Source organism: Poecile atricapillus, chromosome 28 (assembly GCF_030490865.1).
Source record: "Poecile atricapillus isolate bPoeAtr1 chromosome 28, bPoeAtr1.hap1, whole genome shotgun sequence".
Lineage (NCBI taxonomy): Eukaryota > Metazoa > Chordata > Aves > Passeriformes > Paridae > Poecile > Poecile atricapillus.
The window spans coordinates 194,470-266,291 of NC_081276.1; the positions used below are offsets into that span (position 1 = coordinate 194,470).

The following is a 71,822-nucleotide window of genomic DNA, read 5'->3' on the forward strand; positions in this document are numbered from 1 at the left end:
CCTACTTTGCTAACTGATCTTCTCCCCAGCTAGAAGCTTTTTACAGCAGGAGACATGAGGTTGCTAAACCCATTAATTTCTCACATGCACCCACGTTTCTAATGTCTGGGGAGATCCAGCATTAAAAGTCCTCTGCGAGCCACTGGAATGAAGAGCACTTCATGAAGACACTGTAATTATTATGGGATTTAGAGGTGTGTGGAAATGATTCATGGAGACGTTTCCCAGCCAGCAGGCTCGTGAAGCCAGGTGAGCTCTTCCCTGGAATGTGAAGCATGCAGCATGGCAACTGTGAGAAACAGGTTTGGCAGGACGCTTTAAGCTGTTTGCAGCAGACAGCCTCTTCAGAGCCACATCCCTGCTTTGCTGATCTCCCTGCTGGATGCTCCGCTCTGCCACACTGGCCCTGCTGAGCTGGAGAGGATGGACACACTGCGCAGGAGCCTTTCTCGATGGAAGAGGTACCACATTAAGGTGCACCTGGCGGATGAGGACCTGATGATGCCCCTGACGGTCAGGCCCAGGGACACGGTGATGGACCTACGGGCTCTCTTGGTACGGGAGGGCATCACTTCGTGGAAGAAGACATTTTATTACAACTCCAGGCAGCTCGAGGAGCACGAGACTCTCAAAGAAGCCAATATTCAGAATGGTTCTGTCCTTCTCCTTGTCAGCAATAAAAGGTAGGCAAGGAGCACGTCTGCCGTGGGGGCGGTGCAAAGGAAGGGGAATGCTCGGTGAGTCTCAGGCCCTTGCAACACTTTCTTGTCAGGGTTTGCAGAATGCGGACCAGGAATTCAAATCCTGCCGTTTCCAGCAGGATTGAGACTGCAGGCTCTTCATATCCAGACATGCTGTGCTGTGAAATAAACAGTTCAGAGGAGGAAATCTGGTTGCTGCTGCCTGTCCTGTCTCTGGTCAGGTCTTGTTTTCATGGATATGTGGCAAGCACAGAGGGAGAGACAGGACAAGGAAAAGGGCAGGAGAGATTGTGTGACATGGGAGAGTGTTCTGGGAGTCTCTCACTTGTCCTTACCTGTTGTGCCTGTGTCTCTCTACTTTCTGCAGGTATTTGGGGGTGGCACAGTCCTGCTGTGACAGGAGAAGAGCTGTGAGCCACCAGCTTACAGCAAAACATGAGCAGTGCTGGAAAGGGATGGCAAGAGGCTGCAGGTGCCCAAAATGTGTCTGAATCACAGTAGAAAGTACAGTGAGACTAGAGACTCCCAGGAGAGCCGTTGCATGGGAGATCAATCACAGTAAGCACTATGTTCTAGTGGGGATGAAAGCTGAGATAATGGACCTTGGACTCACTGGCCCACAGGACAGTTTTGATTCAGTGTGGTGAATTTATGCCCACCTGCACTGTCTTTCCTAATGCCTGGTTGTTGCTGCCAGCATGATTAAATCTGTAAAGCATTTTAGGGATACTGGGTAGAAGAGGTATGTTGTGGACATGTTGTGTCTAATTCATCTTTCTAAATCCTGAGCCCTCTGAGTTATGTGTCTATGCTGATCAGTTTCATCTGCAGAAAAACCTACACTAAGAACTTCAGTTCCTGATTATATCCCACCTACTGGAATGGTCCTATTTTCCAGTCCAGAGGCAGCTTGAAATCTCACACAAAGAAGATTTAATAAAGCATTTCCTTTCAGAGCTCAGCAGACACAAGAGATTTCACATCACTCAGCTAACTGCAAACCCCAAGTCACCCACAGCCCATTCTCTGACATCTCATTTCAGTTCTCTGATTAACTTGGTTCAGCTCCTCCTTTTCACCTGTTTTTTAATGGCAGAAACACTTTTATTTGTTGTTATTTCCAGTATTTATTTTCCTAATTTTTACAGTGTGAATTTTTGAGAGTAAAAAAGGATTTGGAGGATCTGAGCTGATGGAGTTGATGCTTGTTTGGTAGATACTTGGTTTCCATAGCGTGCTGTGCACCTTTCCACATGCTGCAGAAGTGGGGTGTAACTGCAGCAATGAACACTCACTAGGAGATCCTGCCCCAGCGTGCTCAGTTCTGAGGGCCCAGCTGAAGTCACTAGCCATTTTTGAAAATCTAGAGCCTGTTGCTCAAAGTCCCAGCTCAGTTTTTGTGAGTACATTAAAAAGGGAGTGGGAATTCTAATATTTTTTTCCCTTGGATATTCTGAAAACCTTCCTGGTTCCTAAACAAGCACCTTTGGCCAATTTCATACTGCTTTTTCCAGGTCTGGGTGCAATGTGGGGAGTGTCCAGTCTCTACCTAAAGTCATGTCTCCTTGATTTTTTTGACTTAAAGGGTTATTGGGTTGTGCCAACCTCACCCACTCCCAAAGGGGTTTTCTGTAGCATGTAAATGCCCAGATACTGGGGACACATTTCTCTAAAGGTTCATGGGTTGACTGAACTATGGTAGGAAAGTTCCCTTAGATATTTCTGAGATGTGCTTGTGTGTGGCTAGGCAGTCACCCCCCTGCGTGGGACAGTCTTGGGCTGAGGGCAGGTTGTGACTCAGCACCTTGCCAGGTCTTCAGCACAGAGAGGTTTTAGAGGGTTTTAGATGCCTGTCTCTCGCTGCCACTGGGATTTAGGAAATACAGAGGGAGAAGGCTGTATTGTAGCTGAGATTACAGTACCTATTTGAGTCTTAAGATTACTCAGACAGTTCTTTAGGTATTATAAATCCATGTTGCACCGATCGTGTCTTTGGAAATACACTGGCCTGTATCAGCTGGGCAACAGTGAATAACCATAGGGGCTATAACAAGAGTAGCCCATGCAGTGTTGGGACTGTTGAGGAGCCACAGGAGCAGAGAGGATAGTGAAAACATAGTGCTGCATTTGGCCAGCAGTCTTAAGGAGTTAAGAGTTGGTTTTAATGTTTCACTAGCTCAGTGAAGTATGAACCCTCCCCATCAAAGGCAAGCTTCTACTTCTTCAGTTCCCCCTGAAAATCTTAATGTCTCCTACTTACTCGTATGTACTGAGGTACCAGGCAAACAGAGCGCTATTAATTCCAAAAGTGGAGTTGCTGTGGTTGCCAAGGTCTGCAGCTTAGTGTCGTGCCTATAAATATTAATGGTCACTCTGCATGCTGTGTGTTCCTGCAATGGGCTCACAGGACAGTTTGCTTTGAACCAGAGAAAACATGAAAATGACCCTATTTTTCATCTTCCCCTCCCCACTTAATGCCTTTGTAGATAATTGGCATTTAGCAAAGGCCAAGTCAGCATTTCCACTTCTTGTTCATATTTTCTGGGGTTTGTAACATAGTCATAAAAATTCACTTAAGGCGGCAGCTTGTCAGGAAAGGGATCAGCATACCAGCTAATGCTAAAAATTTATTTAGACCTTAATGTTTAAAAGTTTGTACAAGACATTTTGGAGATCAGTCAACATGACCTCTCACCCTGGCAAAACACATGGGCTGGCCAGAACTGTGAATATCACATCCACCTAGGATGCAATTCCCCCTTGTGCAGAGCCTGTTAATCACATTACTGCTGTGCTGACTGAAATTGCAGTCCTCTTGCAGTAGAGGCTGAGCAAAGAACTTGCTGAAAAACAGTTTCTGCCCTAGAGAATGACATGTTACAATAACATGGTTTGCCACTGGGTAAAACAAGCAAAACAAGGGTTGAAAAGGGAATGAGCAAGCAGAGAAATGCCCCAGCTCAGTGGCCATGAGCCAGCATGTGGTGTTCAAGCCATCAGTGTCTAACAGGAGATCAGCAAAGGGTCTTGGCATGAGCAGAACAGCCACCCAGCGTGGATGCAAAAGCATCCACGGGCATGCAATAGGTTGTCCCATACGCCCAAGGCGTGATCAGTCCTGGCACTGTGGACCACGCCATGGCAGAACCCGTTTGGCTCGCTCTGGAGGCAGTGCAGGGCCCCAGAGCCAGGGAGGTGCTCAGCTGGTCTGGTGGTGACGTGGGAGTTCCTGAAACTGGCACGACTCTTCCTGAATTTTGTCTGCCGCAGTGAGCTGCCCGGAAGCTCTTTGCTGGCTGTGTGCAGTGGAGCACCAGTCAACGAGACCACCCGTGGGGCAGTGAGCAGCAGTGCTGGATAGTGGGCATATGGAATTAGCTGCTCCTTGCTGATCATTTGTTGGCTGTGTTTCGATGTTCAGTGGGAGATGGAGGAATATTGCCTTGAACTGATGAATCCCGTACTTAACCCATGAACTATTTCAAATAGAGGATGTCAGTGGTAGATCCAGAGCAATCCCTAGACATGCCCAGTGTGCCTGTCACTGCCTGTTCCTAGGGATGTACAGCTCCAGCTGGATCTGTGTGTGGTCTAAGTGCAAGCACATTGACAGAGCCTTTGGTCTTGGTTCCAGGCTCCTCTCCTGTGCAGTCTCCTCTAGCAGCCACCCAGGCAAAGTCTGTGCTGATAAATTAAGCAGTTCCTGGACTTCCCTCTGTTACAATGCTGGAGTATTACACTGCAATTTTTTTGGCTCAGTCCAGGTGCATTTCAGGAGCCAGCATGGGCCAGGGACTGCTCCTTATGGGATGCCTGAATGTGCCCATGCAGGTTTGGGAAGTAACAATTTAATAGAAAACCTTGTCTATTCTATGCAGGCTGTCCTCTAAATGCAGGAGAATGGTCCACATTTGATTTACTGGCACAGACTCAGCCACAGGACATGGGCCCCTTCAGTCTTTTGGAAGCTGTGGTTCATTGAGGCCATGCAGCTTTTCTCATCACATATGGCTTGCCTGGAGAATGGAGTTCAGGAAGTCATTGGTGAATAGGTTAAATAAAGTAGACGACAGCACTGAGTTCAGCAGAAGTCTGTTACCTGGAATCTATTGGTGTTGATTTTTTGGCCTGGAGCCACCTGGAAGCATCTATCTCAGGGCATTAGCTCAGTTACCATAACAACTCATCTAGGAACAACTCCTGACAGCTCCAAGAGCAGACCAAGGTCCCATGCTGTATACTGTAGCCACTCTTGGGTCAAAATAAGCGTGTCCAGGTTCCTCCCTCTCCTGCAATCCAGCCTCAGTGTCCCTTGTGACTGCCAGTCCTTATATAAGCTTTGACATGCTTGGGAACCTGTTTTATTCTTCAGAGGCTGCTCAGTCTAGTTTTCCAAAGGTCCATCCACTCAAGGGTGGATATTTTACCTCCTGCCAGAACAACAAACCCACCCATTGCATTCCCTTCTTGACATTCAATTTACAGTGTCTGATTTTTTGAAACTATGAATGAAAACTATGACTGAGCCACTTGCACAAGGTCCAGTTTAGCTGATGCTAAACTCCTGCCTACATTTGACTCCATGATGACATAAAGACCAATGACAGGCACTTGGCAGTGGCTCACTCCACGCTCACATCACTATCCTATCACCCCTGCTCACTGTCACCGGAATTGCCTGGCACACAGTCACCTAGCACAGCAGGTGATGTTGGACCTCTAGAAACAACAACAAAAAAACGGGATCTACACATCCTGAAAGCTCAGACCTGAAGTAAGTTCTTTACTCTGAGTTTCCGTGTAGTTTTGTGATGCCTGCTCTTTGCACTGACCCTCCCACTCCTGCAGTTGCTCAGCCATTACTCCTCAGCATGGAGGGGACACTTCACCCCTGGATGGGGGTGAAGAACTTCCACAGTCCTGCCCTGTTAAGCTGAGGCCTAGCAGTGGGCTCTGAGGCATCTAACAGTAGGATAATGATCCTTTAAATAGCACTGGGAGTCTCTCTTCTCAGGGAGAACTAATTAAGCTCTTCAGTACATGCTTAGACATATGCTGACCTGGTATGGCCTTAACAGGTCCCTTCCACCTACCAGATAAATGATACTGGCTTAAAAATATCCTCCTGGAGATGTGTTACTGAGGCAACAGCCAGGTGGGGGGGCTGCTACATCTCAGTGGTTGAAGGCAGTATTTATGTGTATTACTCACAGGCCAGGCTCTCTGCTGGTGTACTGAGTTAAGTGATTTTTAAGTTCTGAAAGCACTGGTGCAGTTACCTCTGCTGACACCACACAGCACACAGGCCAGACAGTCACACCTGTATTTAGCTCATTTACTTATTGTTCAGCCCAAGAAGCTCATTTAACAAAAACACAGGGTTGCATCGATAGAGAATGTGGTCTACAGGATTTGAATTCCTCCCTGTGCAGTTGCATGGGATTGCAGTAGAAGAAACTGAGTTAATATGTCCCCTGGGGGTCTGTCCTGGCTCTAGGCAAAGAATTAATGAATGAGAAGTATATCCTAAAGTAGATTTCTTTCTGGTATGATACAGCCCAGCTTCCTGGACTGTAGTTGTCCTGATTTATATCAGGTGAAGATTTTGCCCAGTTGGGATAAATCCCCACTCCTGTGTCATGGTGTTTTATGGAACAGATGCGCTACAGAGTGGGCCCACAGCAAACCCTTGGCTATCAAAATTCCCTGAAATTTCAAGTGAAGAAGAAAGTGCTGAAATATGAATCCTGTTCTGGGTTTTACAGGAAACCAAATCAACCAATGACTGATATCAGCCTTACTAGACTGATCCTTTGCTAGAACACAGCAAAAACTTCCACCCCATAGACTTCAAATTTCTCTAAGACCTGATAAAACATTTGCAGCACAGGCTGATTCTTCTCAATTGAAAACGTAATTGCAAACAGCAATTTGCAGGAGTCAAAAGACTCAGTCCTGCTTTTACTGGCTCACCTGGGTAGGGTGACTGCCTGGTAGAGTTGCTGTGGGCCATGAGAGCCTTAGTTGCAGTCCAAGGTGGGATAATGAGTTCTCCAAGCAAATCCCAGCACCAAAGAGGCTACAAACTGCTACCCCTACAAACTTGGAAGAGCTTTAGGCTCTGTTCTGGAGACCCCAGGGGATAGCACTGGGTGATTTCTAAGGGTTTTCAGAAGAGCAACTTAGAAAATAATTCTACTTTTGCTAAGTTTAGGCCTTCTATGGAGGGTCTGGACCCTTGTCAGAAAATGATGATGGACCCACAACCCCAGAAAGCCGCCATTTAGTGCTAATGCCTGAGGGTGAATGTGTTGAGAGCAATTCAAGCTCTGACTTACTGCAAACATTCTCAAAGTGCTCCTAAAGCTATAGATTGCCCTCATTCTAAGGTGTAAAATGGATTTCCAGGAGCAGGCACGAAAGAGGAAGAGCCTTGCTTATGAGAAAAAGACAGTTGTGGATTATCTGAAGGAGGGTGAAGGCATCTGTGGATGGATGAACAGGTTTGAAACCCTGCAAGTGGCTTATTCTGGGTTATATAGTGTGACTGAAGAACAAAACCAGTCAGAGGATGAGGTTTACAGTCTCCACACGTCAGGGTCAGTGCCTGCTTGGTCAAATGCCATTTTTGTTTGCTTCTCTATAGTGCTCCAAGTATTCGCCTCTTTCTTATTCAGATAATGCCAAAGAGCACAGCCAAAGCCATGAGAGACGGGGAGTGTGAGAAGGGCTGAAGGAAAGCAGATGGAAGAGAGCTTGCCCAAGGAAAGGCAGTCTGGCCACCAGTGTTGGTAAGTCCCTCCCTGCATGCCAGCTCAAGGACTGTTCAGAAAGCAGCTCCAAGTGTTTTCAGCATGGTGCCCTTGAATAATTAACCCAAACAAAACAACAAATAGTGTTTCCTCATCAGCACTCCATGTGGTCCCAGCTGCCAATGGAGGAGGGTAGTAAGACTGACTCAGCTCCTGAGCGTAATGAATCAGTGAAATGCACAGGAAAGGGGATTTCTGCCTGGGTAATGGAGCAAGAAGGAGATGAGGTAGACTTTGCTTAGGGCCCTAGATGGGGACATGGGACATCTGAGCCTCCTTCTGACTTGTTCTCAGGATTCTGCAGGAAGTTGCTGGTCTTGGCTTTTGTTTTCCTACATGTAAGTGTGAGATAATTATTTTTCCCTTTCACCCTGTCCATCCAGCTGTAAATGACTCAGGTTAGGACTGTCTGGGCTCAAGAATACTTTCTATACAGTGGAGCTCCATTTCCAGATTACAGACTCCGTACAGCAAATGATTGATAAGTGCACTAGAGACAGTCCTGGAGCTTGGCAGCCTCTGTATGTCCAAAGGACAGGAACTGGTTGGTCTCTGTTACAGCAAGCACCTCACCTGATCTCAGGGACCCACAAGTTCACCAAAACTGCCTCATTCTGGAGCCAGGGTTTATATGGCAATGAGTCTCCTTGTGTTCTTATAAGTGCAGCTGATCCCCTGCTTTACCCTGCTCCAATAACTTTTGAACCAAAAATTCAACCCAATTTGATGGGAAGAGAGAGGTCTTATAGACCCAAATTTCCTGCAATTTTCATGAACAAACAGCAGCTGGATAGAAGAGAGACATTTAAGTTAATATTCTGTTGAAGGAAAGGTAATTACACCCCTTGCTCCCTGCCTGTTTTGGGATGCAGCAGCCAGGTGACTAGATGGCATTTAGATATGACTGGTCAATCAGTTCCTGCCTGGTTTCAAACCATCCCCTGGACTTGCTGCCCCTTCCCTGCAATGCAAGAAGCTGCTGGAACAGCCAAGGATTTTGCTGGGAAGTTCTGGAGGGTATCAGGTGCCCTGAGGATATTGCAGTAAGCTGGGAGCACCAAGAAAAGAAGAAATAAAAAGCAGTTGTAATACAAATCAGAGGAAGAACAGGTTTCACCAGTTCCTTACACACAGAACAACTTGAGTTTTAGATTCAAACTTATTTTCAGGAAAAGAAATGGATGTTTCACTAATCTCTACAGTATTTTCCCGAGAAAATTCCAGTGACTGGCAACTCTCATCAAATGCCCCAAATTTGCATTGTCTGGTTTTTTTGGCCATGAGAAAACACTTGATTCTTTTTTCCCAATGCAATTATTTGACAAAATGAAAATAGAATTTTTCATTTTCCCAAAGAACAAAAATATTCCCCTGTAACATACTTAGACTTTGCACAGAAAGAGATTCTAAGACAAAAACATGAATACAGTCACAGCTGAACATCTCTCAGTCCAAGCAACTGGGATGGACAGAGTGGGATGGGACCAAGTGTGGGAAGAGGGGATGTGAGTTTTCCAAGGTCAACCAACGAGGCAGGTGCTTGAGGAGAGCTGGTGCTGTTGGGTCAGCAGTTCTGCCACTTGGCCATGCGGCGCCTCTGCGTGTCTGTCTATCCTGAAATAATTAATTTCTTGGAGCAGAGCCAGTACTTTCCTGAGTGCTTGGAAAGTGCCTCACACAGCCCTGGGTGTAGTCATAAATAATAATTAAAATTATAATAATAATATTGAAGTGGATGTGTGCCACTGGAGGTGGGACACACCGCACAACAGAGTCCTAAATCTATGCCCCTTATCTAGTAAAAGGTACAGTTTGCTTCACAAAGCCTGGGAGACAGGATTTGCTTCCTTGGGCTTGATAATCACAGTCTTTAGCTCTGCAAAAGGCAAACTGACCTGAGCTGAATTAGGTCCAGTATCTACTCTAACACCTCCTGCCTGTAGCTGGCAGTTCTGGTCAGCTCTGGAGGCTTTTTGCAGCTCAGGGGGATATCTGGAAAGACTAAATTAACTGTGGTGGTGTGGGGAGCTGCCTGGACTAATGTTTTCTTCAGAGATAGGCTTTGATTGACACTTCAAATCTGCCTGACAATCTTTTATTCTAAGCGCAGTTGCTGCCTTTCTTCAGAGCAGGAAGAGCTGGTTTGATGCATCTTATCACATGGGAAAAAGTAGGAAAAACCCCACAAACCACCTAGAAAGAGCCACAGGACCAGCATAAAAAGAGGTAAAACTAACTGGATCTATTTGAGACTGATCTATTCTGCTTTTTTCCTGTGTGCCACGATCCAATGCAAGACACTTGAGAACAGGGGCTGTGCTCTGAGGAACAAGAACTGACTGTTTTTCTTCTTTGTTTGCCTGTTCATTGTGTTGTTGTTTCCTGCAATAGATTTGTTTAGGACTTTGCTGATATGTCATATTAGTGATGAGAGAATCATGGAATACCCTGAGCTGGAATGGACCCACAGGGATCATCAGTGCAGCCCCTGGCCCTGCACAGACACCCCAACAATCCCACCCTGTGCCTGGCAGCGCTTGTCCAGATGCTCCTGGAGCTCTGGCAGCCTCGGGGCTGTGCCCATTCCCGGGCAGTGCCAGCAGCCTCTGGGGGAAGAACCTTCCCCAACATCCAATCTAAGCCCCCCTGGCACAGCTCCAGCCGTTCCCTAACATTTCCAGTCCCAGTGCTGGGAAGAGAGAGGGATAACCTCTTTTACTCAGTTGTTTTAAACTGCCTGTTCTACTTGTCCTCCCCATGCTGCCTCTCACTCCTAGTTGCAGGTATCCTTAATGCTTGCTGTGTGGTGGGATCACACCACTCAGCTGCAGTCAGAACTTTTATAGTGTAATTTAGACACTGGGGGTTTACCTGAGTCTGGCCAAGAAGGCTGGACCACCAAATGGGCAGAGGGATGCTTCAAATCCTCTTCTGGACACACCTAGGGAAAAATGTCTTTTATTTGAGATGTCTTGTCTCCCTTGCTTTTCTAGGTCCTTCAAAACCAGGCTCTTCAGAGTTTTGCCTTTCTGCAAAAGGCAAACTGACCTGAGCTGGATTAGTTCCAGGATCTACTCTAATACCTCCTGCCAGTAGCTGGCAGCTCGGGTCAGCTCTGGAAGGCAGGGGATATCTTTAAAGACTAAATTAACTGTGGTAGTGTGGGGAGTTGCCTGGATACCAGAAAATATGCTGACAGGAAGAACTACTGTGAAATTGATGTTTCCCTTGTTGTCTGTGAACACAGGTGTGGACAAGACCAAGGACCAGCACTGGAAGGTGTGTTAGGTCTTGAGTGTATTGCAAGATGGAAAAGTTTGCAACTTCACAGTGCTGCTCTGTGGATGGGACTGCTGGTTTTTGGGACTATGTATCTTCAGGATCCTGCTGCTGATGGAGCATCATCGACAGGATTATCCCAAGCACTGCTGTTTACCTCTGCCTTGGAGCTTCAGCCAGGCCTTTCCAGCAGCTTCTTCTCTTGAGCTTCATGAGCAGAAGACAAGCCCAGGCAGGTCATCTCCACCTGTGACTGTGCTCTAGTCAGGCAGCTCAGGCTGAGGCACGTTTCAGTGGCTCCTTGGTGCTTCTCCTGTACCTGAGACATGCATGCATCAAATGTTTCAGTTTACAGGGCAATCAACCTGGCAGCTTTCCTCGCTAAATTTACTTTTTTGAGTTACATCAGTGCTGTATCCAGAGGGAATGGAGGAACAGATGCAGCTTGTGAAGTCTGGCTTTAATTCACCCTCCTCATTTAATTTCCTGCCCAGCCTACTAATCAGTGAGTCTGCACTAGTGGCTTTGGGAATACCAAGGTTTTTCCACATCCAGAAGAATTCAATACAGTGGATGAACTCTCAGGGTCTCAAGCAGGTTGTCACTCTGCTTTGAGACCACTTCATTATGGATTTCCCTCCCCCAGAAGCACTTGCAGACATTCTCCAGCTCATGGCAGCTGCACCTCATATCCTTGCAGGGCCCGCTGGTGCAGGGAAGTTGTGTCACATTATCCTCGCTCAGCCTGTGTGGCATTCCCTCCTGGAAGTGCTTTCCTTCAAGGTTTTCAGCCCCAGGCCTTGATTTTCAGGGCCACACACTTCTTTCTGGGGCTGTGCCCAGGGCAGCTCTGCCGTGCTGGCAGATGCACTGCTGGGGCCATTTGGGCCTTGTCACCTCCCAGGGCTTCCAGGGGCACCAGCAGAGCCTGGCAGGGGCTCCTTCATCCCTCACAGGGCCCTGAGAGTGTCACTTCCAGGTACTCCTTCTCCAAGGACACTGGCACCATCTCAGCCCAGTGGTGCTTTCAGGCACTGCCTCAGATATTCAGGGCTGTCAAGAAGTGCTAGTGAAAAGGTTTCTGGCACTTTTGCTTTGTTTAAGCAGACTTCCTCTGTACTGGGTTTTTTTAGGCTCCTGTTAATTCCAGGCAGTGCTGCTCTGTTGTTTAATCAGCCGGTGTCAAAGCTCTGGGACACAGGAAGGCTGCCTTTGCCTGGTAGTACCTATTTTGTGACACAACTGCTTTACCTCAGGTATTATAATCTGTACCAGATTGCTCTTTGCCTGCTAAAATGGACAGTTCAGATCCAGTTGTAATGCAAATTGCACAGTAGAATAAAAGCCTGTGGGGAACAAAATCCCAAATAAGTAGTTATGTCAGCCTTTGTTATGGCCTGATGGCTTCAGCTCTGCTCGTGCTATGTGAAGGATCAAGAGGAGAGAATCTCTTGTGCCTTTGTGCTTTATAGGCAGGAGCTCGATGTAAGGCTGCCTTTAGGCACTGGCGGCCCTGATTGTGTGTGTGTGTGTGTGTGTGTGTGTGTAAACCTAACAGACAGATTACACCCACGCTGGAAATTTGATGATTGCCTTGTTTTTTTCAAGGCTCTGTTTTATATACTTCGGGCCAAACCCATGGGGTAATTGCCAGTCTCTGCACAGGGGCTGAGATGACATGATGTGAGAGAAGCATAGAGATGCTGAAATTTCAATCTGCCTCATAATGTGCTCTTAATCCTGATAGCCTTGTAATTGTGATGCTGTCACTGGTGCCATTGCAGTTGTTCTTGTCACTGTTTTCCCATGTTTGGTGCTAAATATTGCAAATGTAGAGAAATATTTAGATTTATAAAGGAATCTAAATTTACAGAGGAAATAAACACACAGGAGCCTGAAAAGTCAAATGGAAGAGGTATGTTTTCATTTCAAATGGCAAGTCATAGCAATGTAAAGCGATATTTTGTTGATACAGCTGCTCTTACTGCTTTGCTTTTCCCCAGGCCATGGGTAACAAAGAATGAAGATGAATATTTTCTCATCCTTGAGAACTGAGGTGGGAATATGTGTGTTCATAAGGTGTTGGAGCTGGCAGTCAGGAGGTCAGTGTTGTAAGGGTTACCTGAGCTCGTGCACTACTGGTGAGATCCAAAGTGAGAACAATGCCTGTTCATATCTCATGGAAATGGTGGCTTCCAGAAGAAGGAACAAGCATGAGAGGTGGTGAAGCCAGATGGATGAGCTGGGTTCAAAGTCCTTCTAGAAGCTATGGCAACATAACTTATATATCTACTCAGAAAAGCCTTTGCAACTACCATAAATGACTTCAAGTGGCCTTATTTTCCTGCTAGCAGTGAAATAAGCAGCTTCAATGAGGAGGAGTAAATCCACTTCATTACACATGGTGCTAGGAATAACACTCTTATTACTAATAACCCAATCTATTACTGGTAGTGTGGCTGCTGAAACAAGCAGTCTTATCTGCCAGGGAACAACTGTACTGCTCCAAAATTTTGAATGACAGTGGAACAAGGGGAGTCAGATGGGCCTCAAGGGAGGAAACTCAGTAGGAAAAGAAGTCAACATGGAGCATTTTGGTTGTAAACAACATCTGTGACAAATTGAATGTACCAGGGCCAGTCTATCTTTTGAGGAGGATTTATGCCTTTCCTAAGGCCATCCTTGGTGTTTGTATGTCAGGTCACGAGGTGATGGAGATGTTGGCTTATTGGCTGATCTTCTGGAGGAAAGAGGGGCTTCAAGACCTTGGATGTGCAAAGCAGCTCAAGCTCAGGGCTTCAGTCCAGGATTGGGGTAAAATTTCTTCATTGAAATCAATGGCAAAGTACCTGATCACTACAGCAGAAGTGTTCTCACACAGCAGTGCCCTGGGAAATTCTCTTTTCTCCTGGGAGATTCTGTTCTTATTTATGCAATTATAAATTCATTGTAGCTCTGTTTGAAACAACCATTTTCGTCCGATGCAAATAAGATCAAGATCTGGCCCAGGCTGCTTTCGTACACAATGGAAACTGACTGAATTATGGAAAACAGGAAACAAATCTAATGTAAATCTGAATGGAAATATCATGCTCTCTGTTACATCAGAATAAATTGGAAGGAAGTCTGTTGATTCTAGTGGAATTCATCTGGATTTACACCAGACTGTGTCTCAGCATTTGTCAGCTGGCTGCACACAACTCAAAACATCAAAACTCAACATCAAAACTCAAACCATTCCACCTCATCTGAATAGGTTTGAACATTTTCTCCCTTTTCCTTTATATTTAAGCAGTTGCCTCTGCAACCTGATGGGCAATTAGCCTTTTCAAACAAATAAACCCCTGCAAACAGGCATCAACAAATAAACCTTGCTCTCACTATCGTTTGCAGTGAGAATAGATGATGAAAATGAAGTACTGAGCTTGGGTTTAGAGTCACTTAAACTTGCTCCTGCTCCTCTGTGTTCATACTTTAGAGCAGTAGGATTGATTGTCCACAGGGGACAGATCTTGACAAAACCATTCTGATTTCCCCAAAGGATGGAAATCCCAAAGGCAAATTCATTGCCTTCTCGCTGGCACTGGGAAGGGCCAGCAGCTTCCTAGGATGCACAGGATTTACCCTTCAGTAGATCAGCAAAATATTGTCATTCTTTCGCTCTTGCTGTCTTCAGGAAGATGGTCAGAATGGAGCCAAAACCCTCCCCAATGGAACTAATAAGGAATCAAATGAATTTATTAGGGAATTGTCACACTCTGATTCCACAGGCAAGTTCCTGCGCAGGGGAATGTGGGAACCTGTGGGTACTTTTCATGGGAAAGCAAGAGGGTTAATTAATGCCTGAGCAACAAATTTGACTCCCTGAGTGAAAGTCACTGGAAAAACACAATATCTGAGCAAGAGCATAGCCACGTCTACCCTTCCCTTGATTCTTGTATACCCCAGCTTCTTACTTAATTCTGTTTTTAGTCTGTGCTCATGTTTCTCTTCAGATAATTAGTAAAATGCATCTTAATTAAAACAAGAGGAGGAGAAGAAGACAGAAACAAATGAAAGTCCTAAGTCAGTGGGATTTAGGGAGGGGCAAAGCCAGTATTCAAATACAAATCTTGAGGCAAACATGATAATAACAGTTATGGAAAGTGCATCAAAGGTAAAGAGTTTTCTGAAAATGGGGTAACTTTCTGAAGAAAAGGGCTGGCTACAGCCTGATGTCCAAGTACCACAGAGACTGACCTGAAATCAGTTTCATGGGGAGAAGAGCTGGGGGAGCTGTGTGGTCAGCATTCTTTGTTTTCCCTTGTCACTAATTTTCTGTGTGAACCTCAGAAAATTAACTGGGCAAGATTTTCACAAGTGGCCCCTGTCTGTAGTTGCTATGATGTGTAGATGTTCAGCCTGAGATGTACCCAATCACCCTTTGCTGCACCAGTAGCAACAGAACACACGTGGATCTCAACCACAGGATCTGAATGTGCCAGCCACTCCCTCTCAGAATCCTTATGTTCCCATCTGTAAATTGATAAAATAAATACTTTCCTGATTTTATAAAACTATTAAAGGCTCTCTAATGAAACAGAGGCTTTTGAAAGACCTGGGATTATTATGACTTACTTTTGTTTAGGCTTATTCCTAAGCCTATGTTAAAGGCCAGGTTGGATGGGGCTCCAAACAGCCTGGTCTAGTAAGAAGCATTCCTGCCTATGGCAGGTGCTTGGAACTGAATGATCTTTAAGGTCCCTTCAAACCCAAAACATTCTGTGATTCTATGATTCCTGCAGGTGAGCTCTGCCTAATTTGTGAGAGCTTTCTCACTGCTGCAGACTCTGTAGAATGCAATGTGTTTGCTGTCTTGTTTCTCAGTCCTTCACAGCATAACCTGGAATAAATACCCACAGCCAGGATGCACCTGCCAGTGGTGTTGATACACAAACAGGAGCTCCAGCTAACTCATTATCACAGCCTCTATAACTCTGTTTGCCATGTACCACAGGCTTATTCCATCCATGCCAGTGAAGTTGGCATGTGTGAACTTGGAAGCAAAGAGAGAGCATTAATGAGAAGAAGCTGGGTCTCAGCCCAGTCCCTGCTCTCTGAAGGACTGCACCATATGCAGTCATAGAATCATAGAATCCTGGAATGTCCTGAGTTGGAAGGGACCCACAAGATCATCGAGTGCAGCCCCTGGCCCTGCCCAGACCCCCCAAGAACCCCACCCTGAGCATCCCTGAGAGCGCTGTCCAAACGCTCCTGGAGCTCTGGCAGCCTTGGGGCCGGGCCCATTCCCTGGGGAGCCTGGGCAGTGCCAGCACCCTCGGGGGGAAGAACCTTGCCCTGAGATCCATCCCAAGCCCTGGCACAGCTCCAGCCCTTCCTGGGCTCCTGTCCCTGGCCCAGAGCAGAGCTCAGCCCCTGCCCCTCCGCCTCCCCTCGGGAGGAGCTGCAGCCCCCGAGGAGCCTCCCCTCAGTCTCCTCTGCTCCAGAGGGCTTGCACTAGACTGCAAATACTTGTAATCCTACAATAGGGAACCAGCTAAAGTAAATTTTCCAACCTCCTTAGAGAGTCTCAGCTGCATCACTGGTCTTTACTCACTGCCTGTAAATGATTCAAGTGCACACGAGAATAAAGCTGATATTGAGGTGGATGTAATGGAGCCACCAAATAGTCAAGAAAGAATCACAATTGCAGAGACATTTTCTGTTCCAGCAATACACAAGGATGTGGGGAAGTTTTTTGCATTTATAGGAGTAAAACTCTTTAGGCAAGGACCTTGAAAGGGGGAATAATTATAATTTACTTTTCACACCATACAGTGGGGAATCAGGCCCAAGCTTGTAGCTACAAGCTTTAGCTAGAAACGCTGTGTAAGGACTGTGCTGTACAGTCAGTACAGAAATTTGGTACAGTCTCAGTACAGAGATTTACTGAATCACATTGATTTCAGAACTGCCTTCCTCAGAGAATGGCACTGTTTTATTCCAGTATGGTTGTGAGACCCTACACTTGATTCTGATCTTATATTTTGAAAAATTGAGTGATTTTTGGTGGGTATATGCCTGACTTACCTGCATATGCATGTAATGTGCCTTCAAGAGCTGACACAACTTTGATAAGATTCTTATTTAACTTATTCTTTTAATTAAACCCTATTATGTTGGGAAGAATTCTGTCCATTTCCTCACAGAGACACTGAGCTGAGTCTTACAGCAGGAATCAGGTTTGCCCATGATGGCAATAGAACAGGTTAGCCTGTAAACTCAGAGTAAATTTGCAAATTCCATTTGTTAAAAAGAAATGCATTAATGGATTCTGTGACTGATCTCCTGAAATGTCATTTGAATAGTTTTGACTGTGAGTTTGTTTTATTCCTGGGAAATTTCACAGTACAAAAAGACTTTTATTTTCCCTTCTTCATTTGCCAAGAATCTCTTTGGAAATTGTTTGTAATATAGACTGAGGTTTGGGCCTGATCTTAGCTCACATAAGCAGATGCATCTCTATTGACTTCTGTAGAAAGATTCTGATATACCGGAGCTGAGGATCAAGGACAAGAAAATGAAAGAAAGAAACTTCTAGGAATGAAGCTTTTTGACCAGGGGAGTAGTTGCTGCAGGAAACATGTAATCGCCTAAAAAAAAAAAAAAGAAAAACCAACCTAAAAAAACCACTATTTTTTCTAAAATTACAAGCTTATTCTTTGGGATATGAAGGTCTAGAACAAGTCTTCCTGACCCAGTGCTGTTCTTCCATTAATCCTTTTTTATGCTGTTAATTTGAGGCCTTTCCCACTGCTTTCCTGCTCTGCCTCCCAGGGCGTGTGCAGGAAATACTGGGTAGTTTGAATTAAAATATTCCACTGTGAAAAAAGTGAAAAAAAAATTAAAGTCTTTGCTGATAGCAAAGTGGAGAATGTGGTGCTGTGGAAGAGTCTGGATTATTTTAGATTATTTTAGTGCTTCTAAAAGTATATGCTCAAAAGCCAAATGCAGATAATGTTTTTGGATTGACATGTAACAGATGTGTTCGGATTAAGAAGAGACAGTGACACAAGGCAGAAGTGGGAGTAAGGAGAACAACTCATAGACTAATGAGAAATTAACATGGGCAAGAAAAGGAGAAAAAGAGGAAAAATTAGTTAACTGGAGCCTTGGTCTAGCCTGAGCTCATTAGCAAGTGCTCCAAGAGTTGTTCAGAAGGACTCCAGACATAAAGTCATGAGACAAGGCTGTATGACAATGAAGAGCATAGAGAAAGCACAATTCAGCGTTTAAGCCAGAATTTAAGCTCTGGATACATTTGGCCAGATCTACTCAGTTCTGGCTGCTTACAACTTCCTCTGAAGCTTTCAGTACAGTAAAAGGATGCTGGAAGAGAGGAGTCTCCTGCTGCCAAGCCACCACCATCACTGGGGAGGTGACTCTTTTGTAGTTTAATAGTGGGTTGTCAGTTCTCAGGCCTGTCAGTGCAGTGCCTTTCTCCCACGGCCAGGAGCTCATTTTGTGTATATGAAAGAGGACAGAGCTGCTTTTTCTCTTAAAAAGAGAGAAGAAATATTCCTCCTGACAGAATCCCAGTGAAGGCGCTGGACTATCAAATGCTGGGAGAATTCCCCAAAAACATTAATTGTGATTAATGCTGAAAGCAACACGAGCTACACTGGGAGATGACGCAGGAAAGGTGCCCTTGGTAGGGCTGGGCCATCCAACAGCTGCAGGTGCTTGAGGAAGGAACACTAGGCCAGAAGATGCTAGGAAGTGGCCTTTCCTATTCCAGCTTCTGGAAGCTCATGCTATTCCCAGCACTTCTGCTTCCCATTGCCGTTGACTGAATTATTGTTTCTATTTTCTGTCACTTTGAACAAGGGGAAAGGAGAGGAAGCTGGTCTACAAAGCTTTTTCCATTGTGCTTCCCTGTCTGTCTCTTCCTTACAAGTAGTTGTTTTTTCGTAGGAATAAAAGCAGAAGATAATTCCTTTAAGTGGCAATTGAGCTCCAGGTGGCCGTAGAAAGCTACAGCTTTCTCCAGCTCCTGCAAAGACACAGCTTGAGTCCCAGGTTTCCCTACTTCCCTAAACCAGGAGGGTTTTTTTCCTGGATTTGTTTTGTGCTTGGTGGTGATTATACTTGTCCAGGGTAGCCCAAAGTGATTGGAGCAGCAGGGAAAATGACAAGCTGAGGTTGCTCCATAAACTGGCTGTGCCCTTTTTCCAAAATGCACTAATTTCATAGAGTAGGGAACAGTTTAATCTCAATCCTGATTTGAACTCCTTGAGTTTCACCTGCAAAACCTCTGTTTTCCAAGCAGTGAGCCCAGTCCAATTTCCTTTTAGCCGAGCTGTGCTGGCAAGCCTTAGGAGGAGAATTCTGATCATGCTGGATGGAGTACTGAGGGCTGGTGGAGTAACACTTGTGTTCCAAGACTCCAAGTGAGTCTCATCTGTAGACTTGTGTGATGGCTTTGGCTCATTTGCTAATGAGGTTAATAAGAACACCTGTATCTGATAGGAAGGGGCTGTGCCTAGCTCTGATGATTGCTCAAGATGACACAGCAAGTCACTGGCAGAGCTGGCAGCCAGCAGAGCACAGCAGGGCAGAGTTCCATCTCCAGGTCTGAAGCCATCTCATCCCCCCTTTGGAGCAGGTGGATGGACATGGACATGGGCACAGGCGTGAGCTCGAGGAGATGGGTCATACACAGCCTGGTGCTGGGCTTGTGCAGGGTGCTGTTCTCCAGGAAATGTTCTCCACTATCAGTGAGGCCTGTGAACCTTGAAAGCTTCAGAGCCAACCCACACCTCTGCCTGCAAAGAAATGTGAGCCACTAACTGAGAGTCTCGCTTTCTCAGACAAGTGTACTATCGATGGCATCTGATAGCAGAATGTTACCTGGTTTTAATGATTTATCAGCCTGAATTGTGCACCATGGGTGACTGTAATGTTCTCTGATGTGGACAGGAGGATGGATTTACATCTCTCTCTGTTTGGTGTGCTAACAGAATCAGAATTAATATTTTGTCTTGCCTGGCTTATCTTAGCTAGTAGTAGCTATTATTTCACCTGCTCTGTTTCTCTTCCCCCTCTCCGTCACAACTGAAATAATTTTGAATTTGAGCTATACTTGAAGCAGGACTCACCTCAAATCAGATTTCCAATTCCTTGCCCACAGTCTGATCCCAACACTATCAATCTCCACCGAGTCCAGGCAAAGTCAGACACGTAATTGGATGGATCAAGCAGGAAGAACACATTTTGTGGGTGACTGCAGACACTTGCATGCAAACACACTTGACTTTGACACGCTGGTCAGCATGGGGAGGAGTAAGAGAGCACCTGCTTCACACCAGCCAGCACAACACGGGGTCCTGTGCCTCACACCACGGACATACAGTCCCTCATGAGGATCTTGGTTCATCCCTGGCAGTGTGTGCCAGAGGATCCTGTGCAGTCCTGCTGCATGGCTCAGCACTGTGTGTCTGGCCACTTTGGGCACTGTGTGGGTAAAAGCAAAGAGCATTTGATTACTCACAATGTGCTTTTCCTCTGCCCTTCCTTTTTCTGTGCTGTTCCCACTAGTGCTGAATTATAGTCACCATGACTGGTTCCTGCCTTCCAGTGTGATGTTAGATTCCATACATATTGCATTGTTTGCCTTCTTTATTTCCCTTTCTCCTCCCTGCTCATGGTTTTTTGTTTTTTCTTCATGTGTGGCATAAAAAGGCTGTTTGAAGAGAAGCTACCCAATCCAAATGAAAGAGAATGTTGCTTTTGGAAGATCCAACTGAAGCCTGAGCAGAACTGATAAAAAATTATGAATTAGCTGGAGATTTTTATCACTTCTTTTCTTTGTCCTTACTTTTTCTTGTGTTTTTTCTCCCCTTCCCTGTGTATTTTCTTAACCCTAATTAAAATGTGCTGGGCACAAAAGTGTAATGAAGAGTTGGACTCATTACTTTTGTTTATGGCAAAATCCAAGTGGAACAGAACTCTAAATGGGCTCTGGTTGAGTCCCATCTCCCTCCATAAAGAGTGTAATAAATATCAGCCACATTGATTTTCCTTCTCCTGAACCCTTCCTTTTTGTTCTGGTCTAAGTGCACTATGTTTTCCTTTGAGGTTCTTTTGCTCTAACTGTTCTATTATCTGTTGTTGTTGTTAATCTGTGTTGAGTGTATAATTGAGATCCTAAGAGGGAGGTTAAGAGAAACCCCCTCAGGAAGACATCTGACCTACATGAAGAAAGAGAAAAAATAAAATAAATAACCCAAGCCATTGAGGCCACCTGCTCCATTTACGTGGTTGAGCCCTTTCTTTCAGCAAGGACTTCCATCCACTCCAGGCTCAGCTCTCTTTCTGTAATTAGTCCTGTGTATGTTTTTAACTTCGACTTGATTTTTGCATTGATTTCTTTGCCTCGGGGGGACATTTACCTGTTCATTCCCTACATCTGATTTCCCCACAGCCTGCAGTTATCCACTGATCTGGTGTTATAAGCAGAGGTAGGATGTGACCTCTCTTCCCCTTTTCCTGCTGTGATTTAACCTGGCCCCAGTGACACAGGTACATGTTGGGGGTGATGTGGAAGCTGTCTCAAAGCACAAACGACAGCTACTTAATTCCTCTTGGGTTTTCCAGGGGATGAGGCACCCACACAACTGAAAGCTTCCCGAGAGACTGGGAAACCACGTTCATCCAACCTCAGGAATTGCTTCCATCCTCCTCCAGCCTCCAGATCTCGGCAGTCTCTGTCCTGAGCAGTTGAACTTCCTGTCCCCCTTGTTTGGCCACTGCTTCAGGGATGTTTTACAAATACATGGAATCTATTATTGCCCGCTTGCTGTACCAGTTCCCAAATCTCAGCAGATAAAGAGTTCTTAGTGTTTTCCTAATGTCTCTCTTCCTAATAGTTTATTAAAGGCCTAGGAGGCATGAGGGGGAAATGAGAATGTGACTCAGAAATCCCTGTCCTCAGCCACGTGCTTCCTTCACAATCTCATTTGTAACCAGACTATTAAAAGTGAATTATCTGAGCCAAGTGGCAACACTGAAATGGAAGGGCTGTGGGGAGGGAAGCAACAATTCCCTCTGGTGCCTCAGAGGCTTCATCTGCCCCTTTCTGCCCATATTGAACTGCTGTTACTACAGCAGGATGGTTGCCATTGACAGTTGCAGACATGGCTGGCTTGTTTTTCCCTCCAGACCTGGCTGAAAGTGTCCCTCTTGGCCGCACCGTGGGGATGTTTTCATGTGCTTGCCACGGAGCTGGAAAGAGGAGAGCGAAGTGCCCGTGTGGTGCCAGCTCTGCTCTGCCTGGAGAACGCCGTGACTGAGGCCCCGAGCTGACAGCTCCACTTGCCTCGTGTTTCTGTGGCATTGCCATCATGCCTACTTCCAGGGATGTCTGACAAACTGGAGAAAATTAGGATAAGGGATTATCAGGCATTAAGTGGTGCTGCTGAGCCAAACCTCCCACTCCACTCATTATGAGGAATCTGTTTTCTCGGGGGGACTGCTGTGATCCAATGGAGCAGGGTGAGGAGCTGCTGCATCTGGGCTTGTGTGAAGCAGCTGGGGCTCCTCCAGGTCCTGGCTTGTCTCTCAGTGAAGGCCAGCTCCTGTTTCTAGTGAAGCAATTTCCTGTTTCACATTAGGGGCTACATCAAGCCTTTAAGGAATTATATTCTGTTTCAGTTCATAGCTCAACCTCTCAGAAATTCCCTTTCGATCTCTCCTGTTCTGTTCAGGAATTGCTCTGAGTGTATATTGACTTTCCATGGAAAGTGGACATGACCAAGTGAAAACCCTTGCTGCTGAAGATTTTACAGGAGTAGTATTGACCTTCCCACAGATACTGAAGAGAAGAGAAAGTCCCGATTCTCTGTGAAACTAAACTAAAATTGTATTTGATGAGTTCTATAAAATGCTTATAGATTTATTTTTTTTCCTACTTTGGCTGAAACATCTTTTTTTTTTTTTTTTTTTTTTTTCCTCACAAAGGCCAGATGCAGAATATTTATGGAGGAGAAACTTTTTTCTTTGAAAAATATTTATACTGGCAAATCACTGAAAATTGGTGAACTCCCAGATGCATCTAAATAAATAACAGCAGAACTTTGGCTGCATTTGCAAAAAGCCCCCAGACATTGGATTTATGGGCTTCAGGTATAATTGGGATCTAAGTTAGGCTTACTGAATATTTACAGATTTTATATAGTTTCCAATGGAAGCTGTACCTGTGCAATCTTTTGGGGAGTAAATCCAGGTCACAGCCACTCCAAAACGAGCTCAACTCCTGTTTTTACTGGCAAGACTGATTGCTCTGGAGTGCCCTACTGTGGCCACAGGCTCACAGATCCTCCCAGAGATGTCACAGATTTTCCACTGGTGACATCAGTTCCTTCCTTGGGTGAAAAGCTGAGTTTCTGCACACTGGGAGAAAACAAATAGTTCAGGGTTAGACTGGATTTAGAGGGGTATGAGCTTCCAGGGGTTATTCACTTGCCAAACTTCACCTGGTGCTGGGCTGGGCAAAGAGCTGTTTCTGGTGCCCAGAGGGATCCCATGGCCTCTTATGCGCTTATAAAAAGGTGCAGAAAAATTGTAATTCTTCCTAAAAGCAGCTCATATCTCCTGTTCTTGTTGCTCCATGTCTCCTGTGGCTCATATCCTGACAGGAGTTTATCAGCAGTGCTTGCTCTGAACCCTGTGGCCATCAATCAGACCTCTTCCCTCTTTAGTGCAGGAGTGTCCCCAGCAATCACAGAACATCTTAAAACAACAACCATGTCTTTCTTTGCTTTTTGGCTCTCATCTTCATATTTTCCAGGTTTGTGCCATGGACATAGTACAGAAATATCCCTCTCATTTTTAAGGAAAACTGAGATAATCTGTGCACAGTAGACAGAGCACTGCTAAAGGTTTCCAAAGAGTTTAAAAAGCTTACACCCAAGATACTGTGGCCACAGCAACCTGTTGTCTGATATAGCCTAAACCAACTGATTATTACAATGTACTTAAATAACCATTAATTAAAAGTGTATAACCTCCTTCTGTGTGTAAGCTTTACAAAGCACATGATCCCTGCTTTCCTCTGAAATCTCCTTCTTTCCACTGAGTCTTTTATTTCCCTATCAGTTCTCTAAGTCTTCTTTCTCTGTCTTTTCTCAGCCTCTGATGGCTTTGCTCAGTTCATCCTCTGTCATTTGTGCCTGGATCTGGAAACATTTCTCAGGACGTTTGACTCATCCATCATTTAGATAATCACAAGGAAAAAAAAACCAGTTTTCAGCTATGAACATCCATAAAAAGCACAAAGGGGAAAAAAAAAACCCTCACCTTGAACTTCCCTTCCTGCTTTGCTTTTTATTTAATTTGAGAATCTGACTTGACAGTCTTTGCTCTGGCAAAAGTCCCATAGAAGTTATTAAGAGCAAGAGCTTGTCAGGATTAAGAGGAAGGATTTGAAATATCTTTGAGTGATAGCAATATCCCCAGTTCTATTAGGCCAGATAAGTGTTCGCAAAGGACATTAACCCTGGAGCCTTGAGCCAGCTGCTGACTGCCCTGCAGGGGAAAGGAGATGAGGTTTCCAAAGGGGAACACTGCTTCACAGCTGCTGGAATAAGGTTTTGCATCCCTCCCCTTGCAGAGCTGAACTCAGACCACTTCCTCTCAAAGTATCCATTTGACCACCAGAGGCAGGGTGTTGGGAGAAGTGAACGGGCAGTGAGGATCCTAAATGGAAATTAAGACTTAAAAGTTGTTGCTGGCACAGAGCCTGGGAATGCTGGTGTCCCTCAGAGGGGAGGACACAGGGGTGCAGCCCAGCCAGGCAGCTTTGGACAGCTTTGTGGGCTGGGTTTGGAAAGGCCACCTGAACTGCACTGCAACCTGGGATAATGTTTCGTATCTTCCAGCAGCTTAACACCCCCTTCTACCGATGGAAACTTCTGCTGCTTCTCTGCTCCCATTTCTCAGGGAGTGAGTGTTACACAGATCAAACACTCCACTGGCCATTCTAAGGGCAATCATGACTTCAAAGGCAAAGAATCATAGAATGGTTTGGGTTGGAAGGGACCTTAAAACTCATCTCATTCCATCCATGCCATGGGCAAGGACACCTTCCATTGTCCCAGGGTGCTCCAAGCCCCATCCATCCCAGCCTTGGACACTTCCAGGCGTGGGGCAGCCACAGCTTCTCTGGGCAGCCTGTATCAGGGCCTTTCCACCCTCAATGCCAAGAATTTCTTCCTAATATCTAATCTAACCCTGTCCTCTGGCAGTTTAAAGCCATTAGGACAAAGGGGCAAAGGTGAGTGGATCAGGAAAGGAGACATGAGGCCGGGGTCAGTTAAAAAAGCTTTCCTTCCACATTTTTATGCTTTCTTGAGCCTGCAGTATTGGATGGATTCAGGGATTACATGGATTCCCAGCTGTACCCAGTGGGGGACAGTTTACACAAGCAGCAACCCCTGCCCTGTGCAGGGAATTGAAAAGTTGATCCCACTTTTGCCACCTTCTCTGCTGTAATTCCTGCCCTGACACACATGGCATCCACGTGTGCACATGGTTCTCCATCTCTCTAGTCAGGGGAGATCACATTAATGCCAATGTTAAAACCAAATAAACACAGAAATAAATTTAAAACAAAAATTACATTTCCAAGCCTCTTCAATCCCCACCACCCACCACCATTTATAACTAATTGGGGCTTTGTTATATTCCTTCACCCAGTGACAGATAAATACTAAACTCCACTGGTTAACAATAATCACCCTAATTATGCCAAGATGACATTTACAATACAGGCAATTGCTAATCCATTACCTCACTCTGCTGAATACTAGAACACTCAAATTAAAAGTTATTCACCCACAAAGAACAATGTTTTAGTAGCTGACACAGCTTAGTAAAGGAATTTATTAAGGTAATTTGCAGTTTTCCCATAAATAAAACATTCTAGTGTTCCCCCGTCCTTCCCCCTCCCTTTCCCAAAGTAATCTTTTGTGATAAATCTAATTTTTTTTTCTCTCTTGTTGCGCCCTTAAAAAAACCAATAATTGAAACTATCAGGCAGACTTACATATTTAAATTTGCTCACCTGAAAGGCAACAGAGCTGTTCATCCATCTCTTCGGGTTCTTTTTGGAGAACAGGGGTGATAGTTTGGTGTTTGTGATGTTGTAGGAGGTGATTGTGATAAAACCTTCACCAGTGTGGGGCTTCAATGAGACCAAATGATGGCTCTGAACGTGTCAGGGAGTTGTGCAGCACCTTGAGGTTGATGGTCTGCTGTGCCAAACCAGGACTCTCTGGCCCTCATCAGGCAGATGCTGAGGAGGAAGAAAAAGGGCCATAAGTCACCTCAAGCACAGGCTGGAACTCACAGGGGTAAAGGCTGCAGCTCTGCCTATGTGCCATCCCAAACCAAAGCCAGACAAGAACCCAAAGGAAGCTGCCTGTGTGCCCCAGCCTGCAGCAAGCTGCATCAGCATGGGGAGAAGGGAGGCACCTGCAACTTTATTCCAGTACCTGGAGGTCTTTTCTTTCAGTGATCTCTTCCTGGCTCCCATCATTAAAACACAAAAGGGGGAAATCTCCTCCAGTTTCATTATAGGAAGGGAGGAAGTCCCGCTGACAAATATGGATAGAGGGAGGGAAGGGTGAAACAGACAGAAGAAATCAAAGCTGGGTTTCATCGCTCCCTGTGAGCAGCCCCTTGCATTGGTGCTGGCAAAACCCCTGCCAGTAGCACACGCAGATAAAGGATGGAGCAGGAAGGCATTTGGGGTTTTTTTTTAACTGTAATCACAGCAGCACTGCCCAAAGCTATTTGCAGTAACTCAGTGAGCCACAGCCAGCCAAGCCCCGCTGCTAGTGCATCCCCACTCTGTGCTGACGTGCAGCAGCCAAGCCAGCATCCCTCCAGCAGCAGCCAGGGCTCCCAGGTGCCTCTCGGTCCCACCTGGAGCAGCAGCTTGCGGGAGGAGCCGGGTGTTGAAGGCAGGATCTGCCACACTCATCCCTTCCTGCATGGAGGCGACCACAGGCCTTGGAGTGGAGCTGCGATACATCTGTGGCTCCTCACAGATCCTCTTTCTGCCCGGGCACTCCATCCCAGTGTAAAAAAAGGACACGAGCTGTTTCCCTGGAATGTTAAAGCCTCAGCAGCTGGGCTGGAGCAGTATTCAGGGTGGAGAGCAAAGACAGCACCCGTGCACGTACAGCTGGGCATGGATCCCTGGGCTCTCGTGTCTCAGATTTGCTCCATTTGTTCAGGTTGTCATCGTGGCAAACAGGACTCTGTGTCGTTGTGCCCATCCCTGCACACCACGGTGTATAGGACCACCCTTCTGACAGTATTTTGGGCACAAGAGGAGCCCTGCTTAGATGCCATGGCCATCTGCCCCCGGCTGCAGCCGGGGAGGATTCCGGAGAGGAAAAGCCCTGGCACGCTGCTCGGAGTGTTTGAGAGTGGCTCTGGAAGCAGCAGGACAGCTCTGCACCCCTCGTGCTCTGCCAACAGCCACTCTGTTCAGCTCTCCTCAGCACAGCCAAGGGCTCCTTGGATCTTCTGTGTCACAGGTCGCAGGATCACAGCTCCCCTGAACAAAGATCTGCAAGCCCTGTGTTCACCACTGCTCCATCTTCTCTCCCAGCTCAGTTAAGAGAGTGTTTTCCTGCTCACCCCTCTGCTGTTATTTGCTCTGTCTCATGCTGCTGTGGAGTTTCCTGCCCTTCCTCCTGCGTAATGGACTGGGCTCCACTCCAGCTCTGAGCTCCCAGCCCTGTGCAGGCACCCAGGGCAGGAATGAGACAACTTTCAGAACTGCTCCTGGGAAAATGTGAGTTTTTTTCAGGGAAAGGCCTCACTGTAAAGGAAATTGAGTGAGGAAAAGGGGTGCCATGAAAGGCAAGGCTTTAAAACACACACTGAACTTCATGTGGGGGTGCTTCTATTTGGAGATAAAGTGGTGTTAATTTGAATGAACTTTATTCCTTCCCGAGGAAGGTAAGTGCAGCCTGATTAAAGCCACTTGAATTCTGAATCAGAGAGTCTGCCTGGGGAGTTAATGGCCAATAACAAGCAGAAAACAAAGCCGGGTAATGCTTGTCACAGCAGGGTTCAAACTTCAGCACGTAACTTCTTATGACCTGAGAACTAAATTTCATCTCAATATATAAACTGACAACCCCAATTTGTACAGGCATATCAAGACAGTAGTATACAGCATTCTACTTGTTCCTGTTCAAGGGCACACAGAGCCCTGAGTACACAAGTGTGGGGCAATCACAGATCACAGAAGATTAATTTCTACCCTTGGAGGGATGCAGTGACACCATCACCTCAGCCCTGCTGCTCACCCAGCTCCAGACCACATCATATTGCAACTATGAAAGTAAATGCAGAAGTTTGCTGAGCTCCTCATGACAGTTAATGACTACTGTCTCAATTATCACTGTAATTTCCCAAATTTTCCAACTTGTTGCCATTATCTGGTTTTTCATTTTCCCCTCTACCAAATTCCTGCCCAGCTGAACCCAGTAACTCTGATTCATCTTTTTCTCTTCTGATGGAAGCTCAGCCACTACTTCAGTGGCTGTTCAGCTCTGCTTCTTGTCATCCTGCCTGTGCAAGATACCCAGTTTAGGCCTTTGGATCTGAATGCAGTCATGGATGCTTCAGCATTGGAACTGAAGGTGCAATTTCACACAAACTGGAGCAGAGGGAGGCACTGAACTGACTGGAGAGAGCTGAAGAGTTTGTCCTAGAATCCAGCACCTATTTATAAGGAAAGAAGACTCCACAAGCTTGGAATACTTACTTATTTTCTCTGACTGCAAATCTGAATTTTGGTGGTGAGATGCATCCATGACTGTATGTTTGACCCCCACTTACCCTCTGCCATTAGCAATGCAGAAAATTCACTATCTCACCAAACTTGGGAAAACTGTAATTGTGTCTCCTGGCTGGGGGATTGCGAGGAGAAACAGGGGATTTCTTGCTCTCTGTTCTTAAAGTAATGGAAAGATGGAGCTCCCTTGTTCCTCATCAATCACTATAATTTCATTTTTTCCATTTCTGAGATACATATTTCTTCCATGCCAAGCTCCCACTTCCACTGGACAATGCCTCGTCCTTATACTGAGAGTACACAGAAGTGATGGAAAAGAAAGAAGGAATGAAAGAAAGAGGGAGGGAGGGAGAGAGGGAGGGAAGGAGACTAACACTAAAATCAACAGTTTCTCTCATTTTAGGTCAGAAAAAGTCTTCCCAACTTTATGAAAGGCATATTGAAAAAAAATCAGTAAATTCATGAACATGCAGTTATTACTTAGGAGACAAATTGCATTTCTTCCAAAATGTTCCAAAATGCATTCATTTTCAGAGTACATTACTTTCATAATACTGTGTGGAACATTAAATGAGAATTTCCCTGACTTGGCTACAGAACACATTTTTATATTTCAGTGTCTGACACAGAGCCCAGGGTAACTAATGAAAATCTTTTCGAAAAGTGACAATCTTGTCTAGCAGCCTTGCCTGTTGAAGAGATTGCAACATAAAACAGATGAGTGCCCTGCTTGACAGCTAATTGTGTCGGGCTTAATTACAACAAGCAGAATTTAATCGGCTGTGCAGTGCAGTTTTTTAGGATGGGGGAACCATCTGGAATCTACCTTGCTCCTGGGCTGATGGAGGGGTGGGTATCGCTGGATTTCAAAGGCAGGGGAGCAACTGTGTGCAGATTTAAATGCAGAAGTAGTTCCTTCCCTTAGTGTATTTCACTTGAGCTGTTTGATGAATTTTAGAGATATTTATGCAAACCTGAGCGCTGTTGCTTCATGAAGACAAGGTTTTGGAAACCTTCCCACTTTCAATTTGATGAGGCTCATTCCCCTCTGTGGCCCAGTGCTGTGGCCAGAGCTGGCACAGAGCTGTCAGGCGTCATGTGTCGAGTCCCTCCTGGTCCCTCACCTTGCAGCTCCTCCTGACTCCCACCTTTTCCTGTCCCTCCATCCTCTGGATGGCTCTGCCAGGTGTGGCCAGTCCAGGTGTGGAACAGAGCTGTGGCACAGCCAGGGGGATGTTCTGCAAACCCTTTCTCAGGGACAGCTTTGTGTCAATGGCCTGTCCTGCTCCGCAGCCTGACACACTTGGGGTCCTGCACACAGCAGCACCAGGAGCTGGAGAGCTCTGTTCATATTGGCATGGAAGTACTTGAAAGGACCATAAGTCTTACAGTCATGGAATATTCTGAGTTGGAAGGGACCCGCAAGGATCATTGAGTCCAACTCCTGCCCTGCACAGACACTCCAACAGCCCCACCCTGTGCCTGGCAGCACTGTCCAAGCACTTCTGGAGCTCTGGCAGCCTCGGGGCTGTGCCCATTCCCTGGGGAGGCTGGGCAGTGACCAGCACCCTCTGGGGGAAGAACCTTTCCCCAGCATCCAATCTAAACCCCCTGGCACAGCTCCAGCTGTTCCCTAACATTCCCCTAACACTGCCAGTCCCAGCACTGGGAAGAGAGATGGTCAACCTCTTTTACTCACTCATTTTACACTATCTCTTCTACCTGTCCTCCCACACAGTGTCTATCCATGGCTGTTCCCATGCTGAGCAAGGCCTGTCCAAAGGGAGCTTCATCAGGGAACGCTCAGGATCCCTTATCCTACAGCACATCCTCTCCCAGGCCTGTTTAACCCACTGCCCTCCTCAGCATCGCTTGCTAAGTCCATGCCTTTGTGCTGCCCATCTGCTTCTCCACTCCAGCTGCTTGTTTTGCCGCGAAATTCCTCCACCTCATGCAGAGTTTTCTCAGTGTAATTGACTTGAGGTGTCTTCTTCCTTTTTTCTCTTCCCTGTCCATTTTACCCTGTCTTCTGCATTTTAATCTTGGAGAGGCTGCTGGGATTTCTCTGCTGGGCTAACGTTGCTCCCACAGCTCCCATCTCCTCCAGTGCCGATGGAGTCATGCACAATCACAGAGTGGTGTCCAAGAGGTGTTTGTGCCTCCTGCCCTGATGCTGCCTTTCTGGCCCTGCAGCATGGTCAGGAAATGGCTCCTCTGCACTGAACATGAAGGAGACTCCAGGGCATCTTGAGTAGCGCTGTGGGACAGTCCAGCTGAGCCCCCTTCATTTTCAGTGCTTAATCCACCCAAAGCAAAGCACACAGATGAACAGTGAGGTGCTAGGACAGGCTCACAGTAATGGAAGCAGTGAAACTTCTCTAAAGGGTGGGTGTGTGCCATGGGATGGGGGGACTCACCTGAGCGTGGCCTGGGCAGCCTCATCCTGGGTGAGGACTGAGCCCAGCACCCCCATTCTGGTGGTCTGAGTGACCATCAACAGCAAAGCTCACGGCTTTGGGTTGGCAGTGTCTCATCTACAGACTCATGGCAGATCCAGGAGGGCTTCAGGCTGGCTTTTATGCCTGTGTTTTTTGAGAGAGTCCTTAGGGAAGTGGAGGGAGCACACCGCTGAGCCTGAGAAGCTACACAGTAGCTCCAAGCCCTCGTAATTTTCCCACACCCACCCCAGCATGTCTGCACCCATCTCCCAGAGGCTGCTTTAGGTTTAAATGGAAGGAGACTGAGAGCAGAATTTAGCCCAAACTCTACATTCTTTGGCCTTACATGGGATGTGCAGAAACAGAACAACTGCGCTGTCGTTTGTCCCCTTCCAGTGCTGCTCTGGATCTGCTGCCGTGGTCCCAGCTCTGCCCAGGGCACCCCAGATGGGAAGGGTTTGTATGTGATGACAGCCTTTACAGCCTGTCTGTGAACAGGCAGCACAACCCAGGCCTTCAGGCAGCACCTGCAACACTTGGGCTCATTCCAGATTCTCCCATGACCTTGAGCAAATCGCCTGATCTTACATTTTTTGCCCCTTAGGTCAAATGAGAGGAATGAGACCATATGTAGAAAACAGCTCTGAGATCTCTAGAGAAGCAGTTCCTGCATCCCACACTCATTGCAAAACCTTCATTCTGTTTCTTTTCCACTCTTCTCTGTAATTTTCAAGCCAATAATCATTAGCCATTCCCCAATGAGTTCCCTTCCCTGGCAATTAGTATCTTTTATGCCCATTTTACAACTGCAAAAACCAAGAGGGAAGGTCAGCCACTGGCAGACTGGAAGTTAGAGGCAGGAGGAGTGTGAGAACAGCCCATTCTCCATACCAGCATCCCTGCTTTGACCACTAGACCTTGCTACACTCAGAAGCCATATCAGGGAAAGCCAGATGACGAGCATTGTCCACAGTGCTAATCTTCAGAGGACCATATTAGTGCAATTTTATGTCAAGACGCCTTATCTATCACCAAGCAAAGAGGAAGATTAAAGGACTGGAGTTACAAGTGCCTTTTTGTTTGCACTAACTGGCTGAGTGTCTGTCTGGAAAACAGAGGCTTTCAATCTAAATTGCTGTCACGTTTGCCATACAGGAGTAGATTGGTCTCAGCACCCTTATTAAAAATACTACTGGCATTCTACAGCAGCTGCTCCAAACACCGCAGCTTTCAGCAACGAGTTGCAAAGTGGATGTTGAACACCACGTTCACCACTGATCACTGCTTTCCTGGTGTAAATCTGAAGCTTTCCCAACGTCAGTGGAATAATTCCTGCATTTACACCAGAACCCTGTGCCGGGGACCTGCTTGTGTTCCCCACCCCCTTTACACCAACTCAGCTGCACTGGACTTGGATACAGCTGCACGGATTTGCACTGGTTGATGCTGCCTCCAGTTTGTCACACTAAAACCAATACCCCCACTGGTGTAAGAACAGTCAGAATCAGTCCTTTCCCCTGTATTGTATCTTGGTGAGGTGTTACTCATTATCCATTAAATGACTGGGAAGAAAAATGAAGGAAGTTAGAAAAAAGACTAGATTGATTAATAAAGAAAAAAAAAGAGAGAGGGAGTGAGGAAAGAGGGAAAAAAAAAGGAAGAGGTTGGGGCAGGAGAAATGCAAAAAGGAAAGACAAGGAGGAGCACAGGGCAGAGTGTTATCAAAGGTTTTCGTTGTGCACTAATGATGCTTTAATCCCATAATGACATGGAGGCGCACGAACACGAATATGGAAGGCAGGTACATCCAGGATCAAACAGGCTCAGCGATTTTTTGTGTTTTCACCTGAAATGCATCCAAACCACACTGTCAAACAGCATTTGCTGCACTTGTCTCTTGCTGCTGCTACTCTGCCTGGCAGCTGCACTGACACTGCTCCAGCAACAGGGCAAGAGAGGGAAAAGGGACTGCAAACTTCCTTGAGGAAGAGGATAATAACCATAACACAGCTCAGTATCCCCCTGAGACTGCCGGGCTCTGCTGCTGGCACCGACAGCCCCGCAGATGGCAGTGGCAGGTTAAAATCCAGCTCAGCTCAGAGCTGTGCTGTGCTGCAGCTGAGCATCTCAGCACATGCAGCTCCTCCAGTACCCACCAAACCAACAACTTTTACTTGGCCCACATTGGTTATCATCCTTCTTCAAGGGAAAGGCTTTTTTTCTTGTTTTTTCTTACTTCCTGGACTGTAGAGGAGCCAAGGCCGTTCTCAGAGTAGTGCTGGTAGGAGCAGGGTGGCGATGGATGACAGTGACACAGGACTGTGACAAGTGGAAATTTTGAGACATAAAGGCAAAACTGCAGAAGCAGGGAGGAGCAGTGTAGGGTAGAGAAGTGGGCAGATGGAGAAAAAAGCTGCCTTGCAGGGAAAGGGGAACATATTGACATAAGTTTCTCAGACAAGCTGTGGCTGCTCCATCTCTGGAAGTGTCCAAGGCCAGGCTGGACAGGGCTTGCAGCACCCTGGCTTAGTGGAAGGTGTCTCTGCCCATGGCAGGGGGTGGGACTGCTCTAAGATCCCACCAAGCCAAACTATTCTGTGATTCTACACCTTTTCCATGGCACTCCTGCAAGCTCTGGAAGCCCAGGTTCCCTGTCCCCAGGAGCAGTGTGCACGAGAGGCAGCTGCTCATTACCATGCATTTATTTGCATGGTGCCATGAAAGCACAGGGGACTTCATAAGAGCAAGAAAATTGAGTCCTTACCTTTAAGCACTTTGCAACTCAGCAAGGAGAGAGAAGATTAATATGAGCTGGTGCTTTGGAGGGCAGAAGGGAGACAAAGTGCAGGATGGGGACTTATATCATCAAGGCATGAAACCAGGAGGTGAGCATGGGGAACTTAGTGGGGCAGGAACTACATATTCTGGTGTTAAGCAGCTGGATGTTGCATTGCAGTGTCCTTTCCACTTGCTCTTCACTCAAATTTCAAGAAAGAATATTCCTGAGTCTAACTCCTGCAAGTTCAGGGGGAGGGGCAGAAATCGACATTCTTTTATTTTAATGAATTATATAAGTTTGCTCCCAGCCTTGAAGCAGCAGGTCAAGATGGCACCTCTGAAAGGTCTTTTAACTCCCTTGGTCTTCCCCCTCACACTTTTTTGTCATGTACTTCTCTCTCATCCTCTCTCTCTTGCCAATGAATGATGGATCCATCGTCTTCATGTTTCCAGGGTAACAAAAAGAAGTTTCCCCTCCAGCCCAGAGGCAGAACAAACCCATTCTGCTGGAAAATTCAAAGTGAGGATTAAAATTTGTAAAACAGCACACAACCTGGTGCATTCTCCCATTCCTGCCAAGTTGTCCAGACCACTGTGGATAAGTGGCAGTGCTCGTGGCACCTGCATGGGATCATCCAGAGGATCCCTTGTGGTGTGGAGGGACAGTGCTCACCTGCATGGACAAAGAGTTTTGTTTGTGGAGTCTTATAGCCACCAATGGGTCCCATGGCTCCCTCAAAATCAGTCCTTGTTTCTTTGACTGGATGCAGACATGGCCTAGAGAGTGGCTTTATTTTTCACAATGATTCTGGATTTTCCAGTTGACCTGCTTGATCCTGTCCTGTCTAATCCAGCAGCATTAAGGACAGCAAGGAAGAATTGTCAAAACAACTTACGGCCAAGTAGGAGTTCAAGTGGTGTTTAAGCAGGAGTTGGTCTGGGTCGATTGGTTCCCCGAGAACCCCGAGCACCAAAGGTAATGATGTTCCAAGGCTCCAACTGAAGAGATGATGGTCTGGAGCAAACGACTTCACAAGACTTAAAGGGCAACAATTTATACATTTAATATTTCAGACCATCAAACATATTTCCTCCCAAATGAAACCTCTGGGTATTAAGTACCTGAGTTCCTCTCTGGAACTCATTCTAAGCCACCCCAGTCTTTAAACACCTAAATTTCTCTGGTGCCTTTGTTCTGCCTCTCACCAAACCATGCTCCCTGCCCATGAAGGGTTTACATCCCAGTAATAAGACAAGAGCCAATAGTTTGATGCCAACAGATGGAAGCAATAAGCAAGAACAGGGACTGTAACAGAAATAATAAACAACCACACACAGAACATTTTCTCCTACACTAGCCAAGGAAAGTCCATTAATTCTCATCTGGAAATCCCTGTAACATTTGCAGCGAGGATCTGCCATGGCTGTTCATGCTGCTGCCCCGCAGCACACATTTGCCTTGGTAATGTGAGCCGTCACCCAGTAAATTCTGCACTTTTGTCCTACCAGCTCCTTCCCCAATACCCAGGGAAGAAGAATATGCTGCCTGGTAAGAGCTGGGCAAGTGAAAGGAAGAAGGGTTTGCACCTTGGTGAACAAGCGGTATAAAACCCATAGCCAAACCTGCTTTGCCCCAGGAAAAGGGAGAGGGGCAGCAGGTGAAATACTGCTGAGGAGCATCTCCAGACAGTGAGGAACAAATGATCCAATACCTCTTACCACAGCAGCCCTAGCCCCTGCATGTGTCCAGCCCCACACAGATTGTGGCCTGTGTGCTCTGAGGACTTGGCAGACACATTGGCCTGACTGGTGAGTCAGGGGCAGCAGTGAGAATTCACCTTTCTAACAGTCAGCTGAACACTTTGGAGGACCTGGGTTGAATTTTCAGGCTTGTGATGTATTGCCAAGAGCTGTCACTTCTACTTGGATCAGTCATCTTGAGCAGTGTGTTAGCAGGTGGTGTCACAACTCTGCCTGGGATCAGTGAGCAGAGATGGGGAAAGGAGCTGGAAACACATGTGACCTTCTGCCACTGTCTCTCCTGCTGCTGTTTGTCACAGCAGAGCATTACTGAAGTCACCCTCCACTGCCTTGTTTTAAAGCTGCTGGCAGGCAGAGGTAAGTTGGGATGGAGTCACATCCACCACCCTGCTCTGGGGCCAGCATGTCTCCTCCCTTCCTGGGCTCCAGCAGCCTGGGAATCTTGTGCCAGGGCTGTGACCTTGCCCATTTTCCCAGTGCTTTCTGAGGTCTATGGTCAAATGTCTTTGATATTGCTGCAAAATGTGTTTGTGGGGTGTCTGTGCTCTTTGAGAGCAGGTGGCTTTCCCAGGGGTGTGTGGTGACATGTGACAGCAGAGCAGAACCTGGGCATCCTGTCTCCTGCTCCACTCTGCTGACCAGCAGTTTATCCCTTACCAGCCCAGGAAGAGAGTCCTTACTACCCCTTTCCACCCTTGAGATCCCTCTCAGCTCTTTCAGCTGTGTTTGCATTGACCCAACCCTGCACTTAATTGCAGTGACATCAAAGGACTGAACAGCACAACTCAGAGGAGCAGGGAGAAAAGCAAAACTCCAAAAAAACAGAGGAGAAAACATGGAGTTGATTTTTCATCATCCTGACACAACTGGACTGAAAGCCCTGTGACACCTGCAGGCAGCCCAGTGCCTCCTGCCTGCACCATCACCCTCCCAATGGAGAGAAAAACCACTGACCCTGTGAGGTGCCCCTGGAATTAGGGTGGGCAGCAATAAATAGAGGCTGTACTTTGAGGGAACTGCTGGTCTGTGATACTTCTACACTTTTGCCTGCAATGCCATCCTTAGCGTGCCTGAAAGAGCTTTGTCATATACAGCAGATAACCATGCAAACATCAGGGGATCTGCTCCAGATTTACACCACGGCAGGAAGAGAATTGTTGCCCAAATCACTTGCGTGGGGGTTTTCTTTTTTTTTCCTTCCTCCCCCTCCCACCCCTCCACCCCAGCAATTAATTAACCTTGGTGGTTTACAGCAAATTGCCTTCCAGCAAAATCTCACTGTGATAGCAGTGCTAATTGCCATGCCAGATATTTCCTAGCCCCATTCATTCCCCAGCACCATCAGCTATTGTTATAAATTAATAAAGCCTGCACACATCCCATATTTAAGAATGAAAGCACAGAGAGAGAGTGTGATGGAGCATTAAAGAGACAGGGCATCTGAAGGCTCCTGACAGGACCCCAAGATTCTGATCTCCTTCCCTGCTTTCCAAAAACAACAAGAAAATATGGGACTGGAGGTATTTCTAAATACAGCTCCCTAAAAACTCATCCATCTGCCTAAAAACACATCCATTCAGAATTACAGTGTATTTTTAGACTGTAAAAGAGAGCAGATATAAATATGTCTTCATTCCTGCTGCAATCCCATTGGCTTAATCAATTACATCACTGATAGGTTTGATCCATGACATCCAAACAGAGATTCTATTACAGAGTGAGCATGCAGAGCAAATACATATGTGTGTGCCTGGGGGATATATCTGTTTTTATATATTTGTACATAATATATATATTTATATACAGGCATGGACACACGTACCCTTCCCTTTTCTATTAAAAAAAAAAAAAAACAACACAAAAAACCACTGCTTGAATCATTTTCACAAAAGAGACAAACCCCATATTTTGCTGGCAAAATGATTACGGCTGTCAGGTCTGATGGACGCAGTGTCTTCCATGAATTATTCATAGAGGCTAATTATAAGCTGGCAGATTTCTGGCACAAATGTGCTGGAGATCCCAGTTATCTGTGGCTGATCTGCTCCTCCCAAGCTCCTGAGGTACCAGAGGAGAACAACAAATGAGTCCAAAATGACCCACTCCATATGAGATGAGTTAGCTGGGGACTCAGCTCTGCTCCTCAGCTCTGCAAGGTCCAGCATGACCCCAGCAGGGACCCCCAAAGCACAAAGGTTGTGTGCTTCAAACTGCCCCCTCGAAGGACTTGCTGAGAGTGGTTGCTACGTGAAACAGCTACGCTGCTGCTCCAGGAATCTACTGCCATATATCCAGCAGTGAGACACAGATGATGTCCAAGGAAAGGCAGAAAATAGGTGATAATGGTTCAAAGGCAGAGCCTCTTCTAATCAGCACTACTCCTTCATCTCTTGTGCCTTTCCCTCTTATGATTTCTAATGGAAGAAATAATGTGTCTCCTCCCCCCTCCTCAGCCAATGCCAACACAGCCCCAGCAGCTGCTGGTGAGGAGTCCCTAAAGGAGAGCAGTGAAAAGTGGATTTTTCAGGCCGGCACTGGATGAGCTCGGAGGGTTTGAGAGGCCCTGAGCCAGCCCTGGCTAATCCTCTCTGTTTGGGAGGTCTCTGAGGCACATTCCAAGCCTGTGCCAGAGCCCACACAAACCATCTCAGCTGTGCAAACCCTGCCTCACCCTGAGATGTGAGGCTGAAGAAGAAGGGATGGCTGAAGCTGCAGGGATGGGCGATGCAGGAGCACTCGGCCCAGCCTGACTGAGAAGCAGAGGCGCTGCAGCAGCCTGGACTGGGCACTGTGGCTGGGCTGGCCAGGGGACAGAGGGGACACAGGGGACACCAGGGACACAGGGGACAGAGGGGACACCGGGGACACAGGGGACACCTGGGACACAGGGGACAGAGGGGACACAGGGGACACAGGGGACAGAGGGGACACAGGGGACACCTGGGACACAGGGGACACAGGGGACACAGGGGACACCAGGGACACAGGGGACACATGGGACACCAGGGACACAGGGGACACAGGGGACACAGGGGACACAGGGGACACAGGGGACACAGGGGACACACAGCCCAGCTTCTGGCACTGTCTCAGGTGTCCCTCCCTCCCTCCCTCCCGCTGCTCCTCAGCACTTTCCTGGAAGCCCACTGTGGGTCTGTAGCTCTGGTTTAAAGCTCCTCGCTTTCTTCGAGGCTTTGGCCACTTTCCAGGACTTTTATTCACCCATGAGTCACTGTCTGGAGAACAAAGATTCAGAGGCACAACCAAAGGTCAAAGGAAGTTCCCTGTTCAAAGTCATCTCCTCAGCAGGCGTTAAATACAGCATCAAACTCCACTGGAAGCGTGATGCTCTCCAAAGCTCTGTTTCCATGGCTGGAGCTCACCCCTGAGCAAACCAGAGGACAAAACTCCCAGGCTTTGACTGGAAACTTAAGAAAAAAGTACCAGGTTCTGCCCCACACGAGGAAATCTGGCATAAGGACAGCAGATAGCAAAGATCAGAAAATCCATGACCACAAATTCCTTGTCTGAGAGAAAGAGACAAGGCAAATTTCTTGAGGTTTCTCCAACCCATTAATCTCCTGCCCAGCAATATAAGGCTTAATTCTGTTAGCACTGGACACCTTAAGGGGAAAATTCAGGGCTTATTGGTTCAAGCAGTCCAGCTAATTTCCAAACCCAGTGGATATTTCATTACTGCCCAATGGGGCCAGTTACTAATTGTGTCTTTAGGGCACACCTAAAGAACACAAACCCCATGTATGAGCCCTTCCTTGCCCTGGCTCCCTGGCAGCCCCAGTTCCCACTGGAATCAATACTCCTCTAGGGGACTGGCAGTATCTGAAACACAGATGTGATCCCTCACTGGCTGTGGGCTCACACACAGATATTCTGGCTGTGTGTGCAGCCACCAGCCCTGTGCACCAAGAGCAGATCCCCAAATCCTGAGTGGGCTGGGAGCACCTGAGGCAGAGTAAATAACCTCACCACACATCTGTCCATGTCCTCGCTCCCTTCAAAATAAAAGGGCAGGTTGTGAGCAAGAGAATGAATGTCCCTAATAAGGCCAGGGCTTATTCATATTCTTCCATGCAGAAAGATAACAGGAATTGTGCAGCAATAACAGATCATCAGCTGTTGGGAGCCTGCAAACTTTGTCTCTTCTCTCAGTGCATGCTAAAAAAATTACCCCTTGACATACTGTAGATATAAACTCCCTGCAAGGAAGGGAAGTTTCTTCTTCCATGCATTCCAAGCTCAGTGACATTCATCACAGTGCCCTGGAGCACAGGGCCTCTATGTGCATCTGTCTCCTTGGTGTGAACTTAAAGATCAGGAATCCTTCATTTACAAAAATAGTGAGGACACTTTTTGTCTTCTTTCCCGAGTCTCTTCCTAAATCTAAAGAAAGAAGGAGCTTCCCAGAGGCTGAGGAAGCATCAGGCCTGCCCAGGTACAGGGGGCACATCAGGATAATTGGGATGCAGAGAAGACAGACCTGGCTGATGATGTGCATAAGTCTCCCTTGTCTGTGTTCTGCCTTCCCCACCCTGTGCTTCCTCTGCAGCTTTAATGTTCTGTTTCAACCTTTGGAATTGTATTTAAATATTAATGCTAAGGTTTTATTATAATTTTATATTCCATAGTTAATATTTTAATACAATAAAAGCCCAAATGAAATCTTTCAACATTATTGTGTGAAATGATTATGCACAATTGAAACAAAACAATCCACTAGGGCCAGGAAGATGTTTTCTTGAAATTTTCTTTTCCTGAGTGTTAACCAAATGTCATTCTTTTGTTCTGATGGAAGGATAGCCTCCCTGCTTTCAAAATATTAGGGATTCAATTGAGTGGTGTATTCAAGTGCCTCAAATGGAAACAAACACCCCTAACGTGGCTCAAGATTTACCTTGCTATGAGATGTGAAGTAGCTCTGAGGCCTGAGAAGAAAGGGCATGGCCCAGAAAGGGACTAAGTGACAAGCTGAGACATGAGGATGCCCAGCCCTGCAGCCTCCTGCCCATCACTATCCCGAGCTGCTGAGTTTGCTTTCTGCCCCCTGAAGGGCTTCAGTCACACAGTGAGGAGCACCTTGCTCCCCTACAACAGGGAGGGTGAGCAGGTGAGCCCCTGGGAAAACTGAACCTCAGCTGCTCTGTGCTGAGACCCCTCTGGTCTCAAAACTTTGGGTGCCACATGCCTGTGATACCCGTCCATCCCCACCCCCCATTTTATGGCACAAGACAACTGTTAACACTTTCAAACAATTTTTCAATTTAAGGCAGATTAAGAGCAAAATTCTAGTGGGACTAACTGTGTATAATCTTCTTTCCATTCCTCCTCCTGCATTATGAAGAAGAGTTTCTGCAATGGTGTATTTCACACTCCAATGCTGATATTTCAATTTCCTGCTTAAGTTACAATAAAAACTGCCCACCCTGCTGATGCTCCCTTGAAAAATAACTTATGTTGATTGACATTCTGTAATTCTCCTTGGATCCAGCTAATGATTAAGAGATGCCAGGAAATTTAAAAGCATGTCCTACCTGCAGACTCCTCTAAGCTCCTTTGGAAGGCTTTGAAAAGCTTCCAATTTCAAGCACAAAACACAGCTACTGGTCTTTAAGAACCTTCCTTGTCTTCCCTGTCTTCCTCCCCTATTTTTTTCCCACCCCACAGGAAGACAGAATTAAATTCCCAGTATCAGTGAAAGCAAAGGGAATTGAATTCATGGCAACAGGGCAATGCTGGGAGGACACTCACCTTCCCAAAGCTCAGAGCAGGGCAGCTGGTGGCAGGACACCCTTTCTGCATTCCCATACAGGTCTTTAGGACAGACAACAGTTTGATGAAGCTGAAAAATCCATGACTGGGGTTTGTATTGATTATGGGGTCCACTGGGACCAGTTTCAAGACCCTGATGGGCAACTGCAACTTTGTGTATTGGACAGCAGAGTGACACAAGCCAGGGCTTGGCAGAAGGGAGCAGAAGCACCTCTGGTGTCAGCATTTCAAAGATGTGCCCTGGAGTCATCCCCGTTCCCTTAGCTCTGCCAGACAACCTCAGCTGCTGGGGGAAACTGCTGCAGAGGAAATGCTACAGAATCAGGCATCTGGCTATGAAATCAGGCTACAATCAGGCTGAACCTTGCTCCAAAACTCCTGCATAGACACTCTCAAGCCAGCTTTGCTGGGATCCTCATGTTGATCAGATCTCCTTTCCCTCCACACCTTCCCTGTCTGCCCCTACACACCTTTGCCCCTGCAATGAAGGAATCATTTCTATTGTGTCCTTTTGCCAAGATAGTGAAGGTTTTCCTTGTATTTAGCAAAGCAACTTTCTTCCTATCTTCTGTGGTCAGGAAGTGTTTCTCCACAAGGATTTGTCTGTATGGCAAGGATTTACTATTTCAATCAAAATACAGCTCTACAGGCCACTAATCCCGCATATCTACAGCAGAATAATCCATCCAGCACTACCACACGAGGGAATTTCCCTGGGTGGGCAAAGTCTCGTAGGCCTTTTGCAGACTGCTAAGTGAAGAGGAAAAGGGAATTGATCACTGGAGCTCCCCAAATTTCAGCAGATTCCCTCAGGAGCTGCTACAGGGTTGCTGAAGCTCTGAGAGTTTAAAAGCAACCCCAAGCAAGGGAAGACTGAACATCATTTCAAAATGCTGAAGAATCTTCTCATCAAAATAGTGTCAGAGCCTGTCACGAAGGAGGGAAAACAAACGTGTGGAACATGATGCTTCTGCATGAAATGTAAAATGTTGTTTAGTTAAAACAAAGCTCTTTCAAAGCACTCAATGGGGAAGCATAGGGAGGGAAGAGTAAAGGCAAAAAGCACTTCATTTTGAAAATTTAGAAGATATTTAAACAGAGAAGCCTGTTGAGTCATGCAGAGCCTTGCCTGTGCTTCCAGCACGCGCTGCTTGACACGGCGAGTGGCAATTCCTGTCACTCAGGGAGATGGGAGTCCCTTCCCCTTGAGCTCATCGGGCACTGCCCACTTCAGAACACCCCTTCCTCTGCTCTAGTCACCATGGGATGGTGGGAGTGGAGGGAAGAAACTTCTTTTAAATAATCAGAAGAAGAAGAAAGTAAGAGGAGGCACTGCTAATTGGAACCTTGAAGAACAGTTGCCAAGAGGTGTTGGATCCCTGCAAATTTAGTTCCTGCACAAAGATATTTCACTCCTTCCCTGGGCCTTGTTTCCCATGACAGGAAACAAAATGCCATTTTCAGGGGTGCACTGACATTGCTGCAGAAGGCCAAGGTTTGGAGCATGGACTCCATGGGCCAATGTCCCGTGGTACCCTCAACACAACACTGCTCTGGCTTCCTGCTTCCCGCTCTCCAGAAATCTTTTGGTAGAACTGCCTCTGAAGCCCAAGAGGATTCCACAGAAGAGATGCAGGCAATGGGATTGCAGTCAGTAGAAGGGGTGTCGCCAACTTTGGGGTTCCATCAACTCCTCCATTTTGCTGCTGTGAAGAAGTCTTGCATGTTACCCTACCAATAAAGTCAAATCAATTCAACCTTCCTGTTCCCTGCCCATCTATGAGACAGATCCTTTTAACATGTACTAGTTAATAATAACAGCTCCAAAGGATACCACTCAGACAACAATGATAGAAATCACAGCAAAGGAAAGAAAAAAAAATCCATTCAGAATTGTGGAAGATCAGCATACCTGAGGAAAGAGACTTGCATGGACATGTCTTTAATCTTTCCTGCTTCCAGCCCTTAATAGCAGAACCTGATTCAAAGACTTGGTGATTGATTTCCAGCCCAGACGCAAAGTGACAGGCTCATTTTCAAGTATTGCACAGCTATAATTCCGTCTTTTATTTGTTATTATTGTAACCTGCTGATGGAGTGGGGCTGTATTCAAGGTAGTGGGTAACAACTCTGGCTCGAGGCATTATTTAGAGTTGGGTGTTTAATGCCAGAACCTCGTGCCTCTCGATATTTATGAAGAAGATGTGCCTGTAGCCCCAGTGCTCATATCTTATTTGTTTGTTGTTCAAACAAAGGATCAGGAAATTGGATGCAGTTTCTGGCAAGTGATATCATCTCAACAGTTAAGGGAAGGCCACTGGTCTTTACACATTTCTCCAGCACAGCAATGAAGAGAGCTGCCTCCAATCCAAGGTGAATGGGTCACCTTGGAGAGTGTTGTCTCTGTAAACAGGGAAAGGCTCTGCTCCATTAACCCACGGGACAGAACAGCCCCTCACCTAGGGCTGAGCAGCACCCCCACGTTTGTGGGGCCCAGCCATTGAAATCTCTCTTCTGATTTGCCAGAGTTTTCCCCACTTCTTGCCTTAATTTCTCCCTCTTCTAATTAAAGCTCAAATTAAGAAACCTTGCCTTGGAGAACAGCACGTGGCATTTTTCTCATTCAGAATAAGGTTCTTGGAAGAAAAGCTTTCCAGCCAGATTCAGTGAGAGCATTCATCCCACTGGAGACCAGCATGGAAAATCCTGCTGGGGTTGTAAGGGCTTTTGTGGGATTAGGGCATGTTTTTGGAGTCAGAGCAAAGGGTCATGCTGGGTGCCCCCTTTTCTAGGCCAGAAAATGTCTTAGACCTGATCTGGCAGCTTGGAAGCTGTCCCTGGCTTAAACCTCAGCTAACTCCCCTTGCCTTGCAGCATGGCTGCACAAAGGAGATGGTGCACAACTTGCTGCACTCTATGAACTTACCTGTGAGCTCCTAAATAACTCTGGCAGCTTGGAAAAGCTCATTCAGCCTGAGAAACTGAGCCTGCTGCAGCAGCAGAAGCCAAGGAAGGGATGTTTTGCTCAAGCTCTGAAGTTTAACCTCTGCTGTGCTTCTGTGCTTCAGCAACAAGTGGCATTTGTGCTCACAAGAGAAAACTGTAAGCAGTGATTTCTGGATGCTGCCTAGATACCCCTGAGATAGGCACAAGCCAGGATTTCTTCACAGACTAAGAGTTTGTGCTGAGAGGTTGAACGTCTCTGTGAAGTCTTTGGTATTACTATTCCAGTTTCTTCTAATTGTGTAGAAGACCAAACACTGCCTACTCTGAAATGGCTGCAAGCTCTGTAGGGCTCTGCAGACAACAAACAGATACCAGCCCAGTGCATTAAGTGAAGGGAATTTGAAGGTGATCTCATTTTACCTGTTTATTAAAAACCTCTCATTTTCTAGGTTTTTTCACTACACCCCAGTCAGCAAGGCACTTTTGTTCAAGAAACAATATCTGTAGCACTTTGTGGTATCGTTAGTGGGATTAGGTCAAAGCTTGAACTTGATGATCTCAGAGATCTTTTCCAACCTTAACAACTCTGTGATTCTGAGTGTCTGGCATGCCAGCAGTCCACATGGAATGTGATACAAAGACCCCACACCCTGCCTCTGTGCCAGCTGGTGACTTGTTGGACCTGCAGAGCATGGGACCACAGCACGGTCGTGTGCCAGGCATCCTGCACAGGGCACCCACAGTGGGCAACAGGAAACCACTCTGCACCTGCCACTCTGCCAGTCCAAGAATGAGAGGGGACAGATTAAATATAAATCCCACCCAAGCTGCTACCAGTTCTATTTTGCCAGGGTGTTATTCATAAAAACAATCTCTGGTGCCAGCTCTGGCTCCCAGCCAGGGCTGCAAATTAATGAAATTGCCTTTTACACTGAGCATGCGAACCAGCCTCCTCTGCCTGCAGGAGTGGGCCATACTCCTCACTGTCAGCCTTCTGGGGGTGGTGGCAGTCAGGTCCTTATGGACTTGTCAGCAAATGGGACACTGAAATGAGGGCACAGCTAAAATTGCTGGAGAAGCTGTGAAACTTTCCCAAATAGGAGACTGCAACAGGGAGAATGGTGAGAAAGCCAGCATCTCCCTGGATGTCCTGCAGCCATTCAGCTGGCCTGGAAGGGTAGAAGGACAGGGGAGAAACTGGGAATTAGCTGAAGGCTTGGAAGAGGAGTTCTTAGGAATAAGCTGTCCTTGGAGAATGCTGCCACTGATCAAAGGGATTCAGTTCTGGTTTCTTCTCAGAGAGTTTTCTGCAGCTCTCAGCCTCATTCCTGCTCAGCAGCACCACATGGTGCAGGCAGAGACATCTCACATTAACACAAGTGTTGAGCAGATACAGGGTGGAGCTGTACTACCCCGTGATACCCTTTCCTACTAGCATGGACAGGGAAGTAGAGTGTTCTCCAGGAGAACAGGAGAAGCAGATTTAACAAACCCAGCAGTTCACAGAAGTCACTGCTGTATGCAGTAGTCTCCTTCCCAGAGAGCAGCAGACAGATTTAACAAGGACAGAGGAGAGGGTGACTGGGCCAGCCGGGGCTGGTGCCTGCTGTGTCACTGCTGTGCAGGTACTCCCACGGTACAGCAGTGGCTGCACAGCTGCCTGCTGCAGCTGGCCCTGCTTCAGAGCCCACCTGCCACCTTCCCAGCCTGCTCAACACCCCTGCGTGTTCCACCCATATCCCTGACCCCTCACAGCTATCCCAGCATGAAGAAAATGCAGGCACCTACAAAAAGCAGAGATCTTCCTGGAGCAGAGAGGAAAATCTCCCCATGGCACACGCATGAGATCTGAGGCAACTCAACACTTGTAGGTCGCTATCCACAAGTCAGCTGCTTAAAAAAAATATTCTCAGGCTAATTTTTTGTCCTGTAGTGGATCAAAACTGCAACTTGCCAATGTTTCAGTTTCCCACTTCAGAGAAAAGAGATGATGTCCATGAGTGCTGGGAGGACAGGTTTGTTAAATCCAAAATGTATTCATCTGCCTCAGTGGAGGGACTGACAGAGGAGCAGAACAGCAGCAGGGAAGCAGGGAGTGATGCTGTTGTGCCTTGGGTGTAGCTAATCATCAGTCAGGCACTGCATCCTACCCCAGCCCGACCATCTCAAGTACTTAAGCTCAATGTTTCTTCCAGACAGTTCCCTTCCCTTCCCTTCCCCTGTAGCCTCTTTTCTCCACCAAACGTGGCCCTCTTGTGTTCACAAGCGAAATACAGAGAAATCAGTAACAACTGCTCATGAATATGAGAGGATTATCAGAAAAGTGGCTTTTCCACACCTTAAACTCTGTTTAGATGGCTCAGGGAGCCAGGAGCAGCATCCTACAGGTTTCTGCCCAAATCCCACATGAGCAAGCTGAACATCAGCTTGAGCATCACGAAGGTTTCTACCTTCCCTCTCACTCCCACCTCCCTCCGGTTTGGAAACAAAGATTCCTTAGAGGTTTGCAGGTCTAAATATGCAGTGCTTGGAAGAAATAAACCCCAAGTGCTGTTATCTGAAGGGTGGAGAGAAAGACCAGCAGGAAAGAATGCAGATCAGCGTGGGGTGGGTGTGTACACAGGGATGTGTGGCCACACACACAGGGAGGCTGCAGCACAGCTCAGACGTTCTGAAATAAAACGAGCAGTCGTTTATATCAGGGTTTCCATAGAGACCAAGTTTTGAAAGACTTAAGGTGGAATGATTATGTATGTTCTGAAGGGCCTGAGATAAAAATAACCTTGCTAAGTGTTGCATGGACTAATCAGATGATGATCTTGACTTGGAGCTCTCCTTGGTGGCGCTGGGCCCCTGGGCTTGCCCACACGTTCCCTGCTAGTGTGCAGTGGAGAATGCAGCACCTCACACAGCAGCAGTGATCCCTGTTGTGTTTCCCTGGAAGGCTGTTAAGCTTTTCAAAGGCTTGTCTCTCGCTACCACTCTGCCAACTCAAGCAGAAACAACGCGTGCTCCAGCCCTTCTGCTGCCAGACCTGCTGTCACCAACACCCAGGCAAAACCCCTGGGGTCACACACTGGGCTTTGTCTGTGGGTTTGCAAAAGAAAGAAAGAAGCAGAAAGGTAAGGGGGAGCCCAGCAATGAGCACTGATGGATTTCCACCTGCCATGGCAAGGAAAGTCTGCCCCAGAAGTAACAAATTCACTGAAGCCAGCCCAAAATCACATCTTTGGTGGCAGCCCACCAGCCTCAGACTGGGGCATCAGACCTCCTGGGATTTACAGGAACTCCAGGGAGCCCCAGGGGGTGTCACATCCAGGGCAGGGGGAGGGATGGTGGGGATACAGGGAGTTTGCTCCTTAGGAAATGCCCTGACATTGCTGTGTCTGCCACCGCTTCCACACCCAGGTACAAACAGGAAAACAAAACACAAAAGGGAAGACCCTCAGCCAAAGAAATGGGAGGTTCTCTGACAGCATCTCTCACCCAATGTTTTGATGGAACAATTACTCAGTCTTGGCCAAACCTTTAATCCCTCAGAGATTGCCTGGGTTTTTTTACCCACTTACTGAAAAAAATACATTTTGGGTTGCAGGTCAGCAAGAACTGCTCATGCACTTAGGTCAAAATGGAAGTGTGGAACAATTCCTTTTTTGAAGCAACCAGAACAAAATCTTCTCAATACTTTGATTTGAAAAAAGGGCATTTTGTTTGGAACTGCAATAACAGGGTAAATGCATCCAAGAAAGCAACAGAATCCTCTGTTTTGATGGGGAACAAACAAATTCTTTGAGGCCAATTACTCCTACTTGGGCAAGGGATAATGGAAAAAACTTTGATTCAGGTGGCTTCTGCCCATACCCATCACTCCTCCAGTTAAAGCCATGAAACAAATTAGAGATTTCTCACTCAGCTGCAGTCCTTAGCCAGAAGAGCAATTTCCATGCTGCCCTCAGCCCAGCTGTCTCACAGTCTGGCTATCTAACAAGCCACACTGACTCTCAGTATATTTTTCCTAAAGCAAATTCCTAATGATGGTTATGAAAACCTCCTTATGGTTTCCCAGCTGATGCAAAAGTAACATACGAAGAGGCCTTGATTCACACGTGAACATTTCCAAAAACAGCCTCTGATTCTTGGGGCTGTGTGTGGGTCATAGAATTATGGAATACTCTGAGTTGGAAGAGACCCACATGGGTCATGCAGTGCAGCCCCTGGCCCTGCCCAGACCCCCCAAGAACCCCACCCTGAGCATCCCTGAGAGCGCTGTCCAAACGCTCCTGGAGCTCTGGCAGCCTTGGGGCCGGGCCCATTCCCTGGGGAGCCTGGGCAGTGCCAGCACCCTCGGGGGGAAGAACCTTGCCCTGAGATCCATCCCAAGGCCTGGCACAGCTCCAGCCCTTCCTGGGCTCCTGTCCCTGGCCCAGAGCAGAGCTCAGCCCCTGCCCCTCCGCCTCCCCTCGGGAGGAGCTGCAGCCCCCGAGGAGCCTCCCCTCAGTCTCCTCTGCTCCAGCTGAACGAGCCCAGTGCCCTCAGCTGCTCCTCAGAGCCTTCCCCAGCTCCGTGTCCCTCCTCTGGACACTCCAACAGTTTTGGATCCTCCTGATCTGTGGTGCCCCAAGTGCCCCAGCAGTGGTTGTTCTTCAGGGACTAAGAACAAAACCACCTTCACCACCAAATCCTGCTTCACACCTGACCAAGCTTCATAGCCAATAAAGGCTAATATAATTTTACATACAAATTAATTGTTTTAAGGAATTAAATGCCTTGAACAAGCCTGTCCTGAGGAGCAGGGGCAGGTATTCCCCCCTGATCTGCAGAGAGCATCATTAACAGAGAGAAAGCCTGGAATTTGCAGGTTGAACCTGTGGGTTTGCAGTCTTTTGCTCAGGCAATAAGGCTGCTGTCAGGAACATGACTGGGGCAGCACGGCCCCAGGCTCAGCACAAGGCTGGGCACCCCAGGCTCTCACCCTTGCTCTGGCACTGGAGGCTGTGTGGCCTTTGAGAATTCATGTTTCCTCTCAGTAACCCTCTTAAAACAAGGATCCTGACACTGTCTTCCCTTGTAAAGCACCCTCGGAGCTCACAAAGAGCAGCACTGCATCACAGAGAGTTATTGCTCCATCTGATCCTTTTCTTGCCCTCCTCGAGTGAATATCTGAGCATCTCCCAGACCTGCACCCAGCAATGACTCACATCCGTCATCTGCAACTCCTCCATGATCCCCAAGGGGAAAATGAGGTATATGGTGGTGTGTTTTGTCTTGGCAGGGTTGTTTCATGCCTGGGCTCTGTTCCTAGGAGAAGGGCTCCCCGTGTGTATTGTTTTAGCCACCTGCAGTGTCTGTCTGTGTGCAAGGGAAGGGTGGGAGAGAAGCTGCTCAGAAACCAGGCAATGGGCAACCATGTACAGTGTGGGGTCATCCAGACCTGACATTTAGAGACAAAATATGCTTGGAAGAGAAGGTTTTCCAGCCCCAAGGGCACCAGGCTTGGGAAAGCTTGCTTATGGCTGAGCCTTGGTCCAGTAAAATCCACTGGGACCCTTATTTTTCCACCTTGTCTTAACTCCTGTCCCACTCCTGAGATCTGGAAGAGAGAGGGAATTGAAAGTCATTGAAAGATTCCCTTTCCTCTGCTCCTACTTTCCCCTGGGAAGCAGTGGTGCTCTGGCAGGTGAGGACAGGCAACAACCCACGGAGTCACATCCTGCTGAAGGTTTCATCTTTGGTGCACCAGGCTGGAGAACATGCATGATTCCTCCTGCTCACACAGTGCTGAGCACCAAGGATTGGATCTCTGTGGAGCTCCAAGATAGGAGAAGGTGGACATGGCCTTCCCCCCTCACCACCTCATGCATCTGCTTTCTTCCAGATCCAGCTGTGGGAGGAAGCTCTGAGGATTTGAAGGTGTCTAGAGCATGGTCAGCCCTGTGCCTCCCTCTCTGTTAGCAGAGGAGCAGGACAAAAGGAGAACATGGAACATTCTCCTCAAAAAAACCCTGGGACTTAAATTGTTTCTCCAAAGAAATAATGTCTTTATTTTCTTTGCAAAAAAGTCCCATGAAAGGACAAGTTTCTAGTTTCAGGATCATTTGATTTTAGGATCTTTCTGAAAGCCTCAAACTAAAGTTGAGGGGGTGGTCTGGACACAGCTTTTCAATACTTTGAAATGAGGATTTCCAGCACCCTTCATTCCCCTTGTCATAAAAGATCTATTTCATGCTCCATTTGGAAAGTACTGCTTTTTAGTTTCGTTCTTTTAGACTCAGAACAAACCCCACCTTTCTACAACTTCTGTATTCCCTCTCCTGTGCTGAGACCTCTTTGTCTCCCCGTGAGGCAACTTTTTGCCAGCATCAGGCATGGATGGAGCCTGCAGGGCAACAGTTAACGTGGTAATTCTCCAAGGATTTTGTTTAGAGTTTTATAGCATTACACACCAGCCTGATTGGATTTAAATGGCTTAAATTAACTGGGTTATTTAATGGATTGTCCAGATTAGGGAGGAATCTGCAAAATTCTCTTCAAGAAGAGAATCTGCATGGGAAGAAAAGATCTCCAAGTAACATTAATATCCTGGAGGCTCACAAGTCCTGACAGGCCACTCCTGTCCTTTATTGACATTCTCTCATACACATTTAGCCAGGTTTGTGTTTAGTTTAATAATCTCCTGAAAGTTTAATTGTTGCTTTATTCATCCATGACCTTTCCTTCTCATCTGGAGACATATTATTGCTAATCTACAAATTTCAAGAACCAGATTTATTTGCAAAACCAATTATTCTGCTATGCAAATCTCTTCTCTTCCTGCAGTCTGCCTGAACAGAGCTTTTTACCTCTGCCATAATATATAGACACTATTCAAATATTTAAATGTAAAATTTATCTATATTTCTTTTCAAGCATGCCCAGGTTCTATGTGGTGCAAAGTTAATTAAAATCTTTAGAATCAAAAGCAGGTCCCCTGACCTTGATCCAGACCTGACAGACTCTAACCTCCAAAGTCCTCACTTAACCACAGGGGATCTGGAACTACCAGCAAAGTGGAGGTCACTTTGCTGTCAGTAAATTCTAATGGAGGAACATCCTCTTCATCAGCATCAGGCATCTCAACACCAGTGCAGTCCCAGACACACACAGCTCTTCTGAGTGGGCTGCAGAGGCCTGGCCTGAAGGAGGGGCAGAAAAATGCTCAAAAAAAGGGTCTTTGCTGCAGATCTTTACCCCAAAATGTTCTCAGTGGCACCTCCCCACTGTGTCCCCAGGGTGATGCCTCCCCTCAGCCTCAGGCTTTCTAATCCTGCTGGCACAGCTGGGACACAGGACACTTAACAGAATCATGAAACGGTCCAGGTTGGAAGGGACTTTAAATATCATCTTGTTCCAGCCTTTCCCACGGGCAGGGACACCTTCCAGTAGACCAGGTTGCTCGGAGCCACATCCAACCTGGCCTTGAGCACTTCCAGGGATGGGGATGATGTGGGGCCTCTGCAGATTCAGGAACCTGATCTCCCTTCCCAAATAGTCAGTGACTATAATACTTAACATTAGTCATTCATTTCAAGGTATTGAAAAGTTGTGTCCAGACTGCTCAACTTTTGTTTGGGGCTTTCAGAAAGATCCTAAAATCAAATGTTCCTGAAATTAAAAACTTGTCCTTTCACACGACTTTTTGGAAAGAAAATAAAGAAATTATTTCTTTGGGGGGAAAAAAATTAAAAGTCCAAGGGACTTTTTAAGGAGAAAATCCCATGTTTTCCTTCTCTCCCCCACACTGCTAACAGAGAATCAACTTCAGCTGTCCTCTGCCTCAATTTCCCCACCTTCATCGCTGACTGGAGAACTGCCTGTTTCTGTTCACATGGGATTTGAAGTCTGGAGTGTCACCTACTGTAATCCTCCTGCCCAAAGTCACAGTCACTGTCATATGGCTATGGAGCATCACTACTACAATTACAGGCAACCAAGAAATCAACATTCCATACTAAGCCTTATGTCAGTGAATGGCATTAACAGGGAAGCTCACACAATTAAACCATAATTCAGTGGAGCGATGTCAAGGACTTTACCCATGAGCAAATAAAGGAAGCATTAGCCATGGGATTAGGGGGAAAGGCAGTGTGGGTGCCAGCCAGAGAGCAGAGACATTATGCCTGTGCTCCCAGCACTTACCTGGAGCTGTGCCTGCTCAGCCAGCATCCTCCTCCTGGACACAGGGGCTCTGGAACTGCCAGGGGATCCAGAGCTGACAGCTCAGCCTCAGCAGGTGTCTGCAGAGAATCCAGGATCCACTGGTGCTCTTCTGGATGGCTCTGAAGAGAAGGAAGCAAGAATTAAAAGGGGGAGATTTTGAGTCAGAGGCACTGTAGGTAATGCAGGGTTATTTTTGCTGAGAAAGACAGTCTTTATTCCTTCCCCAAGATGTGAAATGTTTGCAGTCCTAGGTCTGGGAAAAACAGCATGAGCTACAGATGAATCCCATGGGATCAGCAAAGTACCCCAGACTGCCAGGAGAGGCCATGGCTCCCTCAGCTATGAATCCACTTGGACCTGACTGAGAAACAGCAGCTCCTGAGCATTTTGCTCCAAGTTGATAAGACAGGAATAGTTCTGTATCTCACCAATAAATCACCACTATCAGACTGCTGGACAGGGAACAACTCCAGAAGCCTTTCTCTGAAACAGAATTACTTGTGCACATGAAAACAAGGTTGGGATAGGTATTGTTGGAAGAGCCAGCTCCCGTCCCACATGCTGAAGCAGGGAAGGAAGGAGGATGAGAACAGTTTGTTCCTTGAAATGTAATGGAGTGAGAGCTCTGCTTTAGACATGCAACCACAGATGGGTCTTGTGTCTGGAGCAGCCCTTGTCTCCTGCATACCTGCCACGTGGGATCTGGTCATCTCCTGGCAGCCAAATCCACTGCTTCAGTAACCCACACCCACTGGCTTCAGTAAGCACTGGCTCCAGCTTTCTATCTTTCAGATATGAGTGACTTTAAGCTGTTTTTCACAGTCTGTGGATTGTTTCTCTTGCTCAAATAATTTAGCTTTAACCTGAGGCTGTGGGCTCAATCCTTGCTGTCAAAACCCACTGTGTAGCTTTGCATGCAGCTCCTGAGGGTATGGGGGGATACAACATGAATCTCCCTGGCTCCTTCAAAGTCTTGCAGAGCTGCTTTATGTGTGTAGAAATCGACATAAATAAAAATAAATCTGACAGGCTTTAGTCTGTATTTCTCTGGCATATCCTTGTCTGCACTGGATTTACCCGGGTTGGTTTATATCTAACAGGGAATGTTTAGAGTGAGACAGACTCCAGTAAATACTAGCAGGGATAAGGGTCCCCTCACAAATATTTCCAGGCCAAATAACATATACTGTGCAGCCCATGGGCATGGGAGTGCCAGCAATCCCTGGCTGGGTGTTCTACTGCCCCAGCTCATTTCTGTGGCTGTGCACACAGGATCTGCTTGGGGTACCCCAAGCCCATGTGCACAGCAAAGCAGGCAGCTTTAACTACATCTGTAAATGGAAGTTTCAGTGCAAATGGCTCTGTTTTTACTGCTAGTTTCACTTAAGAATTATTTTTGTTCTTCTAAGTAGAGGCAAACAAAACTCAGAAAACCCTGCCACATATCCAATTACACTTGGAGCTGGAAACATCAGAGTTTCTAGTGAGAAAAGAGGCCACATTCCCCTGCTGCTGCCTGTGTCGTGGCGTGGGCATAAATGAAATGTGAATTACACCACTCTTACCAATGGAAATGATTACAGAGGAGCTGCAATCCAAGGTGAAGCTGAGCCTTTAGTAGGTTTATTTTAAGCTCAGACACCATTAAATATACCAGAAACATGAAAGAAACTTTCCCTCTGTGACATTTGGATGAAAATGTGACTGATTCTAAGTGATTCTAGGATTTTTTGGTGCCCTGCTGCTGGACTCTGGAACCTGTTCTGGGCTGGCCACAGGCACCCTGTGCTGGGACAAATGTCTCCATGAAGGTTTGCCGTAACCGGCCATCCTCATTTTGCCAGAGTTGTTTGATATTTTTAGCTTTTCATCACAAACTGACTCTCATCTTGTCTCACAAAGCTGCTATTGAAGTAGAACTCCACTGAAATCCCACTTCTAATCTAAGTGCACGTCTAATCCATTGACACTGAACCCTCTGGAAAGCAGTGGGTAGCATCGCTTTGCTCTAACGCATATTCAGGCAACGAGAGAACTGAGCTATGGCTTTGCTTGATGGAGCCTTCAGTGGCAAATTCACCCAACTGCATCCAGGCTCTTCATCCCTGTCCTCTCATTATCCTGCACCGTGCTGACCCATCCAGGTGTGTGGGCAGGCTGAGGAAAGGGCTGGGAAAGTGGATCAGCTGAGAAGAAAAACAAACTCTTTCTGTGCTGAGCTGATGTTCAGCCAGATCCGTTCCACAACTCGCGTCGCACACGCAGAGCCACGTCAGAGGAGTGCAGTGTGCCCGTGGGGAGGAGATGGATCAGCAAGGACCAGGAACACCCTCAGTCTGTTCTTGTCATCATGGATTTGGTGCATGATCCCACATGCTCCAGACCTATCTTTCCAAAACAGGTGTCACTCTCCTCACTTCCCAAAGCCGCAATGAGCAACAGCAGCGCCTGAAATGACATCAGCACTCAGCTCCTCTGCCAAAAACCTGGAACACAAGATCCTTTGTCTCCAGATTGCACTCATCTTTTCCACTTCTTCAAATAATATGATTTTTATAATTTTTCACATAGCTGGTGGTTTCCAAACATCATTTACCCAATGGAGGCTGAGGGGGGAAAGCAATTCTTCAGGTCAACTTGTGCGTCATTTGGCTTGCCAGTCAACCAAGCCTCACTCACTTGGAGACAATATATCTGAGCTATAAAACCTCAACTCCAAACATAACTCACCAAATTTAGTGAGTAGCCTGTCATCACTGAGAGTAATGATCCTTAACCCCTTATCTAGCTCCAGGGAATCATTATCTGCAGTTGTTAATTTAAGCTTGTTTTAAGTAATAAAAAAGCATTTCTTCCTGCTAAAAATGTCTGATTCTACTACTGCTTCATTATTCAGTTTCATACTAAGAGGTTGGTTGTTTTTTTTTATCAATTTCTGTTCAAATTAACATTCAAATAAATACCAAACATACTAGCCAATTAACATGGTTACTGGCCAAATTCCCAAGCATTTTTGTTAGCCAGGCAAGGGCTGCAGAAGCCTCTGAACATAATGAAGCTGAGTTTAACCCATCCTTGCTGAGCTGCGCACATGTGAACTGTCATCCCAGCGCTTGCAGGGGTACCAGGCAGGGATTTCCAGGCTGCACAGGGCACAGGGCTCTGGGTTCATTGGCCTCACCTCATCTGTACTCACCACCCCCTTTCAGCACAGTCTCTTGAGCATAATCCTCCAGATTCTCTTTGGGTTGCACTGTTCTCTGTACATTTATGTACAAAAATAAAAATGCTCAGGTGCAATGGTGCAGTGACTTGCAGGTTTCAGCTCCTGTTCAGGGATCCATTCCTCACTGAACTGCAGTGAAGGTTGGGGGAGCTCCTCACACTAATGTCAGCCAGGAAGGAGCTGCAAAAATGCAACTCAGCTCATAGATAACAGTAACAGTCTCTCATAGCTGGCACTCCAGCAGGATGAGAAGGGTCGGGCTGAAGGCTGGACATCAGTCACAAATATATAGAGTGGAAAGAGAAATACGCCAGAAAGCAACAAAAGCAAGATGACCAGGTTGGGAACGCAATCACGCCCAAACTTCTGAGGTTGGCACAACGGCCACAAAGCCTCGAGCAATCCATCTGTCAGCTGAGAAGATGTGATTCAGATAGTGAAGGGAGCCACACTAGTGGACAGCTCTATGGGAACCAATTTATTTGAAGAAGGAAGAAACTTTAATCAGTCAGGGTTCAAAAGACCTGTAACTCAGAGCAGAGCAAATCTGATTGTAGACTCATCACAGGTGAACAAAAGATCAGAGAAGACAAAACAATTACAAGCAGATAATGAACTGGATAGTCAGCAGCACAGAGTCTCTAAAGAGTGAATCCAAGGTAACCGTGCTCATAACAGCAAGAAGAGCAGGAGGAAGGAGAACCAGCAGGACTGGCCTCATCTCCCATGTGCTGGAGTCCCCGGTCCTCTCTGGAAGAGGGGATAGCCCAAATCTAACCCAGAAGGTGCTGTGGTTTGGGAGTCAGTGCTTTTCCAACCCCTCTCCTTTGTGGCCTGTGTTGCAACCACCAAAATGTGAAGGAAACCTTGAACCCATTTCCAATTCCTCAGTTCCAAACCACCAGCTGTTTTAGGATGGCTGCTTCTGCCCTTCCTGCTCTGCTGGAGACCTGACACTTGCTTTGCGGGGTATGAACGATTGTTCTCCAAAGCATCAGCTCTAAAGAAATAATTGCCCCAGGGAGCCCTGAGCTGTAGTCATGGGGAGAGGCAGATTAGAGGAATCAGTCTCATTTTCCACTGGAACAGCTGGGAATGTACACACACTGTGGGTGACTGTCTCAGATGAGACAGGTTATGAGCAGCTGATAGAAAGGAATGTCTCAAACTGCTCCATCGCCTGCGACTGCCCAACTGCTCCATGTGCAGAGGCACAGACACCCAGCAGGATGTTTGCTCTGCTCCTTCAGCCCTCTGTGGAGCAGGGAAAAGGGGAATCCAAAATCCACCTCTACCAGAGGGGCTGATGATGCTCCACACGAGGAGGATGATCTCCAGCCCCACACGGCACCTGGGATCCTGGAGGCAGAGGCTGCAGGGGCTGTGCAAGCCCTGATGGCCCAGGCTGAGCAGGGGGGTGTGGGCTGCTCACACTCACACCCAGCACCATCTCCACAGGGTGAGGAGATCCAGGCACCAAGTTCCCCTCTGTTGCTCTGCTGTGCCCCATCGCAGCTGGGAGACTCAGGGGAGCTCCAGGGGCCTCTGGGGTGGGGGTCTGTGTGAGAAGAGCCTTGCACAGAGGAGGAGATAATTATTTCAGAAGAAACCCTAATGGCTTCTTAGAGAACAATACATATCTTTCCATCTCTCCTGATGATCCCTTATCATTACCCAATCCTCCTGGGCTTCACAGACATTAGCTAATCTTGTGATAAGAGATTAAGAGAAAAACCAAGACACGTTCCCAGGCATTAATGGCAATTCCCCCCAGCCCGTGTGTGTGACGCAGAGACCCTGAGATGCCTTACAGGCATTGCTCCATGAGAAAGACAAAGGCAGAAACCTGATTATTCCCAGCTGACCTGCTGGGTACTTAGTCATGGTTGTTCGAGTTGTTTTAAGATGAGAAAAATATTATCATTAGGAGGAGCTGTGCTAGATGGTAGAGCAGCAATAGCTGGAGCTTTGATTATGCCCATGGAGAGATAAACATGCCAGAGGGTAATGCAGAATTCTGGGAATATTTCCTGCATTCAAAGCAGAACCATCTCTAACGGGAAGGTCAAGCTTTTACTCCGGGTTGGGATAAACCACACTGAAACTGGTAGGCTTTAACTGTTACTTCTCAATAAGAGCTGCAGTTAACACAGCACCCACTGAAAAGAGGAAAGAAATGCAGAGCTGCTCTGAGCAGAATACTTTGAGGAGAATTCCCACTTTAATTTGGAGAGGGAGCGATAAAAGGAGTAGCAGACGAAAGCCAAACACAACCATGTGTGTTTTGCAGAGAGGCAGACACTCCTGAGTAATTTTGTGGAGAATGGTGACCAGGCTTCACAGCATGGCTCTCTGTCTTGGGAACCACCTTCAGGAAACTGCTCTACATCCAGAACTTGTTGCTCTACACCAGCATAAATCCAGGATCCCCACAACATCTGCATTCTCCAATGCTTCCAGTGCCACACACTCTTTCCTGCCCACAAACAGCAAGTTCCATTAGCCCCAATTGCTTTTGCTTTCACAAAGACACATACCAAAGAAGAAAGAACGAAAATAACATCTCTTGCCCAGGACAACATAGCATGTGTATTTTCTGGCTCACTTTCTGCAATGGCAACAGTTTTTGAAGACAAAAATATCCCAGAGATGATCTATGGTGTATAGAGCAACATTTGATATGAGGACCACAAAGGAACTGATGTTTTTGCTGCAGGATCAGAGGGCATTGGGGAGAGCAACTTTCTGAGACACATCCTTCTCCACCAAGAGCAAAAATAGCACAGAAAACCTCTCTCCCTGAATACATTTAATTCTGCATTAAACGTTATGGTTTCTGAGAGCTGCTCCTGTGCAAAACCAACACTGTTACTTATGAAACAATGCATCAAACCCACAGATGGGAATTGGCTCTCCTGGCAGCACAGCCAAAAAAAATCCCTACTTTCTCTCTTTTCCCTCCTGTAACAAATGGCCTCTTTTCCCAGTCATCTGCGTAACATTTAATGATTAATGTCTTATGTGGCACGACACAGAGTCGTTTGCTTCCTTTTAAGAAAGCTTAAAGCTCTTTGGAGATTGGGTTCTACTTTCAGAGTTATCTGTCTACAGAGGAAACACATCTCAGATGTTCAGCCAGTTTCTTTAAAGAACAGGCTAAATGGAGAGTTACCAAGGGTGATCTTAATGGACTTTGCATAGTTTCTGATTGGCTTTCATCTAGTTTATTGTCTCTTCTTTAAATTTGAAAGTGGCTTGGACTGTAAGCAGAGCCTCAGACTGGATTTGGACAATCTGCATGCAGCAAGGAGGGCTGTGCTGTCTCATGGACAAGGAGCAGGCCTGGGACTCAGGAAATGCAGCAGAACTGTTCCACTCCCAAATCTACTGCTTGTCACTTCTCTAGTTGTCTTACATCCACTAAATGAAGGTAAAGGTACAGTTCCCAGGAACAGCACTTACCAAATCACTAGGGATAAGCAGAACCAACCTTTTGCCCTAATCAAGTCCAGGAATCCACTCGCTCTCAGGTCCCCAAACTACTATTCACCCCCACAAAACAGGACATCTGTACTCTGGGAGTTTGTATTTCTCACCTTTGCTGACAAGGAAAATCTAAACAAGTATTTTAGGTTAAAATTCTTAACTTCCAGCTCACTTCTGTCTACCTTCAGCACCTGCCATTCTGTGGGCTCCTTGTCTTTCCCATTTGGTGCAGTTGCCAATAGCACAGGTGAAACACCTGCAGGAGCTCTAGGCACAAGTTGCTTCTAGGAAATATTAAGGATTATTCTGATTGTTCCATCAGAACGACAGGATGGGCAGAGTGACAAAGTCAGGCCACACATTGCCTGTTAGAGCTGCTCTGTGGAGACCTGTGATGAAGCAAAGCAAATGTACCAGCAAATTCCTTGGAGACTTCTGAATGTTCAACAGGAAAGAAAAATAATGGAGGAGGCTGCCAGACTCTGACTGGTTTTAAATGAAACAGTCTGATTGCTTCTAAACATTTTTGTGGTTGGGGCTGGTATTTTCCCTTCCATGGGATGTTTTGAAATTTACACCTTTGTTTTGAAAAAGACCATAGCTCCTCCACTTGGGATCTCCCAGAGAGCAGAGTTCCTCCTTCCAGCCCTGTGGGAGCCAGGAGCTCTCCTGGGCAAGGGAAGCTGGCCAGTGACTTTTTCCAGCCCTTTCAAGACCTTTGTAGGCTGACAGAGTGAGGCAGAGGGATGTAATGGAATCCCTGTCCCCAGAGAGGAAATGTGAACAGAATCCTGCCCTGTCCCGAGGCCCTGAGCTTTTAGGGGGGAAAAGGTGACTTATTCTGCTTGTTCAGTTGCAGAAACCACTCAGCAAAAGAATAAAATAAAAGCAAAGACACTTCCCCTCAGAGCTCCATCTTTGTCTTGCAAGCCTTATTTGCTGACACAGAGCTGCTGATATGAAATGTAGCTCCTGGAGGGGTGGAAGGGCTCTGCTCTGGGCTATTTGGGGACAGAGTCCCTGGTCTGCACAGCAGAACCCTCACTTCCCCAGCGTTGTGTCTCAGTCTAATCCCACTGATTTCAGAGGGGTTTCTCCTGATCAGCATCATCAGAGTGCCTGAGCCTGGCCTTTCTCCCACAGCTTTGGACTTCCTGGAGCAGAGCAGGATCAGGCTCTGAGCAAGAGCAGAATCAGACCTTCCAATGCTCTAAGTGAAGGCTGCACGATTTGCCCTCTGCCACCAGTGCTTTGTGGGTTTTTTCCCCACTGCCTCTTGCCATCTGAGAAAATAATACTTTGACGAGTCAATGATAAAATGGTTTAATGTAATAAACATGAATCTGTCAGACTCAAGTGCCCTGAAATATTCCAGGCTGCAAATGCAGGACCAACAGTGAGCTTGTTGATACAGCCTCAAGCCAGAGCTAATCAGACATAGACACCATTTGCTTTCAATAGAAATTACGTTCAAGAGGGCTGCTTCCTGCTTGCAGGGAAAGATGGGAAGCAAAACAGAGTGATGTGGCACACTGAAAGGAAAGAATTCTCTCCCATCAGGCAAAACATCACAGGGTTTCAATGTCTTGCAGGGACAGAGGCTCCCTATTTGACTAGAGATCCTGCTGACTCAGCTCGTGGCTGAAGATCCCCCTCGGAAGCAAAACCATACAAATGAATAAAATAGACCATGTTGTGTGCAGGGCTGTAAATAACAGGTAGTGAAAGCAGAAGCAGCAGCCAACAGGCTGAGGCTGTAAAACTGCACATGTTGGTGCTGCATCAGGACAAGCAAACAGTCCTTTACCTCCTTGATCTGGCATAGAGATAACATTAATTTGCCTTTCAAGCAGACCCTCGGATGCCCAGGAAGGCCAAAATCACTTGGTTGTGGAGTCTCTGCTGGGAGACTCGGAAAAGAGCTGTCAGGAATTCAGTGCAAACGCTTTCCAGCCTCTGTTTCACTGGGTGTAAACCCAACCCAGCTCACTGACAGGGGAGAGGTGACTTACAGTGGTGAAAATGAGGGCAAAATTCATTGGAATTAGCCCTCTGAGATGGTTTGATCTGATCATTTGGGATGGATAACTAGAAGCACATGAGCCTGTAGCCTCCCCAGCCCCACTCCAAGAGCTATCCCCGAGTTAAGCAGAACTCTAATTTTAGCTCACCGTTTCCACAACACTATTATTCCCCAGTTATACTTTGCTATGCTCCTTCCAGGACCCCTCTCCTCCCAGTCAAAGCAATACACACATTATGGCACTTCTCCTTTGAGGACTGTAGATCCTGGGAGTATTAAACTCCAAGACCTGTTCTTACAAGATCAGCAGCTTTGCAAGCTCAAGGACTTCAGAAAACTTGGAGGGGATCCAGGTTCAAGGGAACTTAACATAGATGTGACAAGGGCTCCCTGGTGCTAGAGTAATAAATAATAATTAATAATAATTAATCACTTAATGACGAGGTTCCCTGATCAGTCATGATCACAGCTTCATGGCTGCTATCACCATGCTTTGAAACAGATATGACAGCCTTGACCTTTCCTCCTCAGTGGCTTTAAGCTGTTATAATTTCGTTAAGGCAAACCCTCAGCTTGTGTAAATCAGTACAGCTAGAGTGACTTCTGATTTATGTCAGTACAGGAAGGGAATCACATCCCCTACATATTTTACCAGCCTAACAACCTAACACATAGCAAGGCAGAGTCAGAGTAGGACTCTTTTAAACCGCTGTCTCTCACCTACAGAGAGGAAAATAAAATCAGCTTTCAGGCTTCTAGGTATGATTGCTTCAGGGTCAGGAAGGGGAAACTCATTCTGTCTCTCCTCCCATGCAGGAGGTATTCTCCTCCTTCAACATATCACATGGCAGCTGAATTAGTACTACACTGCCTAATTACATTTTATCACCTCTGGAACATCAGATTTCAGGCAGTGAAAGAGGAGCTGTGTATTTGTAGCTGCATCCAGAATCCTACCCGACTTTACGTGGGAAAAAGAATAGGAGACCCACCCCCCACAAAAGCTTTTAATATTCCTTTCTTCTTCCTCCTCCTGTGGCTCTTTTCACTTTTCTAGAGGCTGCAGCAAACTGCCTCCCCAATTGAAGCAAACTCCCTCTTAGGGCTTTATCTCTTGAACAGACTTGAGATGTTCTGGCCCAGTGCTCTGCTGTGTGGGCACCCTCCCCACGTCCCATGTTCTTATTATCCTCATTGTCATTGGCCTGAGTCATTGTGGGCTCTTTTTGTTACACTCCCTGGAACTGTCTGTGATAAAGACACTTCCACATTATTATTGCTTTTGCAAAGTTCTTTTTATTTCTTCTACAGCCAAACAATAATCTAAGGAGCCATATTGGAGGTAACACATTAGAAAGTGCCCGCTTTATTATCAGCACAATATGGGCCTGTAATCTGATAATGATAAAAATCTGCCCCTTTGCTTTGGCTCTTATCATTTAATTGGAGCGAAGGAGCACATTCGTTTGTTAATAATTTTATAATTGGTGCTATCTGCTGAGACCCATCAAAGGAACCGTGCAAAACAACCTCTTTCAGTACAAACCATCTCCATGTTCAAACGAGCTTTATGGCATTTAAATGTTCCTGTTATTGTTTGCAGGGCCCTTGGGGCACGAAGCCCCTGGAGCACCTGCAGCTGGGCACTCACCCAGCACTGTGGCATTCACCCCGGCTCCCAGCCCACACTCAGACCCACCTGCTGCTACCTGCAGAGCTGGCAGCTTCTGCAATCCCTTCTGTTCTGCTTTAAGTAGACATCCCAATATTTTGACAATGCAAGGATGTATCTCTTCACACTTGTGCCTCCGTGTGCCTCCCAGCCCAGCTCACCTGAGGCATCTCTGCTCTCGCCCTGCCATCTGCTCATGAGCGGGGACAGCTGGATTTGCATGGGGTGTGAAGGGAAGCACACGCCAAAAGGTTTGTTTCCCCCAGCAATGAAAACACAGAGGACGTGTCTTACACTGAGCCAAGGCTGTCCTGAGCTGCAGAGGCGCTGGAGCTGCTCCTGCCGGGCTCTGCCCCATCGCTGGGCTCCGCAGGTGAGCCCCAGCTGAGGCGGCACCGTCGTGCCAAGGCACACACAGGGCATCAGCCCCAGCTCCTACAGCTCAATCCACCGACTGCTGGCCCACACTTGGCAGCTCTTCCCCACAGCAGGGGCACTTTGGCTGCAGCTATAAATACAGCCAAGCCAAATAAACAGGCCACAGATTGCTCTTTTGCCTGAGGGTAAATAGCATTGATTGGCCCTTTGCCATATAGCTGAACTCTTCCTCTTGCTCCCCCAAAGCCTTCATCACTGCTGCAGTCAGACTGTCTTTTGGGATGATGTCTCTATCAGGGAGGTGATCCCACCCCTCTTCTCAGCCCTGGTGAGAAATCTGGAGTGCTGTATCTAGTTCTGAGCTCCTCAGGTGGGGACAGATGTGCAGCTCCTGGAGCTGGTCCAGTGAGGGCTATGAAGCTGATGAAGACACTGGAGCATAACACAAAACTGGGGCTGATGCATTCACTTAACTCTATCTATAACCAGCCAAACTCATCAAATAAACGTGAAGTATAAATCCTGCACCAGCCACACAACTGTGGCACCGTCAGCACTGGTCTACAGCACAGCCTGCTCTGCTTAAGGGGAGGAAATGATGGCAGAGGGATGGGGTTTGGAGCACCACACTGACTGGTTAAGACATCATCATTTCACCTCAAGTGTGGTCACAAGTCCTGCCCACCCCACTGTCCACTGTTCCTGAAGCCTGAAGTTGTCCCCGTGACCAAATGACTCAGCAGCCAAAAAACCCTTCAGCTTCCCATGCTGCAGCTTCGCTTTTCTGAGCAGGACAACAGAGAAATCTGGGCTAATCCTTTTGAGAGCGGTTACCAACATCAGGCACCTGGATTTCTGCAAGCACCCCACCTTCACCTCCCAAAAGAGAAACAGCACAAGGCAGAGCTCAGGGCAGGATGTACAAACATGTGACAGTGTGTCCTTTTCAGACCTATTTTAGGACTGGATCTGATCCTGTGCTGTGGAAAATTTGTAGGAATTTTCTAGTTCTTTCCAGGAATTCCTGGGTCTAAAAGCTCTTGTGCCCAGGATTTTCTGCAAAGCTCTGGAACCCCACAGTTCAGCAGTCTGTCATTAAAATTATTTGGACAGAAGCTGAAAGTTATCACAGGCTCCCCCACTGTCAGCTTCTCCCCAACACTCTGATCTGTTTATACATCACAGAGGAATTAAAAAAATAAATAAATTAACAAAACTGATTAAATTTACATTTGACCCTATCACATCTGTATAGGTCTGTTCATGCATCAATCAAAGGGAGAGCAAATAAAAACCCCTCAATCTTTAACAACACTTTACAACAGCTCTGTATCAGCCATCTGCGCATTCATGGATGGAAGAATGATAGGAGAAGAGGAAAAACCCTGCAAGCTTTGTCTGCCAGGTGCTGAGAGGCTGCCAGGGTCCAGAGGGGAACCTTGTGCTGGGGCTGTTCTGGGAGCTGCCCACAGTTCTCATCCCCACCTGTCCCTTCTCCACCTTCACATCCCTCAGCCCTGTCAGGGAACTCAGCCTCTTTATATCCTAGAATAAGCACTGGTTTGACATGAGCAATGATGATTGTTTGATACAGCAATGGTGAGAAACTAATTAAAACCCAGAGCTTTATGGTTTCATTCTGCTCCTGCAAGATCTGGCTGTCTAAAGGTACATTTATGTGAGTTTTTAAGTGTTTTGTGCGAATTCTATTGCTCGTGAAAGGCCCAGGTTTCCCCAGCATGGAGAAGAAAGTGCTCTGTTTATTCACAGGGCTGTTACAAGCAGCAGCAGGTCTGGCCCAAGCTCTGGGGGGATTCTCAAGGATTCCCCTGGGATGTTCAAGGCATTGCTGTTTTGACATCTATTTCCATCCTTCACAATGCGCTGTGCCTACACACAGAGACCAAACGGGGACCCTGGAACTCACATGCTTTTAGCCAAAGCAGTTGAAAATCCTATTGTTCCCACCTGCAGGGTCTGGAAGCTCTTTGTCAGGAACCCTCAAAGCTGGTAAGGTACATGATGTGATGCCCTGCATGGAAGTCACCAAGCTGTGCCTGCACTAGAGGTTTCTACTGGCTTTGCTGCATTAATCAAAAGCCTGACTGAAATTAAAACTAAGGCCTGGATTTTGCAGTTTCAGCTGCTGTCTGGGTAATGTGACAATAATGGGAGATAACACAGTGATGCCTGAAAAGAAGAAGAGAGATTGTGCACAAGGCAACAGCTTTGGAGCAGAGCAATCCTTTCCAGCTCTCCCAAGAGTCCAGACTAAACTGAGCTGGATTTCCTCGCTCCCAAAGCACTGTACATGGCTTTGGTGCCTGAAGGGACAGTCCCAGCATTGCTGAGGTGTTGGCAGCCTTCTCACTCTGCCTGAATGCACCCACAGTGACCTCAGTGCCCTTGGCTAGAACCTGCAGTGTGGGGACAGGCAGGGACCTCTCCCCTTCTGACCCAAAAGCAGGGAATTCCTTCACAATTCAGCAGGGACTTGTGATGAATCTGTCATTCTGCATCTCCTGGAGCGGAGCCCAAATGTGCAGCCACCTGTCTCCCCCAGCGCTGCTGTAAGAGCCAGGCCCTGCCCACCCAACCTCCTCAAGACAAATGGAGAAGCAGAATTAACCCAAAACTTCCACGCACCACCTAATCAAATACTCCTGTTTCATTCCTTTAAAAATAGATACAAATTTCCTTTCCTCCCCACTTCCCAGGGCCCTTCAGAGCATTCATTAATATTGGATACACGTTTGGGCCTGACACACTTTATAAGCAGTTAGTATTAATCAGCTGGAGTTTGATCAGCTCTGGCTCAGCCCTTGGCAGCCACTGTCCCACCTCAGTGCTCACTGCCAGCCCTGGGGTGGAAGGACTGCTCTTCACCCATGCTGGAGGAACCTCAATGAGATGTTTTCCTTGCAGAGGTCTGATGTAATTTTATCCTGTTTTCTGTCGGAGTAAAAAAAAATAAAAATCTATGTTTGGCAGTTCTGTTGTACAGTTTCTATTGCTTCAAGCTAGAAATAGGAAAAAGTAAAACCGTGTGAGGTGCCAGACTGGTGAGGAAGGAACTGGGACCTATTTACCCCACTTTCCCCTGCAATAAGGCAGAACAAGCTGACTTTCCCTGGCTATAGATAGACCAAGGCATGTCCTATATCCTGCCTGCAGAACCAAGTGATGCTGGCTCAGCACTAGCCTGGCTATCCTCCAAAATTGGATTTCCAATTAATAGCGCCAACTCATCACAGAAAAGAGGGAGCTTAGGTCTTAGTTGAAGGTCAAGGAACTTCAGGCAGCACGGGAGGGATTTACACACCACTCAGCTTCCAAACCTGCAGCACTCAGGGAGAGGCCAGGCCCAATGCAGGAGCCTTTTGCCCAGGTGGATGGAGCTTTTTGGACGAGTTCAAGGTGGCTGATCCTAAACCCAGCAGCACTGCAGGAAGTGGGAGAGAGAGAGAAAGACATGGAGAGCTTCCCCCCGCCACTGGCATGGAAGAGCATTTTTACCCTCAGCCAAGAAAGGTACGAAAAGCACCTGACCTGGGGATGAAAACAGCTGAAGCAGCATTCAGATAATCTTGAAGAGTCTCAGCTCACTCCACACCTTCCCTCCCTCTGTGCTAAAGGATCCAGACCAGCCAGGTGTCCTGTTCCCCCTGCATGTGATGAGTCCCTTGGAAACGGCGACAGCACAAACATCACCTTAAAGCCACCGTTTGCACTTGGAAGTAATTCCCTTTCTCCTGCTTAGGCAAAGGTTCACAACTTGAGATTGGGTGGGAGAAAGGGGAGGAGAAGATATTTTATTTATAGCTGCACACTCATTTGATTAAGAGCTGTTTCTGAAATATTTGCCTGAAACAATATGAAGGGAAGGGGTGGGACAGCAGGGAAAAGAAATCATGCACCACAGTTTAATCCCAGCAGCACTGCAGGGGCTGGGGAAGGGGTGGCACTCTCCACATAACCCCTTCAGAAGCAGCCAAGCAGAGATGATTCTCAGCTAGAGGAGATTTCCTGGAAGACACTCTCCTTCCACACACCCTTGGAGTAAACTGGACAGATAGGGTCCAAACCAGTTGGAGAAAACTTAAATTCCCAAGGAAAGGACCAAAAATCCATCTGCTGAAGCTCACCAGACCACCTCCTCCCCTCCCCAAGCAGGACAGTATAATCACCTTATCAGTATTTCCCTGTCATATAAATTCACACACAAAAATCAATTAACCACCAGTGTTGCTGATTATAAATCAACTATTTACATAATTAACTACTATATTTTAATAAATGGTATGCAGGAAAGGAAGCCAGCAAAATACAGCCGTTCTTTTGGTGCCATCAATTATTTGGAAGGGAAGGCAATTATACTAAATCTCTCTTCCACCTAGCTCTCTTGTCAAGGGAAATTCCTCCCCTTCCTTCAGCTGATTCAAAGCCTGGAACTGAGCCTCCAACATCACATTACTAAATTGCTTAAGCAGCATTTTAAATAACAAAAAGGGATATCATTTAATTTTTTTGAAACATGAAAATCAATAAGCTGTCCTTCAGCTTTCCTGAGTGATTGGCCAGGGCTGTCTCTCTCTGAGCTAATTCAATTTTCAGTCTTATTTGGAGGAACCAAGGCTTCAAAAAATAATCAGGCTGATCTTATGGGCCTATCTGGGATTTCAACAAGGAATTCCTTTCACTGAATTAGGTATCCTGTCTCTTTGGAAAGGAGATGCATTTCTGTCATTATTTGGAGACAGACCCTGATCAATAATTCTGCTGATACCTGTGGCTGCTCTATGGGTTCAGCTCTTTGCAGGTACCTGTGCAGTAACGTGGGAAGCAGTGACTGAGGAGGACTCTGTTGCCCTCATGGGCGAGGATCTCTCCAGGGTGGATGCCCAGAAGTGTCAGCAGATGTTTCCCCCTGGAAATTCTTGACCCCTGGCTGAGGGGGGGAGGAGAGTTCACAATGCTGAGCACCTTTTGTCGGGAACAGGAGTACAGCAAGGAGCCTGGCTGGGTGAGAGCCTTGCAGGCAAAGCAGCTTGGCCCTGGGTGGGAGGAAAAGCAGCAGCTGTGGGGAGGGACTGCTGAAAACCCCACAGGTGGTTCCCAGCAGGATGCTTGGACTGCAGAAATGCCCCTCCTAAGGCAGCTGCGTAGATGAAGTCCCTAACCACTGCAGAGGGTTTCAGCTACATGCCCAGCAAACAGCAGTGCAGCCAGCAACTTGTCCCCTGTTGGAGGACACCAGATCATGCAGAACTTTGCCATGGGGAGTTCATATTCAGCTGTTTTCCCTTCAAAGGGGAGGGAGAGGGGCATTAATAGTGTTTGCAAAAGTGGTCCTCATCAAAACGCTGATGAATTGCCTTTGGGGCCTGGGTCCTGGTGCTTTTCAGCCGAGTAATTCAAGGGTTTGTATGCTTATAAATAAAATTTGCCTGGCAGTGTGGTTTTGGCAGCCCATCTCCAGGAGTGGCCAGCAGAGGATGCTTGGAGAAAGAATAAGAAATAAGTACAGCATGAATTTTTACCTTACCAGCAAATCAGTGAAATGAAGGCTGAGCCAGCTTCTACATCTGGAACATCCTTTCTAGTAGTAATGCTCCAAGAATTTTTCTGTTGTCAAACTAGCATCTGCATGGCCTCCCTCCTGTTTGAGGAGTGCATCTCCATTCCTCTGGGACTGGTGCAAGGGTCCAGATGTGACAGTAATGGGGGCTGTACCAATATCAGAGCAGGGAAGACAGAAAACAGGTCATTTCTTTACAACAGCTTATGAGATTCAGTGAGAAATGATCACTCATTAGAGATTTCACAGGAAAATCAAGCAGAAGTGTAAATCTGCTCTGCAAATCTTGACGTCAGCTCCAGCATTAGGTCATGCAGCACAGAGGGAGATCCCTATTCAATTCACTGAGATTATAGGCTCATCCATCAGAATCTCACTAGTTTCATCTCATTACAGTCATCCACCCCAGAGCATAAAAGATGCTGTAGCCATTACCTGACTAGCACTGCCCCATTTTACAGATAAACTGGCATAGGAGAGAAAGTTCTGGTGACCTCCCAAGGGCAGAAGCTGAGAACAGAAAAATGCTCACCCACCTCCTCCTGCTTTACCCACGAGAGATTTCTCCCTCCACACACACACACACACACGTCTGTGTGTTTTCCAGAGTGTGTTTACACAGAGTTCAGTCATAACAGAGCAAATTTGAACATCCACTGAACCACCATAAACAACACTCGGTTTGAAACATTTTCTCCATCTTTCAAGATTATTGCAGCATCTGTTGATCACATTAAGTTGTAAGTGTGCTGTCTCCATGGAGACTGCAGAGTCTCTCTGGGTTTCCAGTTACTGTACGTGGCTTCAGCTGCAAGCAGAGTCACCCTGTGAGTCAGTGGCTGTTCCGTGTCATGGAAGGGAAGGATGTCACCGCGCTGATTGCTGGACATGCTGGATAACGAAGCTGGATTTACCACTGCTCTTTCTTAAAGGGACATTGGGATGGAAGCAGCACCTCACACAGGGGTTTGTATGAGGTTTTGTTACATGACACTCCTTAAAAGCAGTAGATATCCTTTCTCCTTGAAAAGATCTCCATTCATCCATAGGGAAGCTCTCCCCATGAATTTGCACAATAACCATGAAATAACCAGAAACTCTGGTGTGAAGCAAGCAGCAACAGATAAAAGGCACTCTTCAAGGGGAAAAAGACTACAGTTGAAATCCCTTTTGCTTTCAATCAGCTTGAGGGCCCCTCCCAAGAAAGTTAAGGAGAGTATTTTTTGAAATGGGTCGGGGCTGAATTCAAGAGCATTTAGCTAGCACACAAAGTGACACTAGTAATGAGGAAGCTCAGTTAATTTGGCTCACAGAAATGATTCTGTCAAATGATTGGAAGCCCTGGAATTCTGTCTTTTAACTGTGCATTTGCTGTTAGTTCTTGTAAAGGGGAAAAAAACCTCCCATCATAATATTTGAGTTCAAATCCTACAGGAGGCAAATTAGACACCAAAGCAAGCAATGACAAGAAAGGAACCACCTCTTATTGCAGATGCATTATAAATAAAAAGACCCAAAGAATCTCCTTTTTTTCCCTGTTCTCCCAAGCTAAGAACTCAAGAGAAGCTGACCAGACTTCACAGCCTTTGCACAGAGAGGCTTAATTCAAGAGTCTTCTGCAAGAACAGGAGAATTTGTGCTGATGAAGGAGGAATCACGTCTGCTTGAGAGAAATCCCTGCCCCAAGAGCACTCTCACTCCTTCCACCCAGCTGCTGCAGCACTGTGGTGCTTCGTGGTGTGGCAGGGGGAGGTTGCAGAGGGCAGGAGCTGCTCAGGCTCAATATCAGGGGGCGCTGCCTCACTGGCAATCCTGCCTTGGAAAAATCCAGCTCTGTACCCAAATGCTGGTGGAGAAAGTGGGCTGGCTCTTTATCCTCAGCTCCATCTCACCATTCCCCTTTCCAGCCCTCCATATGGTCACAGCACCGTGTCTTGATCTTCCCTTTCCCTGAGAATGGGCTGCTCCTCACTCACCCTTCCTGTTCTCACGGCAGGCAAGGGAGGCACAGAGACAGCCAGATGTGCCACATCCTTCCTTCTCATTTCCAGCAGAGCCATGGGATGACATCCTGCCCTTGAACCTGTGTGAGTGACTGATCTGGACCCACTCTCTCAGCCACACCAGCACTCTGTGCTTTCCCCTTCCTTACACTTCCCAAAACACCACCAGAGTGCTGCCTGCCCGAGGATGAGGGGCCCTTCAAAGGACACTGAGCCTCACTGTGGTCACAGGCTTTGCACAAGCAGAGCAAACCCCAGAGATGATTGAGTGTGGCATCCCAAAAGGAGGGGAGGGAACACAAATAAACAAACTGCTCTGCTCTAAATGAAAGAGCTGCTGGATTTAATGTGACAGGGCCTGGGATGCTTCATTTGACACAGACTGGCAGCAGGCTGGTGATTGGCAAGAGCTCGGAATAATGGCTCTCTGGACTGTCACAACATCGCAGGATCATCTGCAGAGCAGCCCAGCCAGCCTCCAGCAAAGAGTGGGATCTGCTGGGCTGTGGTTAAAAATGAAATAAGCTCAGTGGCTCGGGACTCTCCTTTGCCAGGACCTGGAAGGAGGCAGCCTGCAGGATGCAAGATCTCACCCACCTGGCTGAGATTTTGGGCACTGTCTGGTTGTTCATTCCTGTGGGAAGAGCAGCTCCCAGGCCACTCAGACCTGCAGACTTGTTGCTTCATGTGTTTCTCCATGAATGGAAAACCTTGAAGGAGTCAAGAAGGAGAAAAGTTTAACTGAACAGCCCTCAGTAGTACACTGCAGAGCACTGACTTCTTTTGCACATGTATTGGCAGCCCTGAAGCACAGCACCACTCTTATTCCAGGACCTGTCACCAGTAGCTGAGTGAATCTCCAGCCTGTGCCCAGAAAGGTCCTGGAGAAAAGTGGAGGCTACAA

At 46.9% G+C, this 71,822-nt stretch overlaps 1 protein-coding gene across 1 annotated transcript; it reads left to right on the forward strand.

Moving 5' to 3' along the window:
• Window positions 1-412: 412 nt before the first annotated feature.
• On the forward strand, window positions 413-10,891 carry TINCR (TINCR ubiquitin domain containing). The gene is made up of 4 exons (XM_058858816.1): window positions 413-683; window positions 7,379-7,492; window positions 9,624-9,739; window positions 10,761-10,891. The coding sequence occupies exons 1-2, from the start codon at window positions 424-426 to the stop codon at window positions 7,380-7,382; spliced, it is 264 nt and encodes an 87-aa protein (XP_058714799.1). The 5' UTR covers window positions 413-423; the 3' UTR covers window positions 7,383-7,492; window positions 9,624-9,739; window positions 10,761-10,891.
• Window positions 10,892-71,822: the final 60,931 nt, after the last annotated feature.

Bases quoted from the DNA above. Each gene is read 5' to 3' on its own strand.
- TINCR (XM_058858816.1), top strand. From the start codon at position 424: ATGGACACACTGCGCAGGAGCCTTTCTCGATGGAAGAGGTACCACATT.